We start from the raw sequence: 71,217 nt of genomic DNA on the forward strand, positions 1-71,217 counted from the left end.
GACGCTGGAAGGTAGTGAAGTCTGAACAGCACTTCACCACAAGGGTGCAGGAGGTACAGGCGGTGTCCCTGTGCCTGCTGTTCATCAGTGAGAAACACCCAAGCCACTTTCTCCCTAACTGGGCAGTGAAGGTGACTGAATGAGAGAGCTGTGCAGGGCGGCCAGAAGCCCCGCCCATCTACTGACCCCTCTAGAGTGTCTGTATGGTGGGTACAGGCAGCACCTCGAAGCTTCAGAGACATGTCTATCAGTGGAGGTGGAGATAGATGGGTACAAGGGAAAGGAATTTGGTTTGTCCCAGGGTAGGCAACAATCTCCCAGATAGTCCACTGCGTATATTTCTCCCTACACTGACTGAGTGTAGAGTTGGTTCACCCAGACCAGGACAGATGCGCCTGGCTGAGAGGGAAGGGTATTGAAAGTTTTTCAAACCCAGAGCTTCAACTTGAGCCAAGCATTAGGGGCAGGAGAAAATATGGCACTGAGCAAAGCCATGGAAGCTGCCCTCCCCCAGCCCTTGGAAGCAGAGATACATGACAGCCCAAAGTAGCATCCCAGGATGAGGAAGTTGGATGGTTCTTGAGCAAGGATTGAGGATCACAGAGCTAAATAGGATAGCACCTTCTTCCACACTCTAACTGGCATTGCTCTTTGAGGAAATAATTGATATAAATGGCGGAATCTTTTCATGCTATATTAGGCCTTGTTCACTCTTTGAAATTACCTTTTTATCTACTGAACCCCTAGACCAACTGGTATATACCTTCAGTGATCCTAGCTACCTGCAAGAGGTTTTATTATATAATGCTAATCTTTGATTTTCTTATAGCCACAGAAACACATACAAAAGCTATGTGAGTGTAGTTAGAGGAGCAAAGATGGGAAGTCATTGTGCACAGGGTGAAGAGTCAGGCATAATTGTGAAATCTTTGGGAGTGTCATGGTTGGGTGAGGCATGTTGTGACACTAAGCAAAGTTATGGAGAAAAAACTTACAATAGCCTATGCCTGACCTGGACAGCAACACTTAGAGAATTTAAATGAAGGCAGTCTGCATGGAAGGGAAAAGATGTTCCCAGAAGTCATAGGGTTACTGAACGAAAGGTCCATGTCTAGTGTAGGAGGATCTTCTGTCTATGTGTTCCTGTCATTGGTTAAATAAAGAAGCTGCCTTGGCCTTTTGATAGGGCAGAAACTTAGGTAGGCAGGAAAGACAGAAAGGAATTCTGGGAGGAAGAATGTAGGCAGGGAGCCGCCATGGAGCCAGCCACCAGGTAAGATATGGTGAATCTTTCCCGGTAAGCCACAACCTCGGGATGAACACAGATTATTAGAAATGGGTTAAATCAAGATGTGAGAGTTAGCCAATAAGAGGCTAGAAATAATGGGCCAGGCAGTGTTTAAATGAATACAGTTTCTTTGTAATTATTTCAGGCATAAGCTAGCCAGGTGGCCAGGATGACAAGCAGCCCACCAGCCTGGGTGTAAGCCAGTCGGGCGGCGGGAAGCAGCCCGCTGCTCCTTTTACTACACACATCAAGTTGTGATGCAGGAACGCCTCTAAAGCCCCTGACACAATAAAAGCTAGCGCCACCACTGTTGGTTGCACTAAATGCTAAGATATTATTATTCTGTCACTGGAGTCACCACAGACTCTGGCTAGAGAACGTAAAGAATTCTCCCTTCCTCCTGAAGACGCTATGCAAGCTACTAAAGGTTACTTGTTGAATGATAAAGGCCACTAGCATAGGTTATTACCTCTAAGGCTACCAATGGATTTACTGCTAAGCTATAAACAGCCTGTTCATGTCAAGAACATGCCAAGCAAGATGTGCCCACTGGTATAATAGTGGCATAACCATATGGGAACAACTGTTTTAACTGGGTTTAAGGCACTCGTCACAGAAAAGAACTCATGTTTAGGATGGTAAGGCAAACAAAAGCGTGTGGCTGGGAACGTGATAGGCGCTAGTGGGAAACTGCTGTTTTGTTTTGTTAATTAGACCAAATATGCCCGACAAATTACCTTCTAAAGGCTTACATATATGCCTCTAGGTTATTGCTGATGTCAGCCAGCTGCAGCGGGTGATTGTCACTGCCGACTCATAGTTAAGCCAAGTACTGTTGCTATGGTACAGCAGTTCAATGATAAAAATGAGAGAAAATAAGTGTAATTATGAATCTTAGCACCCCTCCAAGACTCAGGAAACATCTTGAAAGGAGGGGGCAGGATGTAAGAGCCAGAAGAAGGTGTCGCGTGCTGTGTGACTCTGTGTTGGAAACACGGCATGGCGAAGGCTGTCTTTGAAACAAGGCAGCTATGAGAGCTCGCGCCAGAACTTCACAAAACCAAGCCCAATAATATCCCTCTGTGGAAGGGGGAGGGCTCACGAGGCCCACGAGGCAGACCATAAGGCAGCTTGTGAGGTACACGGAGCTCTCCCTGGCGGCTACATGAGTGGTTAACATCGCTAGGGGTGGGTATTGTGGTGTGGTTGCCCATGAATTTCCCAGGCTTCTGTAAACAGCTCCCCACTCATGTTCCTGTACCCCACTTCTACTCGCTGGTTCACTAGCTAGACTGTGTAGCATCATTTCTGTCGCAAGGACGTGTTCGTTCCCATTCCCCCCATAGGAAGTCATGTAACAGCTGGTCACCGCAGTCACTAGGAAACATCAGCAGCTATAGGCAAGAGAGAAAGGCAGAGACCAGTTTTTTTGGCAGGGCAAACTGGACAATGACCAAACCTGGCCTTCCCTGATAAGATTACCACAACCCACTCAGCATCCAGTGAACTCAGGGTATGTATCAAGAGGGCATCCACAAGAAGAGATAAACCTCCTCCTCACAGCTGGTTCCAGGGTGGAGGCAAATGCAGATTCTTCTCGATCTCCTCGCTGCCCTCTCCCTTGCCACATCATGGTCATGACCTTTCACCAGATGATTCTCTGCTTCTTCCCCTTGCTGGGGCAGAGGTTTGTTAGGGTCCAAGACAGAAGGGAGGCTGTGCCCTCATTGAAAGATAAAGTGAATTATATATGCTATTACATTGAAAGAGTTCAGAGGTCAGAGCAAGCGATATCTCTGAAGGCTTTAGACCTTCATTATTTGTGTGAATGTGTTCTTGTTCATGCATATACACATATGTGCATGTGGGTGCATGTGGGTGCCACTGTGAGTGGAGCCAGAGGCCAGCTTCAAGTGTCTTCGGTAATCATTCTCCAAACGCAGCCTTCCTAGTGGGAATGCAAAGACTCAGATGTGTCTTACAAAAACTGGAGGCTGCCTGCTAAAAGGAGGGGCAGTTCTACCCTTGGTGACACATCCAGGTGATTCTAACATCCCTCACCATCACTAGATCCCAACAGCTTCCTCCCAGGCATCTCCTTCTGATGTAGAGTTCTCGGGGGAAAGCAAGATGCTGCTCTCTGAAAGTGATCATTGACCCTGAACTTTTCAACTGTGTCTCTGTTTCCCCCCTTTCTCAATGCCTGGCTAACATCACATTCTTGTTAGTTCATGAGTTCCGGTATGTGATATAAAATACTCAACGACTGTATTAAACAAACAGGTTCTATGACTATGAGAGAGGAAACATTTTGCCAATCATGCCCACTGTCTCTGGGAACATGACCGCTGTCTCCTGCATCCCAGCAAGTAAGTGAACAGGGGACACTGCACAGCCCTAGTCCTCTGGCAGGGAGTCCAGCAAGCCCTAAGGTCAGGGAAAGACACAGATCAGGGTAAGGAGTAAGAGGCAGCCATGGGTCAGTTAGACTAAAGTCTCCACTGTGTCATAGGCAAAGCTGAATGACCCCGGGTGAGGTGCTTAGAACCCCAGTTTCTTTGCAAAATGAAGGTCACTCTTAGAAAGAGCATGCGCGTGCAACAGTGCTGGTGTGCACAGAGGCTGGGCTGTGGATATGCACAGTTGTTCCCCTTGTGTCCCTTAAGCACCCCTTGTGCGAGTCCTGGGGGTGGTGCAAGCAACTCAGGTCCAGGTTCACACAGGGGTCAGGCTTTGTCAGACCTCCCTGACATCCACACTTCATTCCTCATCTGTCTCATCTTCTTCCCCGACTCGTCTTCCTCTGTCTGCCCCTCCATCTTTCCCCCAGGAGCTCTCCTGTCCTCTCAATGGACCTCGGAGTCCCTCACGTCAGACCATCCTTCTCCACCACTGTCAGCCTCACCAATGCTCCAGGGATGATGCAAGAAAGGAACTCCACTTGTTCCAACCATCGCCCCCTGACATTTATCTCAGCCCCGTTCCCCTGGGCCACCCTTCAACCCTCCCCTGCTCCGTGAAAATCAGTCAGCATCTCCTCAGTGCGCACTCAGAGTCTGGTCTGCTTTCACTGCTTATGACGGTCAACAGGCTCTGCCCAGGGCTTCCTGATAATAGCCTGTTTTTCAGCCTATGCGTAGCAGCCCCGCCTTGAAGAGCCCTAACTTCAGGGGTGCCCTGGTTTCCCATTCCCTAACCCCTGCAACCCACCCCTATCTGGGAGTCTATGCAAAGTCCGTGCACCAGCAGGGCTACATAAGACCTCCTGTGAGCTAGTCTGGGGATTTCCAGCCACTGAGACTCCACCCTCCCTTTGTTTTCTGTCTCATTCTCCTTGAAACCCATCTAATAACTAACAGAATCAGGATTCTGATGGAAAAACAGAAAAACCCAGGCCTTCCGCAGAAGTAACTACCTCACTAAGCAGAATTTCAGTGATGATAGGCATCCTACCAGATTTGAGATCATCATCATAAAAGTCTGTTTTTAGTATAAGTATTTTTGGGTGTATGTCCTGTGTATGTGAGTCCAGACACATGAGGAGAACAAAGATCAATGCCGAGTGTCCGTCCCTGTGGCTCTCCATCCTACTCTTTGGGAGATGGTCTCTCACTAAACCCAGTTATCATCCAGTGGGGAGCCCGGAGCTCTGAGAATCTGCCTGTCCCTGCCCCTGCTCTAAGAGTGTTGAGACGTGGGGCCACTCCTGGCTTTTTATGTGGGTTCTGGGGATCTGAACTCAGATTCTCGTGTGTATGCAACAGGCATTTTACTGCCCAGGCCACCTCCTCTTAAACTTGTTTTTGTTTAAAACTTCTGCGAGATACTATCAAATAAATATTTATACAGATTCCAATGACTTGATTAGTGATCACTAGAAGAAAAGCCATCAGTGAAAAAAAGTGTTTTGTTTTCAAAGTTTGTTTTTCCTGTGGCTTGTTTGTATTCGTCTTAGGTTCCTACAAGCTGCTCTGCCTGCTCAGGTACTTCAAAGACAAGGGCCTCTCCAGAGTAGCTAACTCCGAAAGGTGAACGGAGATTTCGGTTCTAAATCGCTGTGCCCATTCTCCTCTCTGAGCTGGTGACAACTCTTCCTGGTGAAAGTGGGTGCCTTCTTCTGTATCAATACGTCTCAAAGCCGGAGACCACTGGCTTTCCGGCATGGGAAAATCTTTGGCAGAGAGGATGGGTGTCCTGGGTGCCATGGGCTGTGTAGCTGCATCTCTGGGGTCAGTCCACCAGTTCACCTTTGTCGTGATCACACAAGGCGTGGCTAATAAGCTCCTAGAGAAGCAAAGCCACGACCTGTTTGAAAGCCCTTGTGCCGGCTAGTCTTATGTCACCTTGACACACAAGCTAACGCTATCTGAATGACAGAACCTTAATTGAGAAAATGCCCCCAGGAGATCCCGCTGTAAGGTGTTTTCTTAATTAACTATTGATGGAGGAGGGTTCTATCCATTGTGGGTGGTACCATCCCTGGGCTGGTAAGCCTGGGTTCTATAAGAAAGTGGGCTGATGGCCGGGCAATGGTGGTACACGCCTATAATCCCAGCACTCAGGAGGCAGAGGCAGGCAGATCTTTGTGAGTTTGGGGTCAACCTGATCTACGAAGTGAGTTCCAGGACAGCTGGGTCTACACAGAGAAACCATGTCTTGAAAAGAACAAAAACATGGGGTAGGGGGGTGCTGTAGAAATGGTTCAGTGTTTAAGAGCACTGCCTGCTCTTCCAGAGGTCCTGAGTTCAATTCCCAGCAACCACATGTCGGCTCACAACCATCTGTAATGAGATCTGGTGCCCTCTTCTGACCTGCAAGCAGACATGCAGACAAAACATTATATATAATAAATAAATTAAAAACAAACAAAAAAAGAAAACTGAGCTAGCAAGCTATAGAGAGCAAGCCAGTAAGCAGCCCTCCTCTACGGCCTCTGCTTCAGCTCCTGCCTTCAGGTTCCTGCCCTGTTTGAGTTCCTGTCCTGACTTCCTTTGATGATGGAAGTGTAAGCCAAATAAACCCTTTTCTTCTCAAATTGTTTTTTGGTAATGGTGTTTCATTGCAGCAATAGAAACCCTAACTAAGACTGTAGGTCCAGTTAAACACTTTCTCTTTCCCCCCTTTTGTCCTTATATCTTTAATTGTAAGTGTTCATTGCAATGAGTCGTTCTGGTTGGAGGCCTCTGGTTTCTGCTACACTATTGATGCTGGGCCCTCACTGGGACTCCTTTAGGATATCCTGTTGTTGCCCTGTTGTCATGGAGATCCTGCACCTTTGGATCTGCAGGACTAGCCTCTTCATGTGCTCCCAGAGATCATAGATGGGGTGAATATTAGGTTAGGCCAACTCACAACCCTGGTTTTAGACCTGGGTAGTCCTTCCGTTCTCCCCAGTCCTCACCACCGGGGTGAACTCTCCAGCATCGCCCCTGCTAGTTCAGCCCTTGCAGCAATGAGCAAGGGCGGGGCCGGTGCTCCTGGTTTCACATCCTCAGAGTCAGCTCTCCCACACCTACACCACCAGGGCCAGCTCTACTGTGTTGTCCAGGTGAGGTGCAGGGGCCACTCTCCCAAGTGCCTCAGCTGGTGAGGGGCAGAGACCTCTTATGACCTCAGGGACAAGCAGCAAGGGGAGGGGAGGGTATCTCTCCTCCACCCACATCACCGTATGGAGGATGAGGAGTTGGGCCAGATCTCCCATGCTCGCACTCTCCAATCAGCTCACCTGCATACACACCCCACCCCCACCCACCCCCATACGCCACATCCCCAATTCCTCACCCCATCAACAGGTTCAGCTCTGCTGTGTTGTACAGATGAGGTGCGAGGCCCACTTTCCCAAATTTTGTAGCTGGTAAAGGGGAAGGTTAGTTCCCTCGCCAGCTGAAGGCAATAGGGGTTACAGGAGAGGGCATATTTCCCTTGTCCCCACCACTACTCCGCAGATAAGGGAGGTGGTACCATGCCCTCTCATGCCCTCAGGGCTGGCTCATCAATTCCCCAGTCTACAGGGTCAGCTCTACTGTGCTGGCCAGGCGAGGCTTAGAGCCCATTCTCCCGAGTGCCGCATCTGGTAAGGGGTTGGGTCAGGTCCCCTGCGTGTTGCAGGTGTCCAGAGCCAAGGGAAGAAGGGCATCTTTCCCTCATCCGTGCCACCACACTGCTGACGAGAGAGGCATGACCTGATCTCATTCTCATCAGGACCTGCTTGGCCATGCCCCTGTGGACAGGGTCAGCTCTATCGTGCTGCCCAGAGGTGTAGGACCCTCTCTCCTGAGTGCTTCAGTCTGCGAGGGGCAGGACCAACTCTCCCTAGTGTTGCAGCCAGCAAGTGCCAAACAGCTCTCTCTATAGTCCTAACCTCTCAGCCTTTCGTGGTATCAGGACATCAACACAGACCATGACTGCAGCAGGGCCATGAACTCAGACGTGGGCCCCGGAAGCAGCCCAGACCCATACACCACCATGGCCCTGTGTGGCAATGAAGCCACCCACCTCAGCACGCTCCTCGCCGCTTTCACCTCTTCAGATCTGCCCCGTCCACAGGACGCGGACCATTCTGTCTTTCTCTCCTTTGCTACCCCATACATTTGTTCACCATAAGAGTGTCCATCGTCCATCTACTCAGCACCGCAAGGCACCAAGCCAGCCATGTTTCCTCCTCAGAGCCTGAGGCAGCCTGCGTATGGGTCTCCTTGTTCCTCACAGTCTATCATGGTGCCGGACAGGACCATGCTTCCTTCTTGGAGCCAGGAGCGGTCCACCCAACGCTTTCTTTCATAAGTTGCCTTGGTCAACATGTTTTATCACAGCAATAGAAAAGTGACCAATACAGAGGTTGGTGCCAGGGAGCTGGCTATTCCTGTGACAGACCTGACATGCCAGTTCTGGGTGAATGTGGAAGACGTTGGGACTGGCAACTAGATGAGATGGTCTGAAAAGAAACCTCCTTGTGGAAGGTGTTTCCTGGGCTACCAGGCACAGTTCCTGTCCTTCTGACCCTCAGTCCCATGGACTGCCAAAACAGAACTGTGGGCCATTACTGTGAGCATTCTCAAGGGTTATTATGGCTCAGGGCATCTTAGTATTGCCAAGTGTAAGTCTCGCCAGTCAAGTTTAAGTCCCTTTCAAGAAATGTTTCGGGAGCCTGCTTTTCCGGTCCTCGTTACATATGTGCTGTCCACGGCTCTCCATGGTAGGGGCCATCTGGGACATAGCCAGAATGCAGACGCTCAGGCTGTCTTCTGGAGCTTCTACGACACAGCCTGTACCTCAGCAAACTCTTTAGGGGGTTTCTATGAACATTAAAGTTGGGAGTCCATCCCAGGGGTAATACAGGGAAGGGGAAGAGCGCCCATTTAGAAGTTCACATCCTGATTGGGAAGATACAGCCAAAGACACGAAACAATGGGGGGGGCGGAAGGCGAGTTATCATCACCAGCATGTTCTGGTGGGAAATGGATATTGACAGCCGAGACGAAGTCATTCCTCAGCTGTGCACGGTCACTGAGACTCAACGTCTTCATCTATAAAATGGGGACATGTTTCCTGTCTACCTTACTGGATCACAAAACAGAATATAGGAAAGTATCACAATGCCACAAGCCGCTGGTTAATGATACAGACTCTGAATGCTGAAGAATTCAGAGATGAGGAAGCTGGGAACACTTGGAATAGTGTTGGGGGATCCAGCCAAGAGGGCAGAGGGAGCTGGACGTGTGGAGCCAGGCACTAGAGGAAAACAAGATGGAAAAATGTGCACTTTGACCGTCGTCCAGACCCGGCCACAGGGAGCATCCACTGCCCAGCACCCGCCAGCTGCCTCCTGATAGCCTGCAGAATGTCACCACCGCGGGTCTCAGAAACACAGTGTCAGCGGCAGCTTTGCAAAGGACACAAAACCAGCAGCTGTGGTCTTTGTGGAGCTGCTGGCGAGAAGCCCAGTTGTCGCAAATCATCGCTGTGGTTCAAGGTAAGGGGAAGGGACATTTTGTCATCCTGCAGGGTTGACCTCTGAGCATGCCCAGACACTGCAAGCAAAGAACGGGAGACAGAGGAAACCAACAGGTGAGTTCGTGGGCCAGAGTCCTGGGAAATCCTTGTAAGCCTTTTTATATGCTAGATTGTGTTTCCATTTGTCTCAGGCTCATGTCAGGAAAGGGCTATTGCTTTTTCATAAATAAAAATACAAAACAACACTTGCAGGCATAGTAATCAAACCCAGATTGCTATGTAGTCATTGAATCTCTGGCCTGCCCTGAGCAGTGGGAACAATGTGGTTGAACCTTTACTGTGAAATGTGCTCTCTGACTCACTGACGTCTGCCGTGCTTGTCCTGAGCTTCTCCAGAGAGATGCTGTCTTCTGGCAGGAAAAGATAACAACGACTAATACATATGAATCACCGCACTCGCTAAAGTTAACGATGATGCGAGAGCCAGATGCAGAAGAAGAGGGGCTCCAGACCCTGCTTTTAGGCTGTCCTGACTTTGAGCAGCAGAGGCTCTCTGCAGCTAAGCTCCTTTGTGCTCAAGATCCTTCTAAAGGAAGAAGTGGAACCTGGAAGGCATGCATGCTCTAAGATAAAGGAGCTGAGAGAGGCTGAACAAATCCACATGCTAACCGATGGAAAGCCATCCACCAGAACCAAAGAGGGCTTCCAGGTCACAGAGAGTGTGGCTCTGCCTTCACACTCAGCTGCCCTGGGGAGTCTAAGCGGTTTCCCGCCTGCTCAGGTGAATCATGGCAACTTCCACTGTCAGTTCAGTTGTGTTAGGTGTTTTCTTCCCTCCTGATCCTGGGAAGGCATCAGTGAGCTTTTCAGAAAGGCTAGAAATCAGTGGAGCCTCGATATTCTCTTCTGTTAGTCTGGATACGATGCAGTGAGGACTTGATTGAAATAAGCTTTGAAACACAGTACCCACCAGAGCATGAGAAAGCCACCCAACCATCCCACAAGGGCAATCTCTTCATGGTGCAGGGCGAAGGTGACCCCCTGATACTCTGAAGATAGGTCATTCCCAAAGCCTAACAGAAAGAAGTTGGCTGTGGTCAGGGGTCTGGATGGATCACGCCATGTTGATGGCATGATTACCTATTTAAAAGATGTTCAACTGGCTTTGAGATTCAAACACAATACAACCACCAGACTCCTGCATTTTCTTTTTGAATAGACTTTAATTGACAGCCAAGTGAAAAAAAATGCAGGTTACATTTTTAGTATTATCATCAATACACTGTAAGATTGACATCCACACAGTGATGAATCTAATATCCATACACCTCCTAATTTTAGTTGACAAAGAGCACATCATATATACATATATATTTACACAGTATTTCAAGCAACAGTAAATAATAAACTCCCTCCCTTTAAAAAACAACAACAACACACACACACCTTTAAACAATGGATTTCCTCACAATAATATATCTTTTTGTTTCCCCCACATACTTGCAGAGTCAAAGATACTTAAGTTACTTAAGAACAGTCTTACCAGTGAAGATCCTGGACCAGCCCCTAGTTTCTCTTAAAGTCATTTTAATTTTTACAACTCGAAGCCACATAGCCAGTGTGGTCTTTACATTCTAAAGAGACCCCAGATGATGAAAATGAATTCTTCCATTTCCTTTGCATGAAAAGGAAAGTACATCTCTGAAGATGTACCTAATCACAGCTAAAAAATAAATCAAAACATTTTTTAAAACATTATTTCTTTAAACATTATTTCTTAAGAGCACGGTGCTAATGTTAGCAATGACTAGCTGAACAGGAAGGTTCCTTCAGGTTTCTATGCAGAGGTTCCGGTTAATTCTAATCCTAAAACCTATGAGCTTTACAAGAATTCCTGCCTTCCAGGATTCCGGGTTTGCAGCCTGACCTCTGAAATTCTGGGCAGGACTTGCCCCTGGTGCTTTGCTCTCTGATTTATTTCTTTCTAGGGCTGTTAGTAAATGGGAACCATGACAAAGTTTACATTAGCAGACACACACACCATGCCCTGGCCTATAAATATCCCATGATGGAAAATGGAACGAACGCCCATGAAGGAGAAGAGGGAGGTAGGGGGACATTAGCAACAATGTATCTTCTAACAGTGGAAAGTTCGGCAGAAATGGCAATGCTCTTTCAACCAGCAAGACATCTCGAGCCACTTTTCCAGGCCTGTGAGTTAGCCAAAAGGAGGTGGAGCACAGACTCCTCCCAGCAGACCTGATAGGGTGTAGCCAAACACGTGTGCAGTCTTGGAAGTTGGATGACGACCCACAGTCAAATCACTCTGTAGATGAGTGGGGAGGAATTTCGAAATCGGGTTTGGAAGCCGTTTGCACACTGTCCTGCCTGGGATGCCAAGCTGTCCCCCCGGTCGGACCCCTCAAAGCGCCAGCTGGAGTTTGGTCATGTTTCTCTGGTGCATGTTGTGATGGCGGACTAATTCGTCTGACCGCGCGAACTTTTTCTGACAACTGTGCCACCGACAGCTGAAGGGCTTTTCACCTGTTGACACAATTGCCAGTTAGAGACGCTTGCAGCAGAGTGACTGGGCGCAGGTTCAACTATCAAAGGCCCCGGAGCTAAATCACCACCAGATACCCGCCCTGGACTCCCCTGGGTCACTCCCTAAGCTAACCAACTGGTTCCTCACTGGCAGCCTGGGGTTAGCAAAACCTTTCCAGGGCTTGAAAACCAGAAGCACTATAAACATATTAAAACGGAAAACTTGGCAAATGAGAGAAAAACAACTCATACATTAAGGAGGCTTAGGAAACCTCTGTCTCATCTCTTAGGATACTCTGTGACCTGTGCAAATGTTCTCCTTTTGCTGTCTAGGTGGGACCTAAGCCTCAAGGGTCTGAACCCTGGATACTGTTGATTGATGGCTGCTCTGGACTGCTACCTTCGATACTATTGATTGACAGCTGGTCAGCACTGTCAATCAATCTGGGACTGAAGCTTTACTCTCTCTATGTAGATGATTTAAAATAAAGCATGGACACCATTTATATCCTATTTGATTATGTTTAATAGAGAGGATGACTCAGAACCTAGCTGCGTTAGAGGGGAGAGTCTAGCAACAACATTGGTTCCTTCAAATGGTGAAGACTGTTCCATTTCAGGAGCTCCCTTTCTCATTAGAGATAATAGCATCTATGTAATGCCTAACATACAAGCATCACTTATAGATGTATGTTCATTGCCTTGTATGCTTCTCAAAACAGCCTCACAAAGAAATTTTATCTTCCACTCTACCGATGAGGTTGCATGGCTGTTGTGGACACATCCAGGCAGGGTTCAAACCCAGGCATAGCTAATCCTGAAGCCTACACTCATCCCTGTGCCTTGCCCCTGTCCACCCCAGGGCTTGCTAAGCCCTGTGCCACCTGAGGATTTTCCTGGGGTGTTGAGAGTCCCACTGAGAAATGTCCCAAGAGATGTGGTGTTTGGGGGACAGACTGGGTGACTGATTAAATATGGCATCAAGTAGTTTGTCAGTGGCACAGGTTTGCAGGCAATGAGTTGTGCTGGGGCAATCTCCAGACTATTACCACGGGACTAAAAGACAATTTGCCAAAAATACCCAAAGAAGGAGAACAAGACGGGGGCCCAGGGGCTCTGACGGTATCTTAACGTATCTGAAGGTATGAGCTGTCTGTGTTGGGGACCAGGAACTCCTCCAGAAACTTACAAGGCCTCTGACCTCCTACTCAGCACCCATCTGCTTTTCCTGCTCTGGTTCCTGCCTGCCACCCCCACCTTCTCATGGGCACTTTTTAACTATTTCTCATACTGGTTCCCTCAGTGACACCAGCTTGGCTATTCTGGCGCTCTCTCCTCAGTTCCCTGGCTTTTGAGCATGACTATTTGAACACGTGTTCTTTATCCAGGAGAAAGAACAATAGGGATGAGGTGGGGCAGAACAGTCACCACTGACGTTGCTATCCAGTCGCTAGTGGCTCTGGGCAAATCATTTCATCACTATCCATCATAGACTCAGCTGTTAAATGAGGGCTAAAAGCGCCTACCCTGCTCTTCCTCCAAGGTGCTGTAAAGATGATATGCTAACCTATAACATGGCTCTGCTTCCTAAGGAAGCACAGGAGTCACAAGGGCGGAGCTATTGTCACTGGGAATCTCAGCAGCTTGTGGCCATGCAGTGTTTCAGCAGCCAGTGGCTATGTCTATGGCCCATTCTCCTTTCTGTGCTAGTATAAAGGAAATACATCCACGAGTTCCTGTTAATCTAGCAAAAACCTAGACTTCTCATGGAACTTTAAGTAAGCGAAGAATGCGGGCTCTAATCAGGGCTGTGAAACGTGAGCTCTCAGGAGAACGGAGGATCTCGAATTTCTGATCATGCTGCGGGTTGACTGTTCTATCAGTGAGTGATACAGCAAATTGGCATGATGGGGACCAACGTATCTCCCCGCCTTTGCTCTGACCCCCTGGACATTCTCTTCCCAACTCTTTCCTACTCAGCGCTCTCCCACCCTTTCTCTGGAAAAGGTCATCATTTACCATGTAGTAGCTAGACACTGCCATTCAGCTCTAGAATTGTTACATGACTCTCATTACACTTTTACTCAACAGTAGCTTTAAAAAAAATAATGAAGAATAAATGTGAAGAAAAGTTTACGCACTTGTTTTACCTGTATGAGTCCTGGTGTGGGTCTTCAGGTGGTCGGACCGCGAAAACTTGCGCTGACAAGTTTTACACTGGAATGGTTTCACACCTAAACGGACAGAGAAGGTCTAGCCTCGGCCCTAACAATGCGAGGCACAGTGACACACATAAGGCCGGCTTTCTGGCAGCTGGAGAAGCCTGGCATATCCATCCCATCGGCCAGGTCTGTGTCTACCTGGACCTCACATTTCCTTGAGCCCCAGGCCCAGCAGAAGTCACCTGGTTCTGTGCAGCAACCTCCAGCTGCTGCTCCTTACTTGGGAACCACAAACATCGGGCTCTCCCAGGCAGGCAAGTGTCACAGACTGAGGAAAGTGGATCACTGTACACTGGCTTCTCTCCATCGCCCTGGCTCCTAACTGAACCTCAGTGGGTCACCAGCCTGCTGTGGGATCTCCCTTGTGCTGTGTTCTCATGAGAAAAGTGAGTCATTTCCTTTCTTTTTGTTTTCTCCTTTGTAAAGAAAGACTTATTTTTTATTGTTCATGTGATGTGTGTGTCTGTGTGAGCGTATGTCATGTATCGTAGTGTCCTTGGAGGCCAGAAGAGAATATCAGATTCCCCGGAGCTGTGGTTACAGACACTGCCTGATATGGATGCTGGGGACTAAACCCAAGTCCTCTTGAATAAGTGTTTTTAACTGCCAAGCCACCATCTCCACAGCCCCTCTCTTTTCTAAAAGACAAATCTCCAGATGAGGGGAAGAAAGTTGGAAGAATTAAATGGATAGATAAATCACTCTCATCTGTGTTCAAGAGAAGACGGCCACAGTCAGCTCTAACTCAACGGCTGCTGGCAATGAGAAGTTAACCCACAAACCTGTGTGTCTCCTTTGGTGTCTTTTGAGCTGGTCAGAGCGAGAAAACCTTCTCTCACAATCCTTGAAGTCACACTGGTATGGTTTCTCACCTTAGGGAAGACACATATTGTTTCTGAGTACAACGCTGGATATTCGACCCCATCACTGGCAAACCCTCCTGAATGCAGATGAAGGGATCCCCAGATGCCCAAGTGCTTCCAAAGAGCTCGTTAGGGTAGTGCTGTAGACTTCCAGGAAGGTAAAAAGCCCATCTACACACACGCCCATGGACACCAGGAGGAGAGAATAAGAAAGCTCCGGGACTTAGGGTTTTGGGTGTGGCACAGTCCCCTCACTGTGAAATGGAGCCAGTAATCTGACAACTGCAAGGGGTTCATGAACAGATTAGACCAGACCATGCAGAGACGGAAGACTGGTGCCTAGCACGGAGGCAATGCTCAAAAAATACATATATTAGCAGCGACTATTTAAAGAAGTAAAACAGAAAAGAAAAACAAAGAAAAAAAAGTTAAGATAGAATTTGGGGTAGATGAGCCTTGAGGCTGGCCTCATGAATTAAGTGTTCCATGTTTTACAGCCTGAATATCTGGTGTTCTCTGTTTCTGACTTCTTGTTCTTGGGTCCAACATAAATGACTCCATGGTGGTGAGACAACTCAATTAAGCCAAGAGCCGAAGCATTTAGCAAGATTGTTCTTCTTTCATCTGAAAGGAGTCAGCAGCAGGATTGTGCAATCCTGGACTCAGAAAGAAGGGCCACACCTCTGTAGCCAAAGGAAAACTTCAGCCAAATGCTGAGAAGAGCCCCCCGGAGTGCATTGAGCTTTTGCAAGGGTCCCCACCTCCTGGAATTCTGAGTCACTGAATTCTGGGATAGAGAGCAAGCTACTCAGAGGTCAGTAAAGTCTATCCTTTGATAGACAGCTCCAAGCTGCCTTTTCTGCTCAGGACCACTGATGCTTCCCCTGGCCTCTCTGTGTGTCTCCTATAACTGAGCTCACCACTCCTGAGCCCTCCTAACTCAACACCCTTCACCTTAATGTCTCCATCCCTACCCATCAAAGCGTTAGCCCTCACAAATGCCACTCGTTCTGCAATGCTATCTTATGAAATACCCCCACAGGCTCATGCATTTCGCCCCTTGGTCCGAAGCTCACAGTGCCATTTTGAGAGATGGTGGGACCTCTAGAGAAGCCTTACAGGAAAAAGTGGGTGTGGCCCCTGAGACTTAGAGCCTGGTACACTTCTGGCTCCTCTGTCCTGTCTCCCTCTGTTTCTTGGTCCAGAGATGTGAACAAGCAGCCTCATTCTTCTATCATCAAAGCCAAAGATGTTCCCACCGCTGTACCGTCCCTGCTGTAATAAACTGTGCCCTCAAACAGGGAGCCAAACGAATCTGCTTGTCAGGTGACGGTGACAGTGGGACAGCCTGCTTGGAGGTTCAATGGCCTTCTTCATATCACAGAATTAATTCTAGAACCTCTAAGTGTGTATTTGGACCTCCCCTTCAGAGTCTATAGTAACTCTGTCCATCAATCTCTGGGCCATCTGATTGTACTATCCCTGGCTTCTCTCCCCTGCTAAAGATGCCAATAGTCCCTCAGAACACTACCTTTTTGTTTTATTTAGGCCTAGAAACACAGAGGCCTCTGCTACAATTCCTGTAGTACAATTTGATCCCATTTCCTCTAGGCCTAAGAACTGTATAGTGTAGGCACTACCAGCTTCATTGTCCTACAAGGTGCGTGGAGTAAAGGATCTTGAGCAATTGGCCCAAGGTCTCACCAGATGGTGGGGGAATGCAACGCTCAACCACGGGCCACTTTTCTCCTATGGCGACTGCTTTCCACCACCCTGTTCTGCTTCCCTGAAGATGGCTTACTTGCTATGGTGGGAACGAGCATGCAAACAGTCCTGCAGCCTTGGCCGGTTGCTGTGGTCTGACCTATGATGGTGCCAGCCTTCCATCCCACAAGTCACCTGTGTCCTTAACAGTGTGAGAGTCCAGGATGGGAGCTCGTGCGCCACCACTGCTCGAGTCTGGGCAGTGGACACACTTACCAGTGTGCTTCCGGCTGTGCATTTGTAAGTGGGACAGCTTAAAATATCTCTTATTGCAGCCTGGGTAAGCACACATGAAAGGACGTTTCTCACTGGTCTCAGAGGCTGACCGGACGAGAGTTGGGGCCACTCCAGACACACGTCGCACGTCCTGCAGGCGAAATATAAGAGATGTGGAGACCTCGTACCACATGTGAGCATTCATGCCAGTGCCATAGGAAACTGAGCACTGAAATATACCACAGGAGGAGAAAGTAGGTATGATATGAGACCAAAAAACATTTGCCTCCATCCCGTAGTTCCTGCAGCAGACATCACTAGTGGATGATAGATTAGGAAATTCTATGATGCAGTGTTCTGATGGTATTACTGCTTAGCACCAGAACTTGGATTTGAAATGAAGTCTCTTTGGGGTCCCTGGTACAGACCTCTAGAGAAGAAACATTAGTGTCTGGAAAAGCCTCTTTGGGGTCCCTGGTACAGACCTCTAGAGAAGAAACATTAGTGTCTGGAAAAGCTCCCAATCCAGCTCTCACTTGGGACAGCGAGATCTAGAATCCCAGAGTCCCAGACTGCATGTATGTCCTCCCAGCTGCAGGCTCGGCCATGTGGTTATGGACTCAGTAAGAAAATGGATGAGAAAGTTCTTAGTAGTGAAAGACAGGAGACACTGAGTGAGGCCCAACCTGACCGGAGCTCTACAAGTAAATAGATGATACACCAGTCTCTGGGTGTGGGGCCTCTAAATCCATCAGAATACTGTAGCACAATCAGCGTGTTCTTTAGCAGTGACACAGGCAAGCACCGGAAGCCATCTGCCTTCTGTGCCCTTTGCCTGTCCTTCCCACAACACCGACTGGTCCCTGCCTTCTAGCTGGGGAGGCAAATCTCCTCTCTTGCCCTCGAGCTCAGCGATTCCTGGATAGCAGGAGTGATTCTTCCTTGTCCAATTTCAGCTGTGCCATCAGGACCAACGAGATGGACTGCTGGCGCGGGAGCACCCCTGTGACGGTATAAAGAGCTGCAACAACCACTAAGCCAGAGGTTCTCAACCTTCCTAATGCTACAACCCTTAAACACAGTTCCTCATGCTGTGGTTACCCCCAACTATAAAATTATTTCATTGCTACTTCATAACTATAATTTTGCTGCTGTTATGATTCATTTGTAAACACCTGATGGGTTACCTCAAGGAATCGCACCCCACAGATTGAGAACCACTGCTCTGAGCTCAACAACTTCCTCTCCCATGTGTCTTCTAATCCACACACACTCACATTCTTGTCCCTAATTCACTCGTGCCATAGTATGTCAACCGTTTGCCTTTCTCCCGGGGTAGGCAAGTAAGTGGTGGTATACAAGGAAATGGCAGGCTGTGGTTTGTTTGGCGTAATCTAGAAGGGAAATAACATCTGTAGGGAGCAGAGTCTACTAAAGGCCCTGATTGACAGTGGCTCTGATAACTGAATCTGGAGGGAAGGAAGGCGCATTAACCTCTTCCGTCTCTTCTCACCCTAAACGAAGACTATGTAGGCCTTAGACTGAAAAGCAGCTGGTGCTGCCAGGCTGCGGTCTGGCAAAGGATGTCGATGATGTCTACTGCGAGACGCTCAGATGAAACTCTGTGACAACCCCACCTTTCTGTGGCTTCTTCTTTCTCACCGTGGAAAGGCTGGGATGACAGAGCACACTGGCTTCCATGAAGTGGAGCTCCTTGTCCATGTCACACAGGGCCTGGCCCTCCTGCAGCTTCTTTTCAGGGTTTTAACTTCCCTTGGAAGGATACACTAGCTATTTCTCTTGTGGCAGTCCCTAGTCAGGTTTGTAGATCACAGATGTGAATTCTTGATAATTAGGGCTCTAACTACCCAAAAGAAGCTGGGATGGGGGTGGGATCTCCCCTGAATAACCTACATCCTCTGAGGTTCTTTGCTCACCCCAAGTCTTTTCCCTCCTGTTTCTTCTAATAAACAATACTATTTAATTTCCACTAATAAACAATATTAGTAAGCAAAATAAATATTGTGGAGCCCCAATAAAATGTATATTACACATCTCAGCACCCACTTACTAGCTATGTGGTTTTAGACAAACCCCTTGTCTTCCCTCTTCAGTTTCCCCAACTATAATTTGTCTACCTCTTAGGAGTGCAGCGGGGGCCACATCAGAGAACAAAGGATGTGCAAGGGAATCTGAAATCACCTTGCTAAGTCAAAGAAGCTAGCCTGAAAATGCAACGGAGTATACAACACTCTGAGAAAGGGGCAGTGATGGTTGGGGAGAGAGAGGGACTGGAGAGGACATAATGCACACAGTGGTGGAATTCGAGCATTTTTGAGACAGTAAACTGTTTCATATGATAATAATAACATAATAAGTGGCATTATGTGTATATCAAAACCCATAGGACTATACAACAAAACAGTTCAGTTACCAATAACACACCTACACCCACTGTAACAAGTGTAGCCTACCAGGGTAACCTCTGTGAAGGTCGTAGCAGGAGGACACTGGAGCACTACAATTCCTGTGCATATGTTGTACAAACCTAGAAGCTAGATAAAGTCAATGTCTAAATCTCACTTCATAGAACATGCCCAGCCATAAGCGGTACTGTTGGTAATGCTATTGTCAACACTTGGAAGGCAGTCTATCTTTGAGCACCTTACAACACAGATCAAATCTTAAAAGTCAAGGGTCCTGGTCACTAATTCAAAGGCAAATGATCCACATGCAAGAAATGCATCGCCCACTGTGGAGAAGCAGAACGAATAATAAAGGAGGAAAGGAGGGAAGTCTGCAGGAAGTATCTTGGTTGCAGTCATGCAAGGGCAGAGGGAGGGAGTCCCTTGGTACCCCCAGTGGAAGAGGAGCATCTCTGATGGCAAACACTTGCCAGGGCCAGGTGGTCCATCTGCCGAGGCTGCAGGGCAGGTGAGCAGAAGAGGAGGCAGGGAGAGTGGCCTTTGGTTGGGCATCCTACCTGAATGCCTCGGAAGACTCCATGGGTGTGTATTCTATACTGGGCACCACAGAGGATGGGGGTTGTGTGGTTCTCACTCTCATACCCTGTGCCGTGGCTGCAAACAAAAAGATTGAAGTTGGTTCAGGGCCCCCTTTTGGAAATGCTGCGTCTTACCTTCTTCTATGAGGTCACTCTGGAACAGAGCTCTATGAAAGCAGAGGCCATTCCACCGAAGCATCACCACCTTGCAGCCACCACCCCCCCCAAATTCCCTCCCTTCCCCCCCAGAGGCAAACTGTCTGGGTCTGTGCTTCATTCAGACAAGCCAAGGAAAGTCACAGTGGCAGGAGCTCATCCCGGCAGCTTGTTTACAGCAGGCTGGCAGTGCAGTATCTCAGGAATGAGCAGAATGCCTCGGGGCTTCATGTGAAGCACACTGGGGTTTTGTCAGCACCTCATGACTCAGTCCTTACCAGATAGCACCAAGAAAAGTGATGACATTTACAAGAAGAGATGTCACGTCCTCAGAAGGGGGTGGGGCATGCACGTCTGTGGCTCCACTCAGTCCGCTGATGGGTTTTTCAGATCAAGTTAAGTGTGTGTGTGTGTGTGTGTGTGTGTGTGTGTGTGTATGTGTCTGTGTGTTCCTGTGTGTGCACTTGCACGTGCATTGTGTGTGAATGTGCTTTTAGAGAACCTGAACAGACATCCGGTATCTTCCTTGGTCTCTCTTCAACTTATTTTTTGAGACAGGGTCTCTCACTGAACCAAGAGTCCCCCAGTTCAGCTAGGCTGACTGCACAGCGATCCCCAGGTATCCCCCTGTCTCCACTTCCCCGGTGCTGAGATTGCAAGCACACCTGGATTTTTTACATGGGTTCTGGGGAACTGACCCATGTTTGGTCCTCATGTTTGCATGACAACTACTTCACTGACTGAGCCATCTTCCCACCCCCAACTTAACTCTTTGTGGCCATCAATGAGTGCTGGACAATTGTCCTTCATTCCAGGCTGACCCACCTCCTAGGAAAGGCATTGCTTGGTGTAACTCGGGACCACAAGTAAGGCCTAGAGAATATGGAGCCTCAAAAGGAACAATCGGCAAAGCCAGAATGTTCTGCTCTGAAAAGAGTCTCTCCTTCAGGTACAGTCCTGGGATCGTTTTATTTCCAGTCCAGTCAGCACAGAAACTCTTGCCCACACTGACAATATATCAGAATTATATTGAGAGTCACTGTGGGCTTGGGGATGAATCAGTTTCTATGCTTTCATCTCTGTGAAAGGAAGCAGTTTCTTCCTAGATGCCCCACAAAAACATTATCTAAAAAGTGGTCATATTACTCAGAAACCCTAGGTGTATTCCTAAAACAAGTAAAAGCAGATATTTTAAAAAAAACGGTTGTGTATACTGTCCTCTAGAAACATTGTTTATTCTTAAAAGTCAGTAATTAGAATCAACTTGCCAATCAACTTACAGAATAAATAAAGAAGTATATTCACAGAGTGGAAGGCTATTTGGCAAAATAGGCATGAAGTATTCATATGCTACTGTGAGTTTAAGAACAAAAGCACAAAAGATCATGTGCTGAAGAATTCGATTTACACAAAATGCGCAAAGTAAGTCAATTGATAGAAAGTAATTTAGTGATTGGTTGCCTGGGACAAATTGAGTTGGGGAGGCTGGAGAGATGGCTCAGTGGTTAAGAGCACTGGCTGTTCTTCCAGAGGACCCGGGTTCAATTCCCAGCACCCACATGACAGCTAACAACTGTCTGTAACCTTCACACCAATTCACATAAAATAAACTTAAAAAAAATTGAGTTGGGGAAAACTCAATTTGTGTATTGGGAATGATTACTGAAAAGGTCCTAACTAGCTAGGTATGGCCACACAAGTCTGTAACTTTATTAGAAACCATTGCACTATATGCTCTTAGTAGGGTAGCTATATAGTGTGCAAAATCAACAAAACTCTTTTGAAATGTTTTATAGCAAGCGGAGCATAGCAGTGTACACCTATAATCCTAGCATTTGGGAGATGGAGACAGAGGGTCAGCAGTTTGAGATTAGCTGAGACTACGTGAGACCTTTTCTCAAACAAACACACAAAGTAATAACCACAATAAACTTGTAGTGGCATTGTTAAAGGCCTCCAAGTAAAATTAACTGTCAGGCTAAGACCCTCTGCCTCTGCTACTCTGGCATCATGGATATCAGGATGTAGACAGGTGATGAGACCCTGCCCCTCTGCCTCTGTCACTCCAGCATCATGGATACCAGGATGTAGACAGGTGACGAGATCCTGTCCCTCTGCCTCGGCAACTCCAGCATAACGGATACCAGGGTACAGACAGGTGACCTAGTCCATTAGCCCACCCTGATGGACTTAGGGAAGGCCTGGCTGACTCATCCCCAACTCCTCAGGAGAAAGAAATCCTGGAAGAGAGAAGTGTTTGCCAGGAAGGCTATAGCGTCCACACGGTCCAGGTCCACGGCAGCTGTAGGGTTTCCCATTAAGTTCTGGCTCACACATTTTAGAAAGAAGGATCTGTCTTCTTTGGACAGTTTGGACAGTTTGGGAGGGAGGTGACTGTTCTGTTCCCCTAGCCTACTACACCATGTCTGTATATCTCATGATGACTGTTTCATTTGGTGTCAGTTGGCTGAAATTCCCCTTTACTGCTGCCTTCTGGTAAGCCATAGAGGGTGTGTTATTAGGTCACAGCCATTTCTGTGTATCTCCTCCGCTCAACACTAAACTGGACCCTTAAGTACAGAGTCTGCTCTCCTTTCTGCATGTTGTATCCTTAGTAATTAGAGTGAGCACGGAGCCCATAAACGTCCCCAGTATGGCCTGAGTCTAAATCCCCTTCCACATGCTAATCTTACGGTTCTTAAGCATAGTCTTCCAGGCTACAGGCTGTGTCGGCCATAACAGGGTGAAACGGGGTCTAAAGAGTTTAGAATTAGGACTAGAGCATGAATGCAAGAGGCTAGAGAAGCGGGCCTCGTCTGAAGGGATTCCATCTAAATCACTCCAAATCAATACTTTAGTCAAGCACATATCACTGAGGCTGTGGGCCACAGTCCAGCAGGGCTCACGCCTTGGGCTTGGGTTGCTCGGTTTAGTGTGGACGTAACTGCTTCTAGCATGACTGAGAATGAATAGCCCCATTGCACTCCAGCCACGGTGCTCTTTCCCAGTCTAATAAAATCTCCAACTCTCAAATTCCATCCCTAACTACCATGAACTGAGGAAGGGATCCATGGCCTGAGCTTAAAGATACCTATGTTTTAGGTAGGAATCGTATTTTAAATTCTATCCGACTCATCCCAGCGAGTCATGCCCAGCTGCTGAAATCTTTCAGACTCCAGATTTGGCTTCCAAAACATTTGTTTTCCAGCCCCAATCTCATACCATCTCTACATCTGAAAAGCATCTCTCCAGGGCTGAGGTAAGAGCTCAGTCAGCAAAGCATATGCCATGCAAGCAGGAGAAACTGAGTTCAATCCCCAGAAGCCATGTAAAAATATAGCATGGTGATATGTGTATCACTTTGATGACCTCTGGTCTCCGTGAGCATACACATGCACCCCAAATGCATATTTATAGACACGTATGCACACAAGAGGTGCTGATGCATGGTATATGTTATATAATACATGTCAACTATTTCTCAGGTATATTGAGGTGATGGGACTCCAGAAGATCTCTCTGTGGTACAATTTGAAGGAAGCTATTATAGAAAAATATCACACATGTGAATAGGGCCCAGTCTATCGGGGCAGAAGTTACCCTGAGACAGAAAGGCTCATGAAGACGATGGGGGTCAATGCAACCACAGAGTGTGAAACCCACCTGCTGGCTTAAATGAAACCAAGTTTTATACCAGGATAACTCTCCTTACCTCAGCCCATGACTCTGTTGTGGGTAAAGCAAACCAAATCAGTGAGGGTAGACCTCACAAAGGCCCGGAGCTACAAAGCCTGCCAAGAATGGCAAGAAGTGTAAGAGTCACGGTGAAGATTTCCTAGAGGAAGGTTGCACATTCCAGAAAGAAGAATCCCAAACAACCTGGAGACAGAAGGTGTTATTACAGAGCTGAGATACAGGAGCGGGTTCTAACACAGAGTATGGGCCCCAGCATGGCAATTAACCAAGGGGCTCCTTCTTCAGGCTGGAAAAGAACACAAAGCTTCCCTACCGCCCAACCCAGATAACGAGGGAAATGAAAGGGAGATGTATACATGGTGTAGTACATGAGCCAAGCATGAGCAAACCTGGCCTTCCTCAGGCTAAGAAAGTGTTGCTTTATAAAACACTGTTCCTATCTTTTGCCACCTCTTAATCTGCCTGTTAAAAATAAGATATTTGACTCAACTGAATGACAGAGGAAAAGAGTCCAGTGATCACGGCTCATATCACCAGGGAGGCCACAGGGATTTGCAATAAGATGGTATAGGCATCTATGGATCTGGTGGGAAGAAGCTGGTAGGTTTGGTACAAGCAGGTGAAGGTGAGAAAGAGGAAACTTGGGTAATGTTGTTACTTTTCCAAGGCCGAAAGAGTGCACTCAGCTCTAGAAGTCACTTGCTAGGTTGACAAGGACATTTTAGATCATCTTTGGCATTATTGCCCAACCAACAATAAACCATCTATCTATAAGGCATTTACCCCCTCTCTATCATGCCCATAGAAGTTCTAAAAGAACTATCAAAATACCTCTTTGTAATACAGATTCACCATATCAATTACCTTTAACTCTCAGAATGATAATTCTACCACAAAAAAAATAATAAAAGGAGCAGATTTGGCTTTGGGTCTTGTATATGACTGAGAAACTTTGGTTCTTATTGGCCCGCTTTTCTTCTTCGAATTCTCTGAAAGATCCAGCTTGGTAATCTCCCTTACTGCTCCAGCTTTCCAGAACACAATGGCTTTTTCCCACTTGAAATTCAAGGCGTTCACCTATCTTGGCTCTTCCTCCGTCTCTTTTAGGCTCTGAGTTTGCAGAGTATCGGACAAGAGGGTAATTGTTTGATGACAAAATGTGGGCTTGCTTCTATTTTGCTTAAAGCAAAGACACAAACTCAAATATTCATAAAGGGTCCAAGAAAATTGGTAGAAGTAAACTATGAAGACCCTGAGGAACCAATGACACCCCAGCAAAGAGGGACCTCAGCCACATAGCCTGTGTCACATCTCTGCTGGCTCACCACTGGCCCCATGAACCCCATGCTGGCATCTCTCCCCATCCTTGAGACTTTTCGATGATTTTATAAATTTTGGATTCTTACAAATAAATTCACTTTTAAAACCTATGTCTGACCTAAGAGCTACCAATCTGCATCCTCTATTTCTTTCCAAGGCTGAGTAGCAAAGCATAAATTATCAACCAAAATTTTCCCATCTTGATTCTGCTGTTTTCTCCTGCATGTCAATTAAATAAAAGTGGAGGTGTGCCTGATGCTTTGAAAAATAGGCACCAGGCTCCTTCAACCCCTGAAAACTTGAAAGAATGTGTGGGCTCCTTTCTTTCAGCGACTCTGAGAGGGGCGTTTCCTCCCTTGTCTTTTTCTGTTTCTGGTACCTGCGCATGTGTCTTGGTCCCTTTTTTGCACACTGTACCCTCTCTCTCTGCCTCCTACTGTTCTTCTGTAGTTAAGTTTCCCACTGCTGCCCTCTCATAGTGACAACATGCAAGTTGGTGCTTGCATGTAGACAACCGAACCCGCCCAGACAGTCCAGGAGGAACCCACCATTGCCAACTCGATACATTAGCAGAATCACTACAACTGTGGCCACATAAGGTGACACGCACAGCTTCAGAAATTAGAATCTGGGCATCTCTAGGTATTTAGCCTTTCACACCGAGGGAACTAGTGTGTTCCAGTTCTTACAGATACAGTTAAAAAGTTAAATTGATCTGGAATATACATCTCCAGATTCCTCTGAGAAACACACTGTTCTTAAATCTGAAAGTCTAAGTTCCAAGCCCACTTATAACATTCCCCGCCCCCGTGGCTAGTGAGTCATCTCATTGTTTCTGCATCCAAGATTCAGCATTTGCAGGATGAAGCTAATAACCTATTTTTCAGTTTCGTTTGAAGATTAAAGAGATGAACCATTCAGGAAGCAAAAGTTAAGTATCACTGAGTAACCATATCCCAGCAATATCCAAGAGTTCGGTGTTTGTCAACACTCAGTGACCCACACTCATAAAAAATATTTACTCCATATGCGGTTCATATGCGTCTGGTGATAGAGATTGATAAAATTTGTATTTTTGATCTTGAGCACAACCCTGGAAACCATTAAAGAAGCCTTTAAGGGTTTTAAACCCATCACCTTACTCCACGGACTTAGTCTCCCTGGCCCCTGTTCCTTGAAAAGTGGAAATAACAACGCCAGCCCTATATGGCCGCTGGAAACCCAACCCAGATCAGGAAAGCATTGTGCAACACTTGGAACAGGACAAACATTAAATAAATGTTCACTGTTGCTTTCATAGTTACCACTGTCATTGCATTACAAAATATTCTGAGGTTTAAGGAGAAGTTGAGTTATGTGTCCAAAGTCAGGGAAGGGCAATGGCAGAGCTGAGGTCTGAGTCCAGCCCAGTGCATGTCTGCTCTCTTTACAACTAACAGAACAATTTTGTGGTACAAATCCATCTTGTATCATCATGACACTTGAATGACCTCCAGCTCTTTCCTCCGTGGTCTGGATCAAATAGGCCATGTTGATGTTCTACAGCATAGCCAGGGAAAGGGGGAAGAAAAAGGGAATGGGTGCAACAAGTTGAGTTGAGCACACTGTGAGACCGTATTTAGCTGGGTGTTTTTATACCCCATAGGGGTAGAGAGGTGGATCAGTAGTAAAATGCTTGCTGCAGAAGCATGAAGATCTGACCTTAGCTCTCCAGCACTGACGCACAAATAAATAAATATGTAAAGCCAGCATGCCAAAGTGTACCTGTAATCCCAGCCCTTCGGGAGGCAGAGGCAGGAGGATTCCTGGGACTCGCTGACAGCCAGCCTAGCTGAATCAGAGAGCTCCAGGTTCAGTAGAAGTCCTGTCTTAAAAGGTAAGTGGGTAGTGATTGAGGAAGATGCATGGTGTTGGGTTCTGATCTATAAACACACACACACACGCACACACACACACACACATACGGGGGGGGGGGAGGTACAGAGAGAGAGTGTGCAATGCTAATTGATGCAAGTGTCCTACTTACAGGGGATGAGCAGTCCAAACTGCACAAGTCTTACAAAAACAATCTTTCTTTCTTTCCTTCTACCCACACGGAAGCAGTTACCAACAGAGCACGTGCCTGGTGCCTTCATCCCCTGCAGCAGCTTTCACAGGCATAAAGTGTCCACCGAGACAAGTCTGTTTTCCTACACAGCTTTAGAGCGCATCAACTTGTTTCCTCAGAAAGCTGCAGAAAGAGGAAAGTGTCCTTCACAGAACACAAATTATAAACCCTCTTCTTTCTAAAACTGTCTGCACTGGGGTCTGGCTGAGGAAAGAGAACATTTGAAGAGAAGCCTCTTTAGAAATGATTAATTCTGATATTCTACAGGCACGGGAAGATTAATAAACTTAGCTTTTACAGACGAAGAAAACCAGAGCTTCCCTGAAATCCCTTATCAACAGAAGTTTAAAAAAAAAAGTAGAGAAAGAAAAAAGAAAAAAAAAAGAAGAAAGAGCTTTTTGAAGGCAATTAGCATTTAATATGAATATTCAACAACAAAAAAAAACGTTTTGGCCTGTGGTTTTTCTCCTCCACTTCTAGTTATTGACCAGGTGTGCAAGACCCTACACTTAGACGCCATCATCACCTTCGTCTTCTCACCTCTACAGTGCTCATGAGGGAAGGGCGCAGACAACCTGGAGCTCTTGTGTATCAGAACATGGAATTTCCTCAGAAGGCTCTCTGCACTCTCCTTCCTCAACACCCAGCACATAACTATGAGATGTACAAGTAAGCGCTTGTCTCCTTTTGGCGTTGACAATAAGCTTGGCTACAAGCCCTGGGGCCTATCACCCCTGCATTTAGTGTGCAATTTCGCAGATAACAAAAAAGTAAAGGAGCCCCACTAAGAAAATGGACTTCCTTGAAGGTTAAGCACAGAGCCAAGCTGCGTTCTGCATCACTTACCGAATTACCCCTGCCTGAAGATAAAGGGACCCACAAGGAGTCAAGCCTCTGGAGCTCCTTATCTGATTACAGAGATACAGGAGCTCAAGGTCTGAAGCTACAGGTCTGATAGTGGCAGAAGCCAGCAGAACCGCCACCAAGCACCTGGCCGGCTATCTCCCACATCAGCGGGGGGCTAAGGCTTCAAGAGAGGACAGTCAAAATAAACAGCACAAGCTTCCCCAGGACTGCTCACCACAGAGCACGATGAACCACGACCATCTCAAACTGATCAGTCCTAAGAACATGTCAGGACAAAAGACCCAGGCACCAATCCTGGGAAGTACTGGAAGTCATCACTGAATGTTAAGGACAGAGCAACACCAAGTGAAAAGCCAGCCTCCTTGTAGTCAGAAGAATCTCAAAAGCCACTTTCATGAATGCAGACAAGATCTTACTTGGAAAATGAGGAGATACCTGACTATCCACAATTAGAAGTAGTGACAACCTGGCATAGAAGCTTCTAGATCACTGTGAGTACTACTTTATTCTGTCTGACTGTGGTCACTGAAAGCAAGGTAAGTAGACTCCACAGTTCTACATGGGTGTTAGGAGCAAAGGCATCTAATCACACTCTTCTCTTTATGAGATTCAGTTCAGTTTTTCTAGTGACTATAACACATTGGTTAATATGCTGGACACACTGGTCAGAATGCAGAGAACCCCCAAGCCCGATTAATACATCTATAACACAACCCCTATGCCAAAAGCTCAAGAAACAGCTCGGAAGAAGAGTGGAAAGATTGTAAGAGCCAGAAGACCAAATGTCTGCTGCGAAGCAGTGTCTTTTATTATGATAGGGAAACTGCATATGTGAACTCTCAGTGGTAAGATCTCATAGGCGAGAATCCTAACATGACACCAATGGACGCTCCAATATGGGTGGGGGGAAATCTCACAAGGCCTCAGCCTGAGATGCAAAGGCTACTGGTTATTAATGACTGTTGAGAACAGGAGAATCAGTGTTTTCCAGGAACAAGCCCCTGATAGATGACTCAATCCCAAACAATCAGCTGTAAATACATATGAACACAAGAGCAACATTAAGTGAACTCAGCAGTTTGCATGTATAGATGTGTGTATAAGAAAAAATTAAAGAATAAGAGGACATGAATTTGGGAAAGGGCGTGGGAGGGCATAGGTGGATTTGGGTGGAGGAAAGGGAAGGGAAAGCATGTAAATACAGCACACATGCAAAAAATTCTTTTTAAAAAAAAGGTTTGTTCTGTGCTGTACATATAAAGGGAAGGCTAGAGGGATGGGCCTTCTTTTACTAGACAACACAGAACATTAAAAACCTAAAGTAAAACAACCAAGCTAGTCCAACTGAATTTACACACACACACACACACACACACACAGAAGGGGGGAGGGAGGGAGGGACAGAAGGAGGCAGGGAGGGAGAGAAGAGAGAGAGAGAGAGAGAGAGAGAGAGAGAGAGAGAGAGAGAGAGAGCACTATCATTTGATAATTCAAAAACACAGAATTTCCTCAAAAATAGCCTTAGAAAAGAATCGGCTATTGTTTTAACTTAGAAAGTGTTGATTCATTTCAATTTAAAGATTAAGGAAAGATTTTTGTTTTGATTTTCAGGAAAGTAATATGCTAAATAATTTGTTTACATATATGCATGCACATAACAGTGACAAGGCCCAAGTATGGAGGTCAGAGGAAAACTGATGGAAGTTGGTTCTCTCCCTCTTTCCACCATTTGAGTCCTGGGGATTGAACTTGGGTCCTTGGCAGCAAGCTCTGAGCCATTTGCCAGACCATTTAATACTTTGTTGTTGTTGTTGTTGTTGTTGTTGTTGTTGTTGTTGTTTTGCGAGACAGAAATTCTCTGTAGCCCTTGAGTCTGCCCTGGAACTCGCCTGTAGACCAGGTTGGCCTCAGATTCACAGAGATCCATCTGCCTCTGACTCCCAAATGCTGGGATTAAAGGTATGCACCATCACTACCCAGCCTCCATTTAATACTTTTAACAATACTTTTTAAAAAGATTTCTTTGTGTATGTATTTTATGTATATGAGTGCTTTATTTGCATGCATGCCTGCATGACAGAAGAGGGCATCAGATACTTTTAATACTTTTTTAAAAATTAGATTAATTTACTGGAATGCTTCATCTGCATGTGTAAATATGTACCACATGTGTATCTGGTTCAGAAGAGGGACTGGATCCCATGGAACCAGAGGTGCAGATGATTGTAATCCACCATATGGGTGCTGAAAACCAAACCCAAGTCCTCTACAAGAGCAACACACATTCTTAGTTGTTGAGCTACCTCTGGCCCCTCATTTAATATTTTTCATTATTTCTTTTTTAAATTCTAATACAATTAAATCATTCTCTCCTTCCTTTTCCTCCCTCAAAACCCCACCATAGACCCCTCCTTACTCTCTTTCAAATTCATAACCTCTTTTTTCATTAATTTTTGTTACATACATATATAAGTGCATACATATATATTCCTAAATCCATAAATACACTCTTTCAGTCTGTATCATATTATTTGCATGTATGTTTTCAGAGCTGACCATGTGGTATTGGATAAACTATCCGTGTGCTCCTCTCCGGAGAAGACTTTTCTCTTGTTCTCAGCATTCCTTGTTTGCCTGTGCCTCTTTGTGTAGAGTTGGGCACTTTTTTGCTGTTGTTTTGTTTTAGACAGAATTTTTTTCCCGTGTAACACTAGCTGACCTGGAATATGCTCTGTGGACTAGGGTGACCTTGAACTCAGAGATCTGCCATCCTTAGTCTCCCACACGCTGAGATTAAATGCGTGTGCCACCACGCCCAGCCTTCGGTGTTTTTTATTGTGAGACTTCGAAAACCTACCCTGCACTATCCTTCACTTCTATTCTACCCTGCTTAGACATTTAGACATCCTGTGGTGTCCAGCTTGACTTCTGGAGAACAAGCTCTCTCTCTCTCTCTCTCTCTCTCTCTCTCTCTCTCTCTCTCTCTCTCTCTCTCTCTCCTCTCTCTCTCTCTCCCATTACCAGGCCTGGCTTTTAAAATTGAATATCTCTTGTTTTGCTGCCCATAGACATCCCGGCACCCTTAGAGTCTTCTGTATCATTCCAGGAGCCCCCTCTTCTAACCACATTCTCAGCCTCCGAGAGAGAGCACCTGGCCAAGACCTCACCAACCATACCACTGCATGCCCAGCCACATGACCAATCCATGCCAAACCAAGATCCTCTCCTGAGTTTTTTTGATAAAACACCAATAGAAAGTCATTCTCCTAGAGAAGCTATGGGTGCCAGAATCCGAAGCCACAGTGGAGAGCATGAAGGAAACCAATACAGACTGGGGAGAGACAGGTGACAACAGAACACTGTTCCTATGGCTGCCCAAACTCTGAATCCACACAAAGCTTTCAAAATACAATAAAACTGAGGCTGGAGAAATGGCTCAGTGGTTAAGAGAACCAGAGCTCAGTTCCCTGCACCCATAATTCCAGCTGTGGGAGATCCAGCGCCCTCTTCTGGGCTCTGCAGGCACCTGCACTCACATGCACATGTACACATACATTTAAAATAATAAAAAATTAACATTTAAAAATATAATAAAGAATCTTAATTAATTCCCCCTTTGACATATATCAGTCACACCTAGGATTCTATACCTGTGTAAAAGAGCATGACCTAATAGCCACCTAAAGGTAATTGGGATACAGATTCTTTACATTTTTTACCACTTAGAAGATGCCTGTTTCTACCATCCATGCTGTTAATGCTAAACCTTGACTAGATTCCCCGTTTAAAAGTTTCTGATGGCTACGGTTCATTGGTCTCCATTTGCCGTGCAGCCCAGTCCTCGGTCACTGTTTAATAAAGGACACAGACTCGGTGGTTAATAACCAGACTCTCACTATATAAATCCGTCCTTATGAACCATCAAAATCCTCAGCACACATAATGGTACTCAGACTTCTCCCGGATGATCTCATCATACTTCACACTCAGAACGAAGCTGAAAGATACGCTACTATCTAGCTTCCACTGGCCCTGGATGCCCCGGAGAACACTTTCAGATGGAACTTTCCTTCCTACATAAACACACAAACACAGGAACCCATAGTCTCCCAGACCACATCATCAGACCACACAAGAAATATTTGGACTTCCCTTATGCATCGCTGGCAGTGGGGGCTAATTTATTAGATTCCCTCCTTCATCTATCTTGCTGGGTTATTCTGTATTCTCAGTGGATGGAGTCTATGGCCAGATGTTTTTACTGGCTCCACCTGGATAACTGTCCCCTAAAACTAAATAATAGGTGAACACCTCATCTTGGGTGACCGGAAAGATGAAGCGGAATCTTTTTGTCTTGGTTCTCAAAAAAACACATCCAACTTGCTCATGCTCTCTTACGTCTGAGAAAAGCTACTCCAACCATATGGAAAACATCCAGAAAAGAACCAATGGTCCTCAAAACTCGGGTTCTGAATCAGTACAGGGTTCTGGAAACTGGAACTCTTCAATTTCCAGTTGCAATGGAGGTGTGGGGGTGAAAATTAAAAAAAAAAAAACTCTCGTCTGATCCGCCCTTCAAAATGGCCTTGTGTAGCACAACAAATGGACCAGTGAGGGTGTCCCCGAAGTAGCATGCTCACCTGGTATGGAGGAAGCTCTGGGTTCCATCTCCAGGACAGAAAAACAAGCAAACAAAAACCCCAAGGCAAAGAAACAAAGGAAATGCTATGCAATAATTCAAGTGACTCATACTCTCAAAGGGATTAAGATTTGTACTATAACATGTATGAAAGATCTTTAACAGGAGGAAAGTAGCCATTGACAAGAGTCAAAATAGAAGAGAAAATATCTAGAGTATATAAGACAAGGAAAAGACTTTGCAAAAATGAAGTGCACTTGGAAAGTAGTTCTATAGCAAATGAACCATCCCAGCTTCTACCCACAGCCACTCTGCAGAGCCTAGGGAGCCCAGTCTCCTCCCTCTCACCTACATTATCCATCATTCCCTTCCAGCATCCATTTGATCTTTTTTTAATTGATTTTATTGAGCTCTACATTTTTCTCTGCTCCCCTCTCTTCCTCTCCCCTCCCCTTCAACCCTTCCCCATGATCCCCATGCTCCCAATTTACTCAGGAGATCTTTTTCTACTTCCCATGCAGATTAGATCCATGTATGTCTCTCTTAGGGGTCTCATTGTTGTCTAGGTTCTCTGGGATTGTGATTTGTATGCTGGTTTTCTTTGCTTTATGTCTGAAAACCACTTGTGAGTGAGAACATGTGATATTTGTCTTCCTGGGTCTGGGTTACTTCACTCAATATGATGTTTTCTAGCTCCATCCATTTGCCCTCAAATTTCAAGATTTTTTTCTGCTGTGTAGTACTCCATTGTGTAAATGTACCACATTTTGCTTATCCATTCTTCAGTCGAGGGGCAGTTAGGTTGTTTCCAGGTTCTAGCTATGACAAACAATGCTGCTATGAACATAGTTGAGCACATGTGCTTGTGGTACAATTGAGCATCCTTTGGGTATATACCCAAAAGTGGTATTACTGGGTCTTGAGGAAGGTTGTTTCCTAATTTTCTGATAAATCACCACACTGACATCAAAAGGGGTTGTTCCAGCTTGCACTCCTACCAGAAATGCAGGAGTGTTCCCTTTACCCCACAACCTCTCTAGCATAAGTTATCATCAGTACTTTTGATCTTTGCCATTTCCTAAATATAACCCCAGAAACACAGACACTGAGAGAAACAATCAATAAATGGGACCTCCTGAAACTGAAAAGCTTCTGTAAAGCAAAGGACATGATGAAAAAGACAGAATGGAAAAAGATCTTCACTAACCTCACATCAGACAGAGGACTAATCTCCTACAGAATGGGAAAAGATCTTCACCAACCCCACATCAGACAGAGGACTAATCTCCAAAATATACAAAGAACTCAAGAAATTGGCCATCAAAAGAGCACATAATCCAATAAAAAAAAATGGAGTACAGACCTAAACAGAGAACTCTCACCAGAAGAATCTAAAATGGCTGAAAGACACTTAAGAAAATGCTTAACATTCTTAGCCATCAGAGAAATGCAAATCAAAACAACTCTGAGATTCCACCTTATACCATCTGATCTTTTTGATCATTCCCATCAGCAAACAAATGTTATGCTTGCTTTTACCTATCAATAAAAACAAGTTTGTTGTCATTGTTGTTTTTGTTTTGATTTGATTTTCGAGACAGGGTTTCTCTGTGTAACAGCCCTAGCTGTCCTGGAACTAGCTCTTGTAGATCAGACTGGCCTCGAACTCATAGAGATTCTCCTACCTCTGCCTCCCAAGTGCTGGCATTAAAAGTGTGTGCCACCACCACCCAGCAAAACAAGTTTGTTTGTTTGATTTTTTAAGAAAGAAAAACCACCCTTTCCTGATCTGCTTCCCCGATCAACAAGAACCCTTGTCTTTGTGTCTTTGCTCCCTTTGTGTAGACCTGCCTGAAGTTGTCTCTATGGGCCGACTCCTGTGAGTGTATTATCTCTTCCCCTTTAGTTCTTGGTCATCTAGACAAGCACACTACCCATGAACTACACCACTTTCCCAAACTCGCTCCAATCCATCCAGGGATAACTACCGCTAATACAGAAATGATTCCAGCGTTTTCTTTCTGCAGATACACACCCAATAAATAGTTGCTTTTAAAAGTGATCAAGGTGGTGAGATGACAGGTGATTTCTTTATAATGTTTTAGCACCACATGAATTATTTTTAATGAGAAATGTGTTATTTCCTAATCAAAGGGAGGAAACTGATTTCATTGTAGATAAAGAAAGCATCCGTGCTTTATGCAGCACTGTAGCGTGAGGCTGATTAATCTTAACAATAAAACTCCGGAGTCAGATATTAGGAGGTGAACGCTGAAAGATCAGAGCAGTAAAGCAACCAGCCACTAAAGTTCTTACCTCTATGAAATCCTTCGACCAAAAAGTATCCTGTCTCTACAAGTGCTCAGACTGAATGCCTTGAGTTCCTATCTCCTCCTGCCTTTTATTCCTCTCTCTGCCCTGCCATAGCCCTTCCTGTCTCCACCTCCCTAGCACTGGGATTAAAGGTGTGTGACTCCCAAGTGCTGGGATTAAAGGTGTGAGTCGCCACCGCTTGCTTGGCTTTGTTTCTTTTTTAGGCTAGATCAATGGTGTGTGGCCCAGAGTAGTCTTGAACTCACAGAGATTCATCTGCCTCTCTCTCCCAAATGCTGGGATTAAAAGTGGGTGCCACCACTACCTGGCCTCTATGGCTAGCTAGTGTGGTTAGCTCCACACTCTGATCCTCAGGCAAGCTTTGTTTGTCACAGCACAAACAAAATCTCACCACAGAGCACTGCACCTGTGGCTTTTCTTCAAAACGGAGGAGCTGGGAAGAAAGCTAAGGCAAACAAACACGTTTGTTTTCCGTAGACAAACACCTACTGTAAAATATGCAGTAGCCCCTCGTTTCTGAGAACCATCTGGACAGCTTTTTAACAGTGCACACTCTACATCAGTATTTGATTTTCCTAGCTGGAGATTATTATCTTGTCTTGGGCAGATGACAGTGAAAAGGATAAATGGTGGGTAGGGGGTCTCAGAAAGGCCAGGAGGAACTGGATCTGAAATATGCCTTGGGTCATGACATATCTTTCCCTTGTCTGGTGAACCCTCTCTCCCTGTAATACATAGTTCATTCTCCCCACCCCACTTATCGGAATTCTCATTAACTTCATTTCATCTTCGAATGTGGAAACCGCCATGATCCTCATTTCCAGCTTGGCCCCCAGGTACCACCTCCCTTTCCCATCTTTCCTTGCTTACCTTGATCTAAACAAACCTGTCATATCCCTCTCATGTTTATGAGATGACCATATTCTCACCTTAAAACTGAACAGTTAGAAACACGGTAGGCTGCTTGCCAAAAGATATTTTTAAATTAGAGATAATTTGAAGGGAATGTTTCCCAATAACCAACACCCCCATGAGGTTTAAAACTCCAGTTTTGAGATGGCTTGTCAATATGCATTTACTTGACTCAATAGCTGGAATCAACCATTTCTTTAAGAAGGGGTAAATGTATACAGAGAAAGGACAGCATGTTCAACACAATATTAATAACCTCTGGGTTACTGGATTGGGGGAGTTGCCATCCTATATTACTCCTTTTCCTGAATGCTCTGGTTTCCACAACTACTTAAAGAACTTAAAAATTAAATGCACTTACAGGTAAATGCTCAAAGAGAAAAGGGGGTAGGAGGTAAGAACAAGAAGGCAGAACAAGTCTTCCTGTCCTCTTGTAGCCAGAGGGACAAATGCACTAAACTTGAATCTCTGTCTCCAGTCTCGGACTCCAGAAACCCATTCCTCAGAGAGTAGATCTAACAGACCTCAGCCAGGTCCAAAGCGAAGGCAAAAACAAAGATCGGAATTTGAGCTGCCACTCAGTGGCAGAGAACTTTCTCAGCATGCATGAGAACCGCGTTCCATCCCAGAAATGCAGACGTGACGGAGGGTAACTGCTACTGCAGCACAAAGAGGGCTATTTGTAAGTGGGGGTGGGGGCGAACAGCTGGGGTGCAGGGGGTGGAAGAACAAGCTCCAGAACGTTCTGTTCACAGAGCTGCTCACGTTCCTGGAATCCCGGCTCCCCACCTTTGCTTTGGCATCTGAAGCACCAGGAGCTACTTAAGAGCAGGTTATCTGCTTCCAAGAAGTAAATCTCCGGGACAGGTATTACACGCGCAGGCGCGGAGGGAAGGTGCAGCGCTGAGCCGCAGCTCCCAGCCAGAGCCTCCGCTATCTCTTTTGGCAGAGGTTCTCGGGGATGAGGCCATGTCTGATGGGGATTTTCTCCAGCTCTGACAGCCTTGGCCCCACCAAAACACACAACTTTGTTTCCCCATACATCACTGCTCGGGAGTCTTCTGGGCTTTTCCTTTCCAGCATCCACAGGTCAAACACTGCGTGTTCCCAACAGTCCGTGAACTTCTTGGACTAGCAAAGGGACATTGATTCTGCTCAGCACTCCTTTGGAGTTTCTATTGTGTTGGATTTCCCATTCCCCCTACCCAGTCCCCAGAGAGTAACTTCCTCCTTGTTCTAATAACTTGGACCACAGTCAAGGTTGATGTGTTTCTCCATTTTGCAGGCTATTTTCTTCGGAAGAGACAAAACAGAGGCCAGCAGGGTAGCTGAGGTTTGTCAGCAGCCTTAGGAAGTCAGCAGCCGTGGAGGATACACAAAGAAAAGGTCTTCAAACAAGCACAAAGTAGACAGAACAAGACGCTGGAAATAGAAGTTTTCAAAATGGAGAACTTATGCTCAGAAAGGACTCCCCAGAAATGTCTTGTCCTAGGAACCCACTTTAAAAATGCATTTCTTGCCTCAGGAGATGACACAGCAGGTCTCTGCGAGCATGAAGACCGAGCTCTCAACACAAAAACCCAGGCATGTCAGCATGCGCCTATAATCCCAGCATTGGGAGCCAGAGACAGGCAGGTTCTGAGAGCTTGCTGGGCTTCTGGCCTGATCAAAACAGGCAAACTTTCCCCGTCAGGGAAGAGAACCTATCACAAGGCAATAATGCGGAGAATGACAGAAAGCGGCACACGAGGGACATGGGGGAATTTAAGAAATGGGCAAAAAGGAGCTGCAAAGTTGGCTCAGCGGTTAAGAGCACTGCTTGCCCTCCTTCCGGAGGACACAGGTTCATTTCCACCACCCATGTGGCAGCTCACAACCGTTTCTAACACCTGTTCCAAGAGATCTAATGCCCTCTTCTGGCCAGTGTGGGCACTGCAAGCATGTCGTGCGCAGACATGCAGGCAAAACACCCATCAAAATAAAATACAAATAGAATATTTGGGGTGGGAGTGAGACAGAATCTCTTTACATAGACCTGTCTGTCATGGAACCTACATTGTAGTCCAGGCTGGCCTCGAACTCACAGATTTGGCTGCCTCTACCTCCCGAGTGCTGGGATTAAAGGCTGTGTGCCAATACTGCCTGACAAGAATATTTCATAATTAAAACTTACTGCTTACGTTACAATCACACTCTGGCATTTCATCGGGCAAGAATTACTAAATTCTGGATGGTGAAGAACGGAATCCAAGAAAAGAAGCTAACGGAGAAAGAAATGTCTCAAAGGTATAGAGGCTTTTGTTTTGCTTTTTTCAGATCCACAGAGAGGAAGTAGAAAGTTGGATAAAATAGCAGAAAAATTGAAGGACAGGGAGAGGCCTCAGAAGACAAAAAAGTGACTCCTCTGATTGCTGGCGGAGATTCAATAAAGACAGAACCAAGATAGGAAGAAAGGAGACACAGGTGGGTCCTGCTGTTTAAGCAGAGAAAACAAAATCAAAAGAAATAGTCCCGGCAATGTCCCAGATTGTGGGCTATAGGGTTGGGATTGAGAAGTTTAAGAACAGAATGAGTGGGAATGAATGTCTCTGCAAAACCTGCCCATAGACTCAGGGTAGTCAGTTCTTCCTGAAAAAAACGTAAAGTTATGGAGAAAAAGCAAGGTTAAATAAACTAAGGCTGGAAGAAAGACCTGACCAGCGTGCAATGACACATTTGATGCCACAAATACAGTGCTCTACGAAACAAGGAAGTGAGCAGGGTTCCTGCTGCACGGAGTTTTTAATTGTCTTGCACGGATGTCGATGAGAAAAATATCACCGATGCCACACAGTCTGTGATAAGTCTACAATAAACCAGGAGAGGGCTGACGCGGGGACAGACCGTCCCTATTCCCAGCTGCTACCCTGGCTCCCCCGTGTTAGGCCTAGCTCCTGCATTGCCCCCGATGTCAGTCAACAAAGCCATTGTCCACTCACTTGCTCTGCCCTTCTGTCCATTTCACTGAGCTGGAGCTCCCAGCAGCCATTCTAGAAGAGAAGAAGAGGTAGGGGGTGGGGAATGGAGCATGCGTGGTTCTGGCAAGCCCCTGGCTCCCAGAATCCAACAAGAAACTTTGAAGCTAACGGTCTGGTCAAGAGTGCCGCAGTAGGCTCCCAGCGCCACTAGTGGGATCAAAGGCGCCCCAGAAAGGCTAGACAGAGCCTGAGCTTTGGAATCGGATCTGGGCATGGAATCTAACTTCTCTCGCTAACTGGATGGGGTCTTGGGAAGTGATTTGACTCACTGGGGTTTATTAATTCATCTGTAACTCAGGTTGACAGTGCCTGGAGTCCAGAATCCTGTTAGGAAGCCAAGGTGCAGTGGGCTAGGAGGGCACCTGATGTCTCGGGTACATCTCACTTGTCTGAAACCACACGTGAGCTCTGTGATTGTTGAAAACCAGCCCCATCTGCCTTGCTTGCTTCCGTGTTAGGCGCAGAGAAGTGCTATGCGTGCCTGGCCACAACACTCCCCCTACAGTGCTCGTCCAGCTTGCGTGAGCAAAACCTGTCAGTGCAACCGGGAGTGGACACCTCTAACTTCCAACTGTTCAAATCAACACCACGCCAGTACAGTTCGGAGACTTTGCACATGCAAAGCCCTTCTCGATAAGATAACACAGTGGTTGAGCTTCAGTGATAGCGCCAGCAAAACATAAACACTCAGTGAAGTTTCATGGACACAATGTCTTTGAAGAATTCTAAAACATTCAACAAAGAACAGACAAACTAAGGGTTCCCAATATTCCTTGTTCCCTTGCTCTAGACCAAAACATCCCACTTCCACTTTTGAAAATGGAATGTTAAACACACCCCTCCAACTGGGCGAGGGAGGAGGGCCTCTGAGTGCTACTGTGAGCTACACCCGCTTTTCTAGGCCCAGGTCTGTGCTCCCTTTATTAGCTATAATACCCTAAAAATGATTTAAACAGCGATAAGTTCCTTACCCCTTCAAGGTGGCTCCCAGGTTCATCTGATTCCAGGTCATGCATTCAAGCTGGGAGGTCATTTGGTATAAATTGTCACTGTGGAAAAGATCCATAGTTAGAACCACGGCCACATGCACAGGGCAGAGGTGTTTCTCTAAACACAGTGGGGTTCTCACTTCACGGCGCAAGCCCCCACGTTTTCTAAAACGATGACTTGTGGGTCTAAAATGGTTTCATTTCAGGAGAGAGAGACAGAGAGAGAGAGAGAGAGAGAGAGAGAGAGAGAGAGAGAGAGAGAGAGAGAGAGAGAGAGAGAGAGAGAGAGAGAGAGAGAGAGAGAGAGAGAGACAGAGAGACAGAGAGAGAGACAGAGAGAGAGAGACAGAGAGAGAGAGACAGAGAGAGAGACAGAGAGAGAGACAGAGAGAAACAGAGAGAGAGAGGATGAGAGTAAGTCAGTAGTTTATAGGAAAAAAAAACCTTAGCATAGTGAACTTCAGTTCCTCAAGCTGTATTAAACTTTGGAGGGGAAGCGGCTAGAGGGAGTAAGGCTTTGGAAGGTAACACAGCCTGGATAGCTCAACATTAAAGTTAAAAGCCTGAAGCTGAGAGCAAAGTGACAGCGAATTAATTATTCGTGAAAAGGCCATTACGTTTGTTTAATCAAAAGGATAAGTATCATGTGGATTATGAGGGTCCGAAAGGGCAGGGTGATGGGTGATGGATGGGCTAATACCCAAGAGTGTGACGAGCCAAAGAAACAGGGCAATAATCTCAGCACAGGGCTAAGGAATTATTCTGCATGTATTTTATAATCCTAGTGAAAGTCAAGTGAAGCTTTGAGAAAAAAAAAATGTTTAACAGCCTGTGATTTACATTAAGACCTCAAAGGGGAAAACAGACCTCCAGGTAAACCAACCAAGGGCTGTTCTCTGGTCCGTTGTGTCTCATCACTAACACATAAACCAATGGAATCTCCGATGACCAAGCCCTATCAGGAAGACATTCAGGGCAGAACCAAAAGGGTTAACTATGAAATCCGAGGCCCAAGAGATTAATGGTTGGCCTGGAAACCTTCAGTCTAAACATATTACAGAAGACAATTTTTACCCTACCTTCACTGCAGAATGAACAGAGATAAGTATTCAATCCTTAACGCGTGATACCAGATCACAAATCCCGAACAATCTCCTGTCTTGTCCCAACATTCCTTTCTGTTGCTTCATAGGACAGAGGCAGAGTTTTTAATTCAGAAAGGGTTTGCTGGGCCAGCAGAACTGAAAACTTGTGGAGGGGTGACAGAAATCACACCGCTCTGAGTCACTGGATCCTGTTGTCCCTCGCTCTAAACCTTGCTCCATAAACAACAGCAGCGTCCATCTGACTCTCCTCTAATCTCTGTGCAAGTTATTCGGAACTCCTGGAGGCCAGTACCCTGGCCGAGGAGGAAATCGGCTTCCAGGAGGAGACTTTTGCATATGAAAAGTACAGTGACTTCAAACTCCAAGTATGTGTATCTTCATTAGTCAGTGTATATCTGGACCCCATCAGTCATCCCTGGGCTGACTGGCTATTATGCTACCACAGTATCGTACATATCAATGGGAAGGGGAAAAAAGATTAGTTTCTTCTGGAGCTTCCTCGTTTGCAGCGGCAGCCCGTGCTGGTCTGTGCCATTGCCTTTCGCAATTCCACGAATTCCTTCTGTAAGGCTGATGTAATTAATTCCTGAAAGACCCCAACTTTTATTAGAAGTGCCAGCCTGCTGCATTTACCGCAGCAGAGTTTCTTGAACTTTCTTTGGGCTGACAGTTCATTAATAAGCGGCCTCCTCCACAATCTCTCCGCTGGTTTTTGTTCTCCTGTGCCTTTTCATCAAGCAATCCATTTATTAATCTTGCCATTAATCTCAGCCAAGGGGCATTGTATTCCCCAGGTAGCTCTATATTTTTGTCACTGATTTTTAAAAAATTGCTCGCCAACTAAAATCACTCAGCTTCGGTTGACAACTTTCCCCGGCCCCATTGGGATGTGGGGTCTTTCCGGAATGACTTGATTCTTATGGAAGACTCGAGATATTATCACTTATTATTATTATTATTAACATTATTATTGTTGTTTTTTGAGACAACGTTTCTCTATGTTACAGTCCTATTGTTCTGGAACTCACTTTGTAAATCAGGCTGGCCTCGACCTCACAGACATCCACCTGCCTCTGTCCCCCAAGTGATGGGATTAAAGGTGTGCGCCATGATGCCTGACTATTGTAATTTTCAAGAAAGATGGAAAATAAGGTGAACAACAGAAGTTGATGCACAAGGATGAATGAATGAATCCCAGATTTCTAAATTTATATTTAGAGATTTTCCTAAGACTTATTGCACCGTCCTATTGATTCCTGATTGCCTCGGTACAAAAGGATCTCAAAGACAAATACTTTTAAATTCATTTTTTGGCCCCAAAAAGAATTTTCTCAGATATAGGACATATACATGTGTGTCTTCCTATGGGATATTTAATTTAAAAAAAAACTGTACTGCATTGTCCAATATGGCAACCACTAGCCATGTGTGGTTCTTGAACACCAGAAATAGAGCTTCACTGAGGTAAAGTTTGGGTTCTACTGGGTCAAGTACAACGTTTTAGGTAGCAAGCTGCTTTTTTTCTTATTCTCACGTGGTTACTAGCATCTTTCAAATACCCCCGTGACTCCCACTGTGTTTCTAGCAGACAGTGGTACTTAGGAGTGGCACCTGGTATGTTCTGCTCCTTTGGAAGCATTTGGCATCTGAGGCTAGTTCACTGTTATTTACATAATCATCACACTCTCACAATAATAGTCACAATAAAAATCCTAAATAATACTACTAATTTTAAAAAGATATTTTCTCTTTGCAATCTTCCTGTACGAAGGCCCTCAGGAATGGATGAGATTATGTTTTGAGTCTGTGGGAAAATCTGAGGAGACTGCCATTCAACCCTCTGTACCTTAGATTTCATACCTGTCAAATGAGAATATTCATCTTAGCCTCGTTTTATAGGGATATTGTAAGACTCAAAGAGACTGATGTTCCTAATGACTTTCTGAAGATGGTACGGAGAATATCCAGTTTTCTAACCCATCAGATTTTATCTGGCACGATTGCACATTCTCAGTATCACTCCGGACAATTTCGGGAAGTTATCCCCATTTTCAGACAAGGACCGACACTCGGAGGGGTCCCTGCTGCTAGTATGCCTGATGACCCTCCTCCCTGCTCCTTTAGAGGCTCCTGGGCATGATTCAACATCTGAACCTATGCCTATGTTATCATTTATATAACAGTACAGAGAAGAATCTGGAGGAGAAAGAACAAAAGAGTCGTTTATCCAAAGGAAGACAGGACCAGCAGCTCATGGAGCTGCAGGGATGCAAGATGCCTGTTGTATCCTCTGCTCCCCGCCAAGGATAGTGCATCCTCCCTGCCCAGTGACTGACCTCCCAACACTTTGTGTTCCAATATCTCAGACATGAAGCTTCAGAAGTGGGTGGGGAGATGGAATGGGGGGAAGGGTTTGCAGAAAACCTCCAAGCTATTAGTAGGCTTCCTTAACCGTACCCTGCCTTCAGCTGTGGGTTCCACAGTGACTCAGGGGGTTGGTGGCATGGCCCCGTTTTTCCCCTAGAGCCAGTGGAGGCAATGACAGTAACTGCTGCTGCAGGCAGCAGAATGTCAACTCGAGCTAAAAATACTGGCTCCCACCATAGTCAAATTCTGATCTCTGGGAAATCGGTCAATACCCAGCTCTCATCCTGGAAGCCTGGGGAAAGAGACAGCATCCTTCGGGGACTACTGAGCTCTGGCAGATGGAGCGGTTACTTATTAAAGGGCCATGGTCAGTGTCTACCACCTCATCCCCAGAAGGAATCAGATAAGCCTGTGGTTTGGCTCAAGGCAGCCCCAGTGGTCACGTAGACATTTCAGCTCCAACTGTTCAGCTCTGCCTGGTCGGAAGTGGACCTTTGGCTACAGGCTGCCAAAATATAGTCCCAATGTCATGATAGCCTTTATATTTTTTTAAGTAGCTTTTTTTAAGTCACTTGTTTCCTATGTTTAAAAAAATGTTTGAAGTCAGAAGCAAGGGAGAAAGAAAAGAAACTTCTATAGTTGGGATTGATGCGTGTTGGAATAGAATAAAAGGAAGTCAGTCCTAGCAAAAGGGGGAACTTGAAAGGAAATCAGTAGTAGATCGTATAGTTTATTTTGGCCTGGATTACAGAATTACTGTGTTCTTGACCTCTACACAAAAGAAAGGAAGGGGGAAAAAAAACCCTCCGCTATTATCTGGACCAGAACTCCTCCACTCGTCAAATGCAGTGAACTCAAGCACGTTGTCGTCTTTAAGTGTGTTTACTATATTCAACAGCAGAAGGAAGAGAGGGTCCTGACAGGATCCTCTAACTGCCCTGTCTGAGATCACAGTTCCTCCGGCCTCTGTGGCTGGGGCTGGAAAAAGAGAATCTTGGGACAGGTAAAGCTTCCCCATAGGATTAAAAGACAGACAAACAGGTTTTGAAAAGTGGAGATACCCAGCATGGGTGGTAAAGGGCCCCTGCTAGGAGGACCCAGTCCTGCACCAAGGGAGAGGTCTCTGTGGCCTTGTCTCTACCCCCCAAGCAAGGTGCATATGGAGAGGCTACATGCAGCCTTCCACAGAGCCTTTCTCCAGCATGGCTCTCCCTCCACAAAGGCGCCATGGAGGCTGCTGCCCTGAACTTTCTGCCCAGCAGGCTCCAGTGAATAATTATTTCGTGCTCGCTCTCTTGGTATTGTATTTGCTCTCAAGCTCACCAGTTAACCGAAGGAAAACCCGCTAGGGATTCAATTTCTAATAATAAACACTTGCTCGGCACACAGGTTACAGGAATATTTGGAACTAGATCCCCCCCCCCTCCCTGGAGACGGGTTTAATTCAAGCCTGTGGCTCTGATAACGTGGCCCACCACCCTGGAAACCACTTCAGACCTTCCACTTTAGCTTCTCTGGGAAACGAATATTAAAATATACTGTATGATGTCCATGGTTTTACAGGTGAAGACGGGCAAAATTAATGGCAATTTTATTTTGAGTACAGCTGTCACCTGATTTATGTCTTAGTTGAAGCCAAATCAACGTGGCAAATCATAGACATCAATTGACCCACAGTTTCCAAAATTCCACAGGAACTCTATGACTGCTAAGGTGTTTGATCGTCTGTGAAATTAATGGGTCGTGGTCTCTACGGGCCACATCAGTATTTGGGAATAATCAACATTTTATTAAAATATTGGAAGCATAAGTATTTTAGGACTGGAGTGCTACCTGCTAAAGAGCAAACATAGGACAAAAGGAAATCATCTCACTTAAGCCTATAGCATGGATAAAGAAATCCAAGTAGAGCTACAGGCTGGAGAGATGGTTCAGCAGTTGAGAACACTGACTGCTCTTCCAGTTCCAGAGTTCAAGTCCTAGCGCCCACATGGAGGCTCTCAACCACCTATAATTCTAGTCCCAGGGTATCTAACACTCTCTTTTGGTCACTGATGTAATTTGTGCAGAGAAATACATGCAGACAAAACACCGTGTACAGAAAACAAATAAATACAGTGTTTAAAAGGAAGGCATATAAGGCTAATAGAAAAAGCAAAAGGATGAATAAAAACTAGAATATGAAAAAAAATCAGTACAAACAGGAATGTGTGTCAAACACAGTACCACTTTTCAAAGTAGCTGTGAGGCTCACCCCGCCCCATGCACAGCAGGGAGTGACTCTGAGGAGGTAGCAAACACAAGCGCCAAACACCCAGGCTTGGGAAGAGTGCCCGGATAGCTGCCTTGTCTGCTTAGAAATTGCAGTGGCTTCTGCTGCATGGGGTTGGACTTCATTACTCCTCACACTGGGAGATCAGGTAATACACTCTTCCCTGAAACCTTGCTTCTGGGCAAGCACAAACGAGTGGGGTACCAGAAGCAATCCTCCTGGAGCAGCACAGATGAGGGATTTATGTATGCTCTTGCAGTCTCTAGGAGGCTTCTACTGTACTGAGTTTCATCTGTATGGTGTGTGTGTGTGTTATATGCCCAATGGTAAAGATGACGCTGAAGGAGTCTGGAGAAGGCTGCTTTTAACAACACCCACCAGGGAACACACTGCCCATAATACCTTTCTATGGTGGCTGTGAGTAAGAGGGGCTTCCATCACTTATGGGAGATAAAGTCCATCCTCCAGCAAGATAGATGGCACATGCCATCTTCAGAGAGTGACACTTAGCCATGTGAGAGGGAGCAGGATGCAAAGAGACGAATGGATTATATCCGCACTACCTAAATTCAAATTCAAATTATATCTCTTACTATGTCCGACTGGAAAAAAAAATAATCACCTCTCAGAGTCTCAGTTTCTTCCTTTGTAAAATAAAGACCATAACCCAGTGCCCACCTCAAAGACGAGTGGTGTGGATTAAAGAAGTCAATACCCATGAGGTGCTTTACAGTGACACTTGACACGTAATAGGTCTATGCAAGCGTTTGCACTTCCTGTCTATCCATAAAAGATCCTGGCATAGAAAGGGGCATAGCCCGAGCAAGTGGTCCAGAAGCACTCACTCTCAGAGTACAAATGGGCTTTGGAATCTCACTGTGTGATCCTCATCGAGATGTCTCAAGCCTCTAAACTTATCTCCTCGGCAGTAAAGTGGAAATTATAGTATCTACTTCATAAGCAGTAAGATTAGTGGGTGAGCTGAAGATGCTGTTGGAGAGAGAAGAAAACGGCACAGGGGACAAAGGGCTGATATTTCGAGGCTTTGGACAAAGCAGACTCACATTAGCACTCAGCTGATTTAATACTACAGGTGAGCCATTTCATTTATCTCAAATAAGAAAAGGAAACTAGATCCCAAGCCTGGGAACACAAAAGTTTATATGAGAGTCAGGGCTGCGGTGGAGGGGGTGTGTTAAGAGAAGAGGCTCAGCAGACTGCCTCAGGGTACCAAATGCAGCAAGGCAGACAAAATAGAAGCAACCCTTTCTTTCCCAGCTCCGAATCTTACAAGGGAAAAGGTACCAACCAAGACAAGGAACAGTAAGCAGCCCCAGCACACTATAAACTAAAATTCAGAAGTTAAACCATTTAGCAATTAAAGTTTGCTCCCATTTTCTGTGCTACTTAAATGTAAGTGTTTAAACACCATCCCGATGTTATATTCACACAAGTGTTTAAACACCCTCCAAGTGTTTTCAGAAATAGAAGTGTGCCAACTCTGTATGCTTGCCTACTCCTCATTCTTGTGGGAAAAGGATGTGATTTTGGAAAAGAGATTATCAGCACTGTGAATCTAAGGTGCTAGGAGCTCGGAAGATTCACAAGACTGCCTCAAGGGAGGAAGCGCTTTTCCTACAAGGGTCGCAATTGTTTTTGCTATGCTCTTACTTAGGACATTTCTGTACTAGGAGAAAATAGTGTTTTATGAGCTCGGTGTCAGAACTCGATAGAAATGTCATAGAATGTCTTAGAGTGCCATAGAAAAAATAAAGGGACAAGCAAATCAAGCAAATATTTATGCAAGGTGAATCTGACAAAAACTACTTTCAACAATGGCCAGTAAGAAGCTGGGTTAGAAAATATGTTTTGTATATAAAATATGATCTTGGTGTAGGGTAATATAGTTCAGTGGTAGAGTAGACGCTTGGCATGCAAGAGGTCCCAGCAACAAAAACTGTAACAATCAGAATGACTTTTCCCTTCTTGATAGTAACCACAGATTCATCCCCCAAGTCAAAAATCAATAACAAAAATGCAAACTTCGTTTAGAAAAATGATACAAAATCATAGACTGTGATCACTTTCTGACATACCCCCTTCCTAGAGTTCCCCAGTATGAACCGAGGTTTGGCAGAAAGAGGAATGAAGGATGTGTCTTCCGCAGAGAGAGAGAGAGAGAGAGAGAGAGAGAGAGAGAGAGAGAGAGAGAGAGAGAGAGAACACTACATCTTGCCAGCCTCCAGCCCCCAAGAAGGTACAGGCCTCATCTCAACAATGCCTGCTCCGACCCCTACACCAAGCCCTTTTTCCTGACTGAGGAGGGGACCAAGGTCTTCACTCCTGGGAACCGGTCCAGGAACAACAGCGACGACACTCTAGCATTCGGCAGGAAGGATGTCTGTGGCTTGTTGCCACCACTCCCCTTAATGGAAGAGCCTTCCAGCAGGGAGTACGAGCAAATCCTGAGTACTGGTGATTTGGTCCCACTGGGACTGTGGCCTCCGCATAGCAGGCTGACCAGTTCAGGACCCCTTTCTAGCTAGGGAGAGAGAAAAGGCATTGTGTTCCTCTCTATACCTTGGGCATATATTTCTCTCCCTCTTGCCTGAAGAAGATGATGTGGAATCCAAGATCCGTTTAGAAATGATGGGATTTTCACACCAAATAGAAAAGTTTCCAAAATCTGAGCACTCCAGCGAGCAACAGAAGAAGGGCCCAGGTGTTGTGCCTCGGTACAGACCAGCACCTGAGACCCTAGGATGCTCCTCTGCACTGCAGGCTCTGGGGTCTAGAGCAAGGATGAGCCCCTCCTCCACCTGAGGGACTGGAGGTCCCCAGGCGCGGCCATTCCCCCACCCAATCTCCCAAGACAGAAGCTTTTCCTTCCTTCATTACCTCACTGCCTCCTTCCCTTGACGTCAGCCTCCCGGAGCCGAGTGGCGGGAGGATGGGGAAGGGTTTGGGGCAGTCGGTGTCAGGATCCCTGCAGTACGAGGGGCGGGGGAGGAGGAGGCGGGGGGGGGGGAATGGAGCGGTGAGGTAATGCGCACCCAATCCTCTGCAGTCAAGACGGCGCAAAGCCACCTTCTAACGGACCGGTGTGTGTGCTTCGCAGTTACTAAGCAACCCTATCTGAGACGCGGGATGCCGGCCAAGTTCACCCAAAGTTGAAGAATAAATTTGGGGGAGAAACGGTGGAGAGTGGAACTTAGAGACCAGAGAAGGGGGAGGAAGCAGAGCTTTGTTGAGGGAAAAAGTGTGTGTGTGTGTGTGTGTGTGTGTGTGTGTGTGTGTGTGTGTGCAGATGTCTCCCTGATCACCTTCTCAAAGGGTCTCGTCCCAGAGCTCACACAAGGCTGCCCCAAACTACGTCCACAGAACCCTGGCACAGGCCAAAACACTAGAGGGGAAGGGTTAGAGGAAGGATGTGGCCCACATTAGGCCCACTGGCCCCTGTGGCCAGTTGGTGCGGGAAGGCTTTAAACAAAAGGATGCAGTGGGAAAGAACTTGGTCTCCAATTTTTGGTCCTGGGGAAGTTAAAGTGCTCCCAGAAAAGACTATTCAGAAATAAATCGTGACCGGGTATGGTGACCCACGCCTTTAAATCTCAGAACTCGGGAGAGAGAGACAGGCGGATCCCTGAGTTCGAAACCAGCCTGGTCTACAGAGAGAATACCAGGACAGCCATGGATACAGGGAACAATTCTGTCTCGAAGAATCAAAGAAAAGAAATAACCCGAGAAGGCCACAGCTTCCTTTTTTATCTCCAAACATGAAGGTCTTCATTTATATGTAAAGCAAATTTATATCCAAAGCACTTGCTTTGAGTGTCTGGGTCGGGTACAACAGGCTTTCTTCGCCTCCCGCAGTCAGCGATGGTCAGGGTCTAGCGTTTCCTCACCGCCCGCTCACTGGACCTCCAGGGTCACCACAAGACACAATTGTGGTGCTCGGCACCTTCTTACCTGCTGTAGGGCGTCCTCAGCAGCAGGGCCTGGCTGCCTGTGCAGCTGTCCGAAGGGGTGTGGCAGCCATACACCGGGGGCGGCACCGAATATTGCTGCTCGCCTGCCAGAGAGCCAAGGACAGCAGTGAGCGGGACTCGAGAGCGTGAGGCACCGGAGGCAGTTCAAGAGAGGGGGGGGGGGGGGAACGGGGAGCTTGCTGAACTTCGGACTATGAGGGGCCTGGAGCCAGCCCTGGGATGGCGGCAAGGCAGCTCTCAATTGAGGGGACGAAAAATTCCTCACTTTAGGTTGCGTTGCAGTCACTGTCTGGCATTGGTTGCCTTGTTTGAGTGGCACTTTCCCGTAACTTACTTGGAATGGAAGGAGCTACCATCTTTTAAATAGAGTAAAGCCAGCGATTATTTCTAGGATCCCTTCAGCTATCCTCTATTCCCTTCCCCAGTTTGCTAAGGCTTAGGAATCCGGTAGGAAGGGGTGGAAGAATGAAGGCAGCGGGTAAAGACCCGCATCTTTCCCATCCACTTACCCAGAGAGCCCTGCTGGCTCATGGGGTCCTCGTGTTTGAAGGAATGGTTGGGAAACTGCGCCGCGTGGTGCGAGGGCGTGTGGCCATAGCTGGGCGCCCCGTCGAAAGTGACTGTGCTGTATCCTGAGAACCGGCCGAAAGAAATACAGAGACAGTCAGGCTCCTGAAAAGGCAGACGCATTGGTGCGACTTTGGCAGCGGGTACCTGATTCCAGAATTCGCAGAAAATGGTTCCCACCCCTCCGTCTAGGACTTCAGGCTTGAGGCAGGGACCAAACTCTGTGGTGTAACCTTATCCGACCCCTTTTCCCAACTAAAATCCCAAGCTCCTCAATTCTTCTGCGCCTCAATTAGGCTCTATCCAGCAATGAATAGAGCCTCCAGCAAGTTAGGTGCAAAAACCGTCGCCCGCCTGGCAGAGAAGTTGTCTTTCTGAAAAACAAACAACGCCGCCGCTGCGTCGCTCGCGCAGGGGCGACTCCGCTCAGAGGACTGAGTTTCCTGAGCTGACCCCGCTTTGACTCAGGGCTGTAAATCAGAACCCCAGCACCAACTTTCATTAATTACTCGGAGGCAGTTCAACGGTCTGCGCTTTAAACGCGGAGAGTAATTACAAGGGCACGTTTCCTCACGTTACCTCTCCGGGAAACACAGCCTGACGCCGAGACACCCAAAGCCTTTAGGAAAGCTTGTAGCAGTGGAAAGAAAGGATCTCTCCAGTCTTTTCCCCCTCCCACGCCCACCTGGGGCCCCACTGCGGTACAGACTAACCTTCTTGCCCTACAGACCAGACCGGAGCACCTACTTCTTTTAATTCTCCTTACCTGTCCCTGGGTAGCAGTAGCTCAGTTGCTTGCCTCAATTTGCCTTCTGAGAAACAGAGGCCGGTGCTCTTTCCTATCACTCAAAGGGATGAAAAGCAATACATATGGAGTTTTGGAAATCTTAATCTTGTGTGATATTATTACTAGATTTCTATAAACACATATTCCACCTGTTTTTGTCAAAGCTCAAGTTAGTGCAAGAAGGGGCATCTTAAGAATCCTCCCAGGGACTTTATGTGGGTGGGGCCTCCCCCTCCTGTGGTGAAGCTTGGTAGAGGGAGCCCGGACTGGCAGAACAGACTGAAACTGGCTCCCTACTGCGCAGTCTCTAAAACCCGAAAGCTCTTAGAATCAAGGTAAAACCAAGTTCCCACTCTTGCACGGTTGACCAAGGCTCTTCTATAAGAGGTCGCCGAGATAATTCACTCAGTACAGAGACAGGAGGGCGGTTATCTCCAACTTCACACACTACCCAAAGGAAAACCCGAGCTTCTATCGGGATCACTTCAGAGCAGTAAGCATACACGGTCCAGGTTGAGGTGTTTCACAGCAAAGGGAATGAGGCACCATGGGAATTGCTAGTTACATGGCCTGGGAAGGAAGTCTTGAGTGCCCCAGAGCTCTGGTTAGCGAATGAGGAATCAGCCTGCTTCTCAACCTGGGTGAGCCCAGAGTGCCTCATTTTTCTTCCTGTGAAGTGAGGAAAGATAATCCCCAACCCTAATAGCTCTTGGGTGTGGATCAATAAGTACATTTGGCCTTCCAGAGACTTCCTTTCGAAAGAAAAGGTCTGGCCCCACTTGAGGCCTAAAGTTTACAAACGAAATACGGGTCTAGGCACCGACCCGAGTTTTCCTAGAGAAATGAGGAGTCTGTGAAAAAAGGGCTTAAATAAAAACAAAAACAAAACAAAACAAAACAAAAAAGGGCGAGGGAGGAGGTAACAATAAAGAAAGTTCTCTAAACGAACCCTTCTCCATTTCTGAACGGAGCAGCCAAAGACCTAAATCACGCACAATCTGAGACCCGAGGCTCAACCGCTGGTAGCGAGAGCAGCTGGGGCCAGGCTGCAGTTCCCACGCTGGGGACCTCGGCTCCGGCTCCCGAACTCCGACTTGAGACTGCGGGCGTCTGGCAAGGCTCCCTACCCGCCACCCGCCTAGTCGCCTAGTCGTAGTTGAAACCCGCAGACCTCGGCGGGCAGCAGCAACCTTGAGCCCCTCCCCCGGGGCTCCTGGGAGGGGCAGCGGTGAAAGCGGTGGGACCGTCGGGAGGGAGAGCTCTTTTAATTAGAAGCTTATCGGAACCGGGGCTGATTAGGAACCCTCTGTACCCGGACTGAGCTGAGCCCAGCTCGAAGAGGGCGGGAGTGGGGGCCGGGGGAGAGCCTGCTGACTCTGAGAAGTATCAAGAGAATTCAAAGGGTTCTTGTCCAAGCCTTGGAGGGAGAGGCCCTCGAAGCCAGGGTATCCACTTTCCCACGTTTGGTCTGGACCAGGGAGGGAAGAGTAACCTTGAAGTCGCGGGAAGGAGAGTTGCGCCCTGAGCGCTCCTCCCCTTGCCTCTACTGCGGAGGAGCCCGGAACAGCCTGGCCCTGAGAAGCTCTGGGGGAGATTCTACAGCGGGATAAGCCTAGAAGGTGTTCGGGGAAAACGAAGCTGCCACGGGATAGATGGAGTCCTCACTCCCACCCAACTACTGTCTTTGATGTGACCGGAGGGGGGCGCTTTTGGCCCCATCACAGCTGGTCCGATGAGCTTCGGAAGGGTAGTAATCCCTTGGGCCTAGGATCACCCTGAAGTGAGCACTAGCGGGCCTGAGGGCGGGGTAGGGGTCAGAAACTGACTGACAAGCCCCCATTGGGTCCAGACTAGGAAAATCCTTGTCCTCAATCCTCGGTCCTGACAGACTTTCCAACCATCTCACGCTCATAATTTGTCAGGGCCTATTCAACTGGGCAGAGAAAATCCATTTCAACCACGAGCCAAAATTTCTGGGAGAAAACAGGAGAGAAAAAAATGTGGGTTCAAGTCCTAGCTCTGCCAAGACCTAAGAGGCCTCTTGAGTCTAATCTCCTAGTGCCTGGATTTCGTCATAAAGTTCTACAAGGCTCCTTCCTTCGCTCCCAGGCTATGCACTTCTTGTAAAGGTGTCTGTAGCCGTTAGCTGTCTATAGTCAATCTACACCAAGTAAGGTTTTGGTGTTTGCTCAATTGTTTAGACGATCAGGACAACGGCTTTATAAGAAATGGGGGGGTGTCCTTATAAAATCGAGGAAGGGATGAATGAGCGCCATAGTTGGGCTCCGGGGTTTGTGCACAGGTAAATAGAGACGGCAGGAGTTCTTCTCCGCAGTGAAGCCCTTGGAGTCTGAGCAAAGCGCACTGATGTCATTCTCACATTTCCCAGGACAGCTGGCACCTCCTAATCAAAACCCCAAACTAAATACCACATTGTTGAAATGATTCATAGGAACTCCAAAAGAAAAAGTAATGAATATTCAAAGAATCTCGGACCTCGGACCTCAAGGGTTTGCTCTAGTTGACCACAGGAGTTGGGGCGGGAATGGGAGGAGGGGATATCTGCTTCACAGTTTCCCCCACTTCAGCTCCTAGCAGCAGCTGAGGGAGCCCATAGACTGATCCTGTACAACCCACTTGCTTTAACTAGAATAGAAAAAGGTGAGTTTCCTGACAGGAACCTGCTTCCAGGTTATGACCCTTCCCTGAAGACATCCCCACCAGGAGCCTTTTCTTGGTCGATTTGAGAAGAGCAGAGCGTGGTGGGGAGGCTTCACCTGCTGGTCCTGGGCTTCAGCTCCTAATTCCTTTCTTCAGTAGCAGCCAGAAGGGTCTACTCCAGAAGAATCTAGACGCCCACCCCCCAAGACTAATGGTAATGCTCTCGGGCTTTAAATTCTGAGTCCCACCCACCTTCTACTATGGGCTTCTACGGACTTGCAGTGCAGAATGCTAAGCACGCCCCACCCCCATACACTCAAAGCAGCAATAGAAGGACTAATAAAGATGGTGGCATATTAGTATTTGCTCCCCAGAGGAATAGGTCAGTGAGTGCCTCCAAGCAAGCATGCTCACTGAAGTCGCACACATGCCTGACAGTGGCATGATTTCTGACCCAGGGAGCTTTGGGAGGGCTGTGTTTCTGTATTTAGAGCCCCATCAGGCGTCCTTGTGTTTGGCGTGTAACTTTCGGCCTAACCCATGTCAGCTCTCCTCTTAGGCAGTCAGCAAACTGACCTGGAGATGTGCCAACGGTAACACCTGCCTTCTAGAACGTGATGGCGAGGGTCTGAGAGCCTCGGCAAAGACACCGATTCTTCCAACTGACTTGTACAAAACATCAATTTCATTTATGAAAGATCTAGAAGGAAAGGACTCCCTAAGTCCGCTCCAGGTGGCTCCTTGAATTCAGGAGCTCCCATTCTTCAGTGGTTTCGGTTTCGCTAGAGCTTCGGGTGGCTGAGGTGCTGCCAGGATGGGTTCAGAAGGCCCGGAGAACCCTCCCGCACCTCCCGCACGCAGTACCGGCCCTGCTTTCCCCTTCCCACACACTTCAGAAACACCCAGACCAAGGACAGCAGAATTGCTGGTTCAAGAAAAGCATCCGCCTCTGTGTTAGTAAATGGTTTCCCAAAACATTTAATCAAACCAAATTAGATTCCCAACAGAAATCAAATAAGAACAACCGAGGAAAAGTACAGTGGCTCAGCAACCATGGCTCCTCCAGGGTGCTAACGAAGGAGAGGTGTGGGGGAGAGTTAGAAGATAGACCTACATTGGCTCAAGATCGCCAATACACTTGCTCTTGTTCCACTGTCCCAAGTCTTACAAACCTTCCCCAACCTAACCTGTGTGTGTGTGTGTGTGTGTGTGTGTGTGTGTGTGTGTGTGTGTGAGAGAGAGAGAGAGAGAGAGAGAGAGAGAGAGAGAGAGAGAGAGAGAGAGAGAGATTAGGAGCATCCTAGACGCTCCACGGATTTGGTTCCTTATAGATTGGAGTCGGACCAGCCAGGCTTTCTTGCATGGCTCGTTGCGTGGCCTGGAGAAATTCCTAGTGCTGACATGGTCCCTCAAATGTTAAACCTTAATTCCAAAACTCCCTTCTGCCTTTGGTGGGCCTAAAGTGAGCCAGCGCATATAGAAAACTGGAGGTTCTTGGGATTTAGGCCTGTCAGAGGCATCACTAGGGGATCCCTAAGCGCTGATCTGACTCCAATGTCTTCTAAGTCCGTCTGCCCTAGACGTCTAAAAGGGCCGGTGCCTGGTGATAATTTAGTGAGGCACCAGACATTTCCCCAATATAGATCCACACGCTACAACCAATCCCCTCTTAGCTCTTCCCGTGGAATTCCCGAATCTTTCAGGAACCCTGGGACCCTAGATGTCCTCCCGGGTATTGCGAACTATCGGACTCTGGAGTCCTGTTCAGCTGTGTGTGTGTGTTAGCACTTCACAGAGTCCACGGTCCCCTGTCCAGGCACCCATTACTTTGATTCCTTGGGAAGGTAGTTGGGATCAGGAAGGAACAGCAGAGGGGAGAAGCCGCGTGGGACTAGGACTCCAAGCGGCAGCAGTGCGTGCAGGGCGGGCCGTCCTTACCTTGGTTGCGGATAGTGGACTGGCTCTCCAGGCAGCTGGGCAGGTAGGGCGCATTGGGGAACATCCTGGCCTGGCCGGAGGACGCCTGGCTGGGCGGAGGAGGACCGAAGGGTCCGTAGCGACAGGCCCCGGCTGTACCGGTGAACTGGCCAGAGAAGTGCAAAGTGAAGGCGCTCAGACATTGCTCCTCGTGCGGCTCGGCGCCGCCCCAGCTGGGCTCCTGTTTGATGAAGGAGTGGGGTGGCGGCGGAGGTGGCGGCGGAGCGGGCGGAGGCGCGGGACCGCCCAGCGACCCGTAAGCCGAAGCACCCGGAGGCGCGAAGTCCAGCACCGGCGCCCACTGAGCAGCGCCGCTCACAGGGAGCCCGCAGCCGCCGCCACTGCCCAGCGAGGACACCGCGGGCAGGAGCGCGTTCAGGTCCCGCACGTCGGAACCCATCAGCTGCGGTTCGGACCCGGACGGCCCTCCGCTCCTACGATTCTGCGGGCTTTGGCCACTGGACTTGGCCCAGGTGCTGCGGGGGCCTCGATTCCCCGGCTGCTCCTGCTGCTGAAGACACCCGGGCTCTCGGAGGAGCGTGTGCTGAGACGCCGGCTCCGGGACACACGTGGAAGCCGACTCCTGCGACAGGAGGAAGTCCAGGATCGCGGCGAGGAGGCGGCGGGCCCGGGTCCCAGGGCTGCCGTCCTCGCTCTGGGTGGGTGGGTGAATGAGTGGGTGGGAGGGAGGGCGGGAAAGGGAAAGGGGGAGCAGGCAGGGGATCCGGTTGCGGAGAGCCCCCCGGGTGTGGGCGCTGCCTTGAACTCCTTACCCCAGCTGCCTGGCTGCCCCCCGCTTCCCAAAGCTCAAATAAGAGGGGCCGGCAGCGGGGGAAGGAGGAGGAGCCAGGATGCTCGGCCGCTCCATTCACACAGCAGCCCTAGCCTGCCCCAGCAGCACGCCGCTCGTCCGGGGTACTCGTAGCGGGGGTGTGGGGCGGGCCCGAGGGAGCGTTCATCTCAGAGACACCCTCCTCTCTAGCCCACCACGTGCTCTCAGCTGGCCTGTGTAGTAAACCTCCCCCTTGCCTTCCCAGCTGGCCTTCCCGAGTGTAGGCGCTTTAAGGCAAGGCGTTCTAGGTAAGCAGTGTGTCCCCCTCGAAGCGTCGGTTCGAGGTGGGAGTAGAGACGGGGCTGTAATTCAGAGAGGGTGGGGTGGAGGGAGGGGCAGGTGGGCTCCAAGAGGGCGGGAACCAGAGGACCCAGAGATCTCTCCAGAGTTCTGAGGAGTATAAACCAACTTTGAGTCTTGTGCCCGCCCACGTCCAGAACCCTGGAGCCTAACCTCGGGGTCACTTTAGGAGGTCGGTTCCTATGGGTTCAAAGGTTGGGATTCAAGGTGAAATTGTTCGGGATGGTAATTGTGAAGTGTGACGTCAGTCGTGACAAGCAGGACGGTTTCAGTTGTCTGGTAATTAATTCTTTGGTGAGGTTGGAACCCGGAAGGCGGTTGCTGTCTGCCGAAAGTCTGCGTACCCGCCCTTTCCAGCAACGAGTAGCTGATAGACCTTATAGCAACTGGGGGAAACTGTAGCTGGTTTTTGTTGTTGCTTGTTTTTCTGTGGTGGTGTTCTTGCAGAAATGCCGAGAACCAGCTCGGATTCTGGTGCGAACGCTCTGGGGCCACGTTGTGAAGGAAACGGACAGGCTGTGGCCAGGAAACCAACAGGGAGAGTGTGATCCAAAGCTACTTGGCCAATCAAGGCTTCCTCTAGTGTTGAGGGACCCATTACCGACCTGCGGTGATTGATCAGGGGCTACCAACCAGTCGGGAATGCTCCACTGGCCTGTGGCTATGGAGTGTTCGCACCACTGGGAGAATTCCCAGAGAACGGCTTCTCCGAAACAACCCTTCCCTCCACCTTGTAGCCGTTTGGGACTCCCGTGCCTTAGAACAGGTGTTTGGGGGTTAGTTTAGATTGGTTTAGGTCTTCTAAAATAGTGGCATCTATGGGGTGGGAGACAACCTGTGAACAAAGAGAAGCCCGCGGGTCGCTGAGTGAAGTGGGTTTCAGGCAGACTCCGGGAGTCTTGGAGGCACCGGCATGGCTCAGTCTGGGACTGCCAGGCGAGGGGAGGGAAGCGGCCGGCTGCACTTGGGCTCCCAGAATAGGGATGAGGCTCAAAACTTTCCAACAAAACCTACTAAGCAGAGCTCAAGGATACTGACCACGAATACGAAGAAACCTAGCGTTTCAATGGCCTTAGTGTATTCTCCAATTGCTGCACGTTGGTTTTAATTCGCATAGATTCATAAATTCAAAATCGCCGGGAATTATGATTTGGAACCCGGAGTGCCCGTGGGCTCAGAAAGTATTGCCATATGCAATGACCCACCCCTCTTGGGGTTGCACAATCTGTATAGGTAAAGAAGATCCCAAGGGAACCGTTGCTACCCCTTCACTTTCACCGTGGTAAACCCTGCGCAAGCTGCTTTGGAATTTTCACTGATTTGTGGTAGATCAGAAGCTCCCCCTCTTCTTCTTCTTCTTCTTCTTCTTCTTCTTCTTCTTCTTCTTCTTCTTCTTCTTCTTCTTCTTCTTCTTCTTCCTCTTTCTCCTCCTCCTCCTCTTCCTCTTCCTCCATCTTCGTCGTCTTTTTCTTCTTTTAAAGAAATGCAGGGCCCTCAAAAAGCTTCTCCCTACACCCTGCCCTCTCTTCCATTCTCTATGCCTAAACATGTAACAGGGTGCAGGACCATAGTTCTTTTTGGTGGAGACAGAACTTTGCGACAAAACTCCCCAAGTCAAGCTGACCCTGCCACCCCACTCCCCTGCCCCCTTCCCCTCCTCCTGGCCTCTTATTTCTACTTCGAAGTCATTTTCCTTAACTTTAACTCCTAGGGAATGGAAGCCCTTCACGAAGAGCTGGGGATTCATTACCAAAGGGAAACGGAGCTAATTTTCTCTTTTAGTCGCCTGCAGAATTTCGCGGGGAGGGGGTATGGATGTAAGCGCTGTGTAGAGAGGCCATTTGATGTGAGCTAGGGAATAAGAATGACACACCTCTGCCTCCCTGTTTAAATTTTTCCGTTGTGCCTGGGGGTGGGTTGTTGAGAAAGAGGTGGCATACAGATACAGACCCGCGGAAAGTTTTTTGATCTCCTCTGTCATTCTTTTTCCCCAAAATTTTTGAGAGAGAACCCAGGCGATGTACGATTAATTCTTCATTTCAACCCTAGGGTACTCTCTCGCCCTAACTTCTCCCAGAATGAAAGCGGTGGAAAGTTCCCAGCCAAGCGGGAAGGGGAAGCTGCATCACAGGTGGAGGCCCTCTGGTTAGATTGGACACACCTGAGATACCCCCACCCACCCCATGTCTAGAAGCCCAAGCACCGGTAAGCCAGTACTCTGGCACTAGCAAACCTTTGGGTCCTAGGAGATCCCATTCCTCCCACATTCCACCTTTCTCCTCGGGGTAACCGTTTTTTACCAGAGTCCTGAGGTTCCCCCAACAGATGCCATACTACATGGACTTGGGTGACCAGCGCTGACTGTGAGAACTACGGACAGCCTGGCCATGGGGTGTCGCACCTGCTGCCCACCCTGAACCTCCTTCACCGGGGTTCCAGAAAAATGAAGGGCCCGGAGAACTATAAGTTTCCTATGCTCTTTCTTTTTCCCACCACAATGGCGCAAAGACTCAGGCCTGGAGAGGATCGCGTTCTCAACTTTCTGTCCTTAGGTAAAGCCTGCCGATTCAACTCAAGCCAGCTGAGGAAACTGAGGCGCAACCGAGGTAGGAAAAGCAAGCTGCTGTGGTTTGGAGCAAGGATTGGTGTCTTGGAGAATGCGATCTCACTGTCATCTGTAACCAACAGTTTCTTGGGCCACATGAGTTCTGTAATATTTTTGAGCCTCCATTTCCTTATTGGTGGTCAAAGGAGAAAATATTGAGAGTAGCGACCCACCTTTCGGGGTTGAAGACGAATTATATAGGAAGGTAGTGTTCTATTTGCTCTAAAAATCTCTGGGCTTTGAGACTGATTTTGTTCAAAGACGTATACAAAGATTTTTGGTCAAGCTTAAGCAAAACCAGAACTTTCAATATCCGATTCGTTCAGGGGTGGTTTAAACCACTGTCTCTGCTTCCTTAGTACTGCTGAACTATGGAAGACAAGAGAGACCTTGGCGGTCTATGTGGCTTCAATCGTGGACAAAGTGTACCCATCTCGTCTTAAACGGCGCATCATTATTACAAGATTAAAACATCGCGTCTAGGTGAGGTGGGGAGCCAAGATCTTTCATCCCAGGGCTGTCAACTGCGTCTGGCTGAGTTCAGAGCCCAGCCGCTGCTGTGGCCCCAGGGACTAGTGCGCACGCCAGGGCCGCAATCCGGCTGGTCACTCGGCGGCTGTTGACAATTGAATAAACAGCCGGAGCCCTGGGATCCGTCAATGGCTGAAGCCGCCTGCCCTCACCCAGGGCCAGAGAATGGCGTGAAGGGTGGCCCGACCTCCAAGCTACTAATCATCTCAACCGCTGCCCTTGGGCCAAGTGTCCTGAGCCCCAAGAGCAGGACAACAGCGCTCTCTTTCCCAGCGTTTCTAAGACAGCAGTCTGTCTAGGGCTGCGGGGAAGGCGCCTGGAGCGCAGTTTCCGGACTGGCATAGCTGGCAAAAAACATAGCTTCATTTTGCAAATAAAAGAAAAACGTAAACATCGCAGTGCCTTTTGTGACACAACCCACCCTTAGGCTTCTTTCATTTGAAAACTGTCTCGATTCTTTATTTCCTTTTTTTTTTTTCTTTAACCAACCTCACCTCTGGGCTTTGAACTCTCCTCCCTGGATTGGTTAAGGGGCTAGAACCGCCTAGCGCTGCCTGGTGCGAGATGCAAAATTTGCCCTTTCCCCCAGTTCGTGGTGCCTAAATCCAAAGTGTTTTGACGCCACCGGTTCCCCAGCTTCCAAAGAGCCCCCAATGAAAGGATTCAGCAGCGCAGCCTCTATTATTATCCCGTAAATCTTTTTAAATTCTGGAACTAATTATATAGAGGATATGTCTCAATTTGTTCTGCATTAATGCCACAGTGAGGATGGAGACCAGGCCGTGGCCAGAGCAGATATGCAAGCCAATGAAATTGATGAACTGAGAGGTGCTTCCAGTCCAGAGCGCACCATCTGGAATTCCAGTCTGAGGTTACAATTAGAACTCCTGACCCCAGATTCAACTTTGCAAGCAATGGGAAGAAGTGGGGGGGGGGGGAAGAAGAAGAAGAAGAAGAAGAAGAAGAAGAAGAAGAAGAAGAAGAAGAAGAAGAAGAAGAAGAAGAAGAAGAAGAAGAAGAAGAAGAAGAAGAAGAAGAAGAAGAAGAAAACTTATTCGACACCTGTTTTTAAAGAAAGACTTAAACTCTTCCCATCTGAGAAAATTCTTTCAAAGTACTTGTTTCTGCGTTTTTAACCTATTCTAGGCAGGATTTCATCTCATCCCCTTCCCTCCAGGCTACCCTCTGCCACTTTTCTGTCCGCAGTGGATTTCACGAGATAGGAATGAATTATTCCTCAGAAAATTAGCTTGGTAAATCTAAATATTACTTTGTGATTTCCCTTTGATAAGTAGCATAATTACAGAACTGCACGTGAACTAGGAGCCCTCTCTCTCTCTCTCTCTCTCTCTCTCTCTCTATCTCTCCTTCCCTCCCTCCACGGCCTTTTCTTCAGCTTAACTTTAATCAGAGATTTTATTTGTGTTGTAGTTTTATTTGAATTCTAAATCCAGTAGAAGAATTTCTTCTTCCCGTTTGTAATGTGCTCTTTTATTTTTCTCTCACCTTGACTCCCTGAAGAATCGAAGGACCAGGCAGTACTGGGGAATCTGTTAAATTTATTAGCATAAATGCCTAGACAAAAAGAGTTATAAATCATTGTGATGGATTAAGCCGTAAAGTATTGCAATGAAGTCAGCCCCTTGCCAGGGCACTGGTATAAATGCTCATATAAAACACGGTATCCCTACTCACACTCAGCCTGAGTGCATGATGTAAGAATATGCAAATGCTGAATTCGGAGTATGGAAGGTTGTTAGAGGCAAGGGTTTAGCCTTGTTTGGGCTTCCGGTCTGTGACAGAGATAGACAGTCTGCACTTCAGTCTTCAACAGAGTTGGGTTTCCGATTTTTGTTTGTTTAGGGGAGGGGCGTGTAGAAAAAATCTACAAGATATGTTAGTGGGGTGGGAAGTGCAGAGGGGAAAAAGAATCAGTGTTTTCCTAAGATCTGTCAGCTTCATAAAAATCTATTAGAAAGGGCCCTGTGCTTCTGCAGGTAACAGCCTTCAGGGAAGAGCCACCTGGGTCTGCCTCTGCTCCTCTAGCCGGAAGAGGGGTCTGTTCACTGGAGGTGGATGAGGAAGGAGTGGTGGGGAGGGAGACTGACGGAATTCTCAGCAGAAGTGTACCAAGACAGAAATCAGACACACTGAGCCAGCAAGAGGGCTTAGCTGGGCGAGGTCCTTAGTGCCAAGCTTGGCAACCTGAGTTCTGTCCCTGGAATGCGAGGAGAAAACCAACTCTGGGAAAGTTGTCTGACTTCCACACACGGGTGCTGTGGCATGCACCCACCCCGCCCAACACACACACACACACACACACACACACACACGATTAAATCATCTTTTAGTAAACAAACAGTTCAATGAGCCAGCTGAGAAAAGTGTTCTCAAGATTTTCTTTAAATCAAGTTGTTACCAGAAAAAAGGGACACTCCCGTCCATCCTCAAAGATGAGAGTATGCCCATCTTTCTGGTAGCATCCATTCATGTACCCCATAGTGACTATGCATTGGCACTCACTTGTCTGCCAGCATTGTAGTAGAGACTTGGAATTCATTAGGACAGGACAGCCCTCGGGGACCATCTGGTCCAGGAGGCTTAAATACTGTAAAGGATCAGGACTGGACAATTGGAACCACCTAGAGCCCTCATTTCACCTTCTGCCCTGCATGAATGCATTCAGCAAGTATCCTATCCTACTCACAAATAGAGGGGGTTTGAAGAATTTGGAAAACTAAGTCTAGGAAAGTCTCTACACAGCCTGCACAGCCCTATAGAATTAGTAACAGTTACCGAGGTAGAACTCAGGCAAATAACCCCTGCCACCAGGCAAGCGATTTGGAAAAACTTAGTTTTCCTGTCTTCAAGGAAAAAAAAAATGAGATCCTGACCCACTACTGTTGTGAAAAGTAGATGCGGGGAAGGCGTGGCCATTTCTTAGCCCCTGGAAAGCCCTCCTAAAGTATAGCTGTTCTTTATAAAGATGTCTATACTTTGGCCTGCTTTGCTTGTTATTAACTGGCACATTCTAGCTTAGAAGTATGAGTTAGAGCAGAGAAAAAGACAGGAAGCAAAAACTTTATTAACCTTAGTCAAAAGTGGCCATTTCAAAGGAAACTGAAATTAGTTCTAAAACAGGAAATAGAGGGCTTTTATTTCCAAATGGGTAACTCCAAGACTAGAAGGTCACATAGTCCTGTAAGAGCTGGGGTTGCCTTGACTCTATAGTCAGACATCAAGTGCAACCGGCATGTCCACAATGATAAAGAACTCAGAGCCAGGTATAAAAACAGGAAATGCTAGACCTGCCTCTGCCAGTAGTCAAGGCCTTGAGGAGCCAATGAAGGGCCCTCCTATTTCAGCACTGTTATCTGTAAATGAGAGTGATAATAAAAACCCAAAGTGTTAGACAGTGCAGAGGACCAGCATCTGCTGCATGTGGACATGAGAAAAAGAAAACCACGTACTACACGTGTATGTGGAGACAAAAGGTCCACACTGCTGTCTTCTTTGGCCACTCCCCACTTTATTTTTGGAGACAGGGTCTCTCCTGAATGGACATTCAGTGATTCAGCTAGAATAGCCGACTGGCTTTGAGGCTCTACTGTCCCCCCCCCAGGACTAGTGTGACAGGCAAGCCTCACGATGCCAGGCTAGTTTACATGGGTGCTGAGAATTGAAACTCAGGTTCCTTGTGCTTTCACAGAAAGCCCTTTACCGAGTGAGCCATCTTCTCAGACTCGGCCATTGCATCTCTAGACGTGAGCATGGTGCCTTCCTCACGAGACAAGCGAAAGAAAACATACCCGTGACTTTTCCGAACACCCAAGTGGATGTCACCGTGGCTGGGATAGTGATCCTTCTTTGGGCCTTCTTCTTTCTGAAGCTTAGAGTCTTCCACTGACAGATTTTTACCATGCCAGGCCCTGTTAAATCTGAAACAGCAGGTCTTTCGGGCCAGGGTTAAGTCCTCCTACGCTCCTACTTCCTGACTCGGGGTGACGTCCATATTCTCAGAACCATCATTTTCCTGACTCTGAACAGGAGCGGATGATAGAACCGCTCCATAGACTTCTTTAGGACAAATTAATACAGCCATGAAAAAAAAATCGTTATGATTTGTTTATACTTTTTACACGATTCTTAGCAAAGGAAAAAAAAACTAACAAATGATAATTGAATGATGGAACAAACGAGTGAAGGAAAAAAAATCAGGCCATAATCCTAATGTTCATGTACATTAAAAAATGTACAACGTGCTTGTATGTTGCCTGGCATATAATAGACCGCTAATAACTGATAGACACCGAGCTTCCAGTTTGGCGAATGAGACAGTAAGCTTAACCGAAAAGCAGTGGGCCGGCTGCAGCCTGAATGACAGCCTCCCAGAAGCCGTGTTCTGTGCCTCGCAAGCACACATCCTGACCACGCAGAGAAGTGAATGTCATCTCACTCATGCTTTCCGTACCATGTTGAAGTCTCACTTGTTCATGTATGAAAACGTGTGCAGTCCTGTCCAGGCACTGGCTGAGTCTCGGTCTACTGACTTCCCATCATCGTCATTGCTATTTATAACTGAAGAATACCCAGCACCCATGGGGGAGGCTGGCAACCCCAGGTTTTCCCAAAGAAGCAGGAAAGTGTTTTCAACAAACGCGGAGAAAAAGCAGTTCGACCCTCTTCCTGGAACTACCTCATAACGTTTATTAATAGGTTCTGTAAACAAGTGTAAGCACGGTGTCAGCTTGCTGGTCAAGAATTAGAAACATTTATGAGAAGCCACTGAGGGAAAACAAGACAGAGTCATTGGAAACCTAACACTACTCGTTTATCCAAGACTCCGTAAACACAGTGCAGGGGCCTCCTCCTGTGATCACTCTACCAGATCTGAGACCCCTCCCGTCACTGCAGAAATCGCTTCCAAAGCCCAGCATGTTCTCCTCTGCTGATACAGAGGCTAATTATAAAATTTCCCAGGAGATAATAAATGTTACACTCCAATCAACACGTGTGATGCAAGATAAATAGGAAGCACATAACTTAGCCGTGGTCCTCTGTGTCGGGTACATATTTGTCTTTAATTATCTCCTACGCAGGAATGGATAGAGATTATCCATTACTGTGATGTTTTACTCTATACCTGGAGGATCATTCATTCAGGGCAGGATCATCAGTTTGAGCTGCTGTCTAGTCCCAGTTCATTATAAACTGTTCTCCTTGTATTTCCAAAGTACCCTGGCTTGGGTGGTATATACCATTTACTTAAGACTTTTTATTTTATGCCTTTTTATTTTAACAGCACGCCTTTAATCCCAGCACTCTGGAGGCAGAGGCGGGCAGATCTCTGAGTTGGGGGCCAGCCTGGTCTACAGAGTGAGTTCCAGGACAGCCAAAGTTATACAGAAAATCTCTGTCTTGAAAAACAAAACAAAACAAGAAAGGAACGAAGGACAGAAGGAAGGAGAGATGTCATACAAGAACCAAACTACAGGAGGGCAGCATTTGCTCTTAAAATATCAGACTCTGTCTGTGTGTGGCTCCTCTTTCCCATTACACATAGAAAGTACGGCCGAGCAGTGGTGGGGCACTGCTCTAATCCCAGCACTTGGGAGGCAGAGGCAGGGGCAGGCAGATCTTTGAGTTAGAGACCAGCCTTGTCTACAGAGTGAGTTCCAGGACAGCCAGGGGTTACAACAGACAAACCCTGACCAAAACAAAAAAAAACTTTTTTCTTTTTTCTTTTTTACTTTACAAGGAAGGAAATCTTAAGCAAACCATTAGCAAGAGTGAAAGACCAAAGTTAAGTGGGACTAGTGAGATGAAAAGATTCTCTCATATTAAAATATTTTTTAAAAAAAAATCAAAGGATGAAAATAGTTAACATAATCAAACAGAAAGATGTGGGCCTAAGTTTCCTGACAACCAAGCAAAAGAAGGAAATATGGCTCTCGTTTTGTAACAGACGCGAGAAACCACAATTTTTTTTTCAGCAGATTGAAAATTTTCTGTCACTAAAACTCTGGAAAATCACACACTGGGCTTCCTATAGGACAGCAGTTCTCAGTCTGCGGGTCAGGACCCTTGTCGAGTTGCATATCAGGTATTTCTATTACAACTCATGACAGCAGCAAAGCTACCTTGTGAGGTAGCAAGGAGAATAACATTATGGTTGGGTCATCACAACATGAGGAAGTGTTGAGGGGTTGCAGCTTTAGGGAGGGTGAGAACCACTGCTCTAGGACCACCAAGATCTTCAGCAAGAGTGGTTTAAAAAGTCTCTGCTTGGGGATTCTTCAACCCAGGCAGAATCAACCGATCCTAATTAGCTAATTTATAGAAATTCCCAATTGGCAATCTTAAAATGAATCTTTTATTCTTAATCATCAGATAACTGAACATGAACCTATGTATGACTACAGATCTGAAAATCTAGGAAGAACTGAGGAGCCCTCACAGGCAAGTTTCTTAGCTGACCATTTGCTCCCCAGGGAACATCTTGCAGTACCTAGGGCAGTGGTTCTCTACCTTCCTAATGCTGCGACCCTTTAATATAACAGTTCCTCATGTTGTGCTGACCCTCCAACCATAAAATTATTTTTGTTGTTACTTCATAAATATAAATTTGCTACTGTTATGAATTCTAATGTAAATATTTTTGGAGATAGAGGTTTATATCAAAGGAGTTGAGACTCACAGGCTGAGAACCCACTGGCCCAGAGAATTCTGTGGACAGTAGATGCTGCTACCATCTAGCAGGCAAGGCCAGGAATGCTACTTCACCCTCCAACACAAAGCACAAGGCAGCCATTGAGAGCAAAGAACTGTCAGGCTTAACACATCAGCACTGCTGAGTTTGAAAATCTGTCTTAGAGTACCATCAGCAAACAAGACCACAACATCGCTTTTACCAGGGGTAAAACTGGAAAACGTACGGAAGAGGAGCCTTGGGCCACATCTCTCCTCTCCAATTCCTCCCCAGTGGAGTTAGGAGACGCCTTTCCCAGGCTAAAGAAAGGTTGGTGAAAGGATTAGGGAGATGACAAGAGGCATGGGCTGCTGTTGGATACAGTCCACAAAGGGAACTGTGGAGACCCTAGTTTAACTAGGAGAGGAGACTCCATGTGGAGCAGTATGACAGTCAGAGCCCATGTCAACTCAGGGCAGATGCGCCAAGATCCCTAAATATACTGCTAGTATGTTTTGAAATCTCACAAGTCAAAGACAGCATAAACTTTCAGGTTCACAAAGATCGTCTTTGGCACGCCAGCCTGTGGTGTACGTAGATACGTATTTGCTCCCCGCTCCTCCTCCTTGTCATTTCTCACCACTTACATAGTGATTTGTTGTGAGTCCATTTTATATCACATTAACTTTAAAAATGTATGCCTGCTCTAAAACACAGCCTACGGAGGCACAGAGAATCCTGAACTCTGCTGTTATCCAATGACACGTAGGAATCTCTGCTTAGAAATATTCTGACCCAGTTCCCTGTGTCAGGCTGCAGAGTATCCTTCTGTGGAATCATGAGGCTCTGTGTGAGGAAAGACTACAAAGCTGAGTCCCTTGATATTAGCCATGTCACCCCTCAAAGTTCAGCCAGGAGTGGGACAAAAACCCTTGTCATCATGCGGACATGTTTACTTACGGTGTAGGAAAATACTGCTGTTACCCAATTCGGCTTCCCAGTCAGTTCGCTTGCCTGGAGACTTACATTTTTATGTGTTTCTTTGATGATCTACAAATAAATTAGCAGGAGCCACTGAGGTCTGCCAACATACATGCATTGCTAGAGAAATCCGAGATGATCGTAATTTACCATATCCCAATACTCTCTCCTAGAGAACCAAAGAAATATCATGAGCTAGTTTCTGCACCTGACATGTTTATTACCGCGTTCCCACCAGCACTTCCTGTTGTCCCGTGTTCTCTCATATTGTTTTCACAAAGACGTTGAGGGAACCTCAGGCCAGGGAAGAAAGGTTTTATCTCTTGGAAAGGGTGAACCCACGCTAATGGAAGAAAAGGATCCACGCAGAGATTTGGAAGGCTTGACTCCTCCAGTGGGTGTGATAAATCCACGGGGGCTCGGAATCCAGGATTTTGTGCTGGGACCTTGGCGTCAGAATGAATAATTGAGCCATCTTTCAAATAAACACAGTGTGTCCTTATTATTATCGGACAAGCAGGGACATCGGTTTAGTCAAGCTGGCCCTGTTTCCGTGAAGACAAGTTTCTTTCTGAGTGCAAGCCGGTGTCCGTCACGGAAGGATCTGAGAGGGAAATGGAGCACCCATCCTGACCCTCGCTAGGTGTTGTGCTCAGAAAGAAGTTAGAAGGGACCGTGACACCTGCTCACATCGGGATGGCTGCATACGTGTGGTGCCATAAAATGGAGTGTGTGTCGGAAATTCATCCACTGAGCATTTGGGAAAAATGCTTCCTGGAGGTAGCTGGTCTTTGTTGTTTTAAAGGAAACATCACCCATGTCCTGAGTGTTCACGTGGGTAAGGGGAGTCTAAGCATTGCTAAGATGTCACTCACTTTTCCTAACTCAACCTGGCACTTTCTTTGGCTATCTTCCAGTTGAGCAGGATATGGAAAACGCTTTTTTTTCCTGACTTGAGTATTAAGTTTGCAGAAAGTTACAAAATGCAAGAGACTTTTGAGAGCACCCAGCCTCCCCCGCCTCCCTCCCCCCCCCCCCCCCCCCCCCCCCCCCCCCCCCCCGTATTATGGGTTGCCTAAGCAAGGCCTGTGAGAAGGAGCACTCATTTCCCTTAGAGAGAACATTCCCTTTCCTTGTCAAGTAATTTTTACGGGCCTGGCAACCAAACTGCATGTAATACTGGTTTCTGGATTCTGGTTGTGCTACAGGATTTGGTCATGATTGCGACAGTATTTGATCATAACTGAGGCAAATTCTCTTATAAGAAGTATCCTTGGGCCGGGCGGTGGTGGCACACGCCTTTAATCCCAGCACTCGGGAGGCAGAGGCAGGCGGATCTCTGTGAGTTCGAGGCCAGCCTGGTCTACAAGAGCTAGTTCCAGGACAGGCACCAAAAACTACAGAGAAACCCTGTCGCAAAAAAAATCCAAAAAGAAAAAAAAAAGTGTCCTTGGGGACCAGTAAGACAGCTCAGAGTAGGTAAAGACACTTGATGCCTAAACTTTACAACTTAGGTTTCCTTTCTGGAACCTTTGGTGGAAGAGAGAACTAATTCTGCAAAGTTGTCCTCTGACCTCCAAACATACATTAATAATAGTAATAATAATAAATATTTTAAACAGAAGCATTAGAGAAAAATCTTCACTTCCACCAGATCCAGGAATTTGTCTGGATTCTCTTCCGTTCCTCCCTGTGCTATCCAGAGAGAATAAAGACCATTCAAGTTTCACAGAGAGGGTCTCTGACCAGTATGTGAATAACTGGCTAATTACAGTATTGTCGTAATTAGAAAAATGTCATTGCACTTCATGGGGTTACTTCACTAATTTTCTAGAATTAGTCACTGGTGCCTGAAGCAGAAGTGGTTCTGGTTTGGAAAGAACTAAAGTGACCGTCTGGTCAAACGTGAAAGACCGATCTCCTAAAGCTCTTTGAGTAGCCCAGATAGAGGAAAATGAGCAGAAAGCCCGAGGGAAGTGGCTCATCTTCTTCTCCTTGGGTCTTTGCTGCCTTCTGATGCTGACGAAATTCCAACGGCCTTTGGAGGGAGTGTTACACAACGTGCCAACAGCACAGACATTTACCGAAGATCGCATCCCAAGACTTAAAACAAAATACAAGAAAAAAATTTTTTTCTCCCAAATCAATTCCCAAAGGACACAAAAAGCATTTCAAATGTGTCCAGTAAGACATTAAAAACCATCAGCCTGGACAGAAGTCAGACCCTTGACTGTTTTCATGTACTCGTGTCAACAAACAAGGGCGGTTTCCAGAACCACTGCCTTGGCTGCCTTTGGAAGGGCTCTAGAATAAAAGTACTTGGGTGACCCCAGAATTGCTGGGCAAGAGTAGCCAAAGCTGTGGAAGAAGCCGAAAAGAATTAAAAAAAAAAAAGCTCATGATGTTTGATGTCAAAACTAAAATACTGCCACACTCAAGACATATTTCTAAGCTGAAGTTTATAAACAGAAACAACCCTACTGGGAAATTTAATGATTGTCTTTAAAGAGTGTTCAGATTTGTCAAAGTATGTATAAACGCACTCCTATGCTTCCCAAATGGCTCGCTGTGGGGCTGCTGCTTTGTGGAGCCAAGATGTGTTTTCCCTCTTCCTCTGTCCTTCCATCTCCCCATATCTTCTTTTTTTTATATAACAATAACATTCTTATTCGCTATCTTCTACCGCATGCTCGCGGCTCTCATCCACTCTCTTCTCACAACGCCATTTCAGGAAAGTGTCATTATACCACGTCCTTGACAAGGAAGTCTAAGCCGGGAGACAGGCGTGACCACTCTTCTCCATCCCAAACACAGTGTAGGCAGTGCAGCAACTGTTGGTTTGGACAGAAGATTCAGAATTCAGAATTGCAAAAGGAAAGGAAGTGGAGATGACTAAGGTTCAGACTTGCGCGTTAGCATCAGCCTCTGGTGTCATTCGTCCAACTGTGATCCAGCCAGACCATGACAAGATCCGCAGGCCAATTACTTTGCACTGTGTGGGAATTACAAGGAGAATCTGCTCCTTCAGGAATCCCATGGTGACTCCCCACCCCACCCCCATTTCTGAATCATTCTCTCTTCAAAGGAGAACAGGTCAGTTAGTTGGGAATCACCAAGTCTATAAAACCTGTGTCTGGTTCTGTTTCTTTTTTGAGGTCTGTGGGCCACCAGCCGTGCCTGCCAGGGTTCAACACAGGAAGCAAGAGCATCGTTATCGCTTACCCCAAAGGCATATTACAGAGACACTGATGGAGCATCTCCCTCACTGAAGCTCCCTCTGAACCTTTAAGGCAGCAAAAGTACAGCTCTGAGCTTTCTTTGGGTCACTCGGCCCTCTGCAGAGCAGACGGGCAGAGGCATGGAGATAATCATAGGAAATAATAACAATAACGACTTTTATAGCACACTTACTCGGTGACAGCCACTGCACTACATGTGTTCTAAGATTTTATCACTTGGTCCTCATAGAAATGCCATGTCAAAAGTCATAAAACCGGGGCTGGGCAGATGGCTCAGTGAACGGACACTTGCCATGCCATCGTGAAGACTAGACTTTGTATTTCCAGAATCTGTTTACATGCTGGATGGGAGTCTGGGTCTGCTTGCAAATCCCAGCACTCGGAAGGCAGAGGCAGGAGATGCCTGCAGCAAGCTAGCTAGCTA

At 47.0% G+C, this 71,217-nt stretch overlaps 2 protein-coding genes across 6 annotated transcripts; one reads left to right on the forward strand and one right to left on the reverse strand.

The window, feature by feature from the left end:
• Positions 1-10,444: 10,444 nt before the first annotated feature.
• Wt1 (WT1 transcription factor) lies at positions 10,445-52,376 on the reverse strand. 5 transcript variants are annotated; one of them, XM_050146985.1, is made up of 10 exons: positions 51,929-52,376; positions 50,135-50,257; positions 49,606-49,708; positions 39,874-39,951; positions 38,864-38,914; positions 19,834-19,930; positions 16,851-17,001; positions 14,790-14,879; positions 13,936-14,019; positions 10,445-11,785 (listed from the first exon to the last, which is right to left on the reverse strand). In XM_050146985.1, exons 1-10 carry the CDS (start codon positions 51,936-51,938, stop codon positions 11,664-11,666), a joined length of 909 nt encoding a protein of 302 aa, XP_050002942.1. In that variant the 5' UTR covers positions 51,939-52,376; the 3' UTR covers positions 10,445-11,663. The 5 variants fall into 5 exon arrangements, with proteins under 5 accessions (XP_050002942.1, XP_050002941.1, XP_050002944.1 ...); XM_050146984.1 differs by having other exon boundaries at positions 13,927-14,019; positions 51,929-52,368; XM_050146987.1 differs by lacking the exon at positions 51,929-52,376 and adding an exon at positions 50,959-51,874 and having other exon boundaries at positions 13,927-14,019.
• Positions 52,377-55,360: 2,984 nt separating this feature from the next.
• Positions 55,361-60,276, forward strand: LOC126504528 (uncharacterized). Its single transcript, XM_050146898.1, has 2 exons — positions 55,361-56,697; positions 58,799-60,276. Exon 1 carries the CDS (start codon positions 55,361-55,363, stop codon positions 56,540-56,542), a length of 1,182 nt encoding a protein of 393 aa, XP_050002855.1. The 3' UTR covers positions 56,543-56,697; positions 58,799-60,276.
• The last annotated feature ends 10,941 nt before the right edge of the window (positions 60,277-71,217 follow it).

Source organism: Alexandromys fortis, unplaced genomic scaffold (genome assembly GCF_014885135.2).
Source record: "Alexandromys fortis isolate MF-2015 unplaced genomic scaffold, M_Fortis_MF-2015_v1.1 scaffold_12, whole genome shotgun sequence".
In the NCBI taxonomy this organism is placed as follows: Eukaryota; Metazoa; Chordata; class Mammalia; order Rodentia; family Cricetidae; genus Alexandromys; species Alexandromys fortis.

What these genes read in the sequence shown, in the direction of transcription:
- Wt1 (XM_050146984.1), bottom strand. An exon ending in GAGCCAGCAGGGCTCTCTGG is followed by an intron (nt 49,709 to 50,134) that starts GTAAGTGGATGG and finishes GCTCTCTGGCAG; the next exon opens with GCGAGCAGCAATATTCGGTG. An exon ending in GCACAGCCGGAAGCACACTG is followed by an intron (nt 14,880 to 16,850) that starts GTAAGTGTGTCC and finishes GTCTTCCCTAAG; the next exon opens with GTGAGAAACCATACCAGTGT.
- LOC126504528 (XM_050146898.1), top strand. Translation starts at nt 55,361, where the DNA reads ATGTCCTCCCGGGTATTGCGAACTATCGGACTCTGGAGTCCTGTTCAG.